This window comes from Ascidiella aspersa, chromosome 9 (assembly GCF_963924565.1).
Source record: "Ascidiella aspersa chromosome 9, kaAscAspe10.2, whole genome shotgun sequence".
NCBI lineage: Eukaryota > Metazoa > Chordata > Ascidiacea > Phlebobranchia > Ascidiidae > Ascidiella > Ascidiella aspersa.
Genome location: NC_139455.1, coordinates 14,182,448 through 14,254,536, shown reverse-complemented (window position 1 = coordinate 14,254,536; position 72,089 = coordinate 14,182,448). Strand labels below are relative to the sequence as shown.

General features: G+C 35.6%; 3 protein-coding genes across 4 annotated transcripts; all 3 read left to right on the top strand.

Moving 5' to 3' along the window:
* Positions 1–15,592: 15,592 nt before the first annotated feature.
* LOC146133127 (cytosolic phospholipase A2-like) lies at positions 15,593–40,333 on the top strand. Of its 2 annotated transcripts, XM_083397510.1 has the most exons (21): positions 15,593–16,015; positions 18,314–18,357; positions 18,668–18,749; positions 19,453–19,613; positions 20,034–20,147; positions 20,399–20,436; positions 20,507–20,636; positions 23,613–23,749; positions 24,335–24,466; positions 25,384–25,477; positions 25,661–25,778; positions 26,404–26,540; positions 26,861–26,978; positions 27,065–27,167; positions 27,823–27,885; positions 28,470–28,638; positions 28,756–28,867; positions 29,348–29,529; positions 29,857–30,043; positions 35,810–35,961; positions 39,273–40,333. In XM_083397510.1, exons 1-21 carry the CDS (start codon positions 15,718–15,720, stop codon positions 39,435–39,437), a joined length of 2,736 nt encoding a protein of 911 aa, XP_083253636.1. In that variant the 5' UTR covers positions 15,593–15,717; the 3' UTR covers positions 39,438–40,333. The 2 variants fall into 2 exon arrangements, with proteins under 2 accessions (XP_083253636.1, XP_083253637.1); XM_083397511.1 differs by lacking the exon at positions 27,823–27,885.
* Positions 40,334–42,250: 1,917 nt separating this feature from the next.
* Positions 42,251–71,679, top strand: LOC146133125 (kinesin-like protein KIF14). Its single transcript, XM_083397650.1, has 31 exons — positions 42,251–42,853; positions 44,646–44,757; positions 49,736–49,805; positions 49,950–50,077; positions 50,602–50,725; positions 50,789–50,876; positions 51,675–51,785; positions 52,032–52,084; positions 54,313–54,451; positions 54,527–54,643; positions 55,614–55,753; positions 56,984–57,156; positions 58,116–58,324; positions 58,848–58,960; positions 60,346–60,514; positions 61,959–62,110; positions 62,654–62,801; positions 63,058–63,186; positions 63,525–63,633; positions 63,861–64,008; positions 64,504–64,701; positions 65,139–65,303; positions 65,807–65,931; positions 66,437–66,633; positions 67,073–67,219; positions 67,497–67,595; positions 67,807–67,881; positions 68,475–68,616; positions 70,161–70,353; positions 70,869–70,955; positions 71,067–71,679. Exons 1-31 carry the CDS (start codon positions 42,251–42,253, stop codon positions 71,305–71,307), a joined length of 4,704 nt encoding a protein of 1,567 aa, XP_083253776.1. The 3' UTR covers positions 71,308–71,679.
* Positions 45,480–47,964, top strand: LOC146133126 (uncharacterized). Its single transcript, XM_083396492.1, has 4 exons — positions 45,480–46,013; positions 46,259–46,372; positions 47,370–47,523; positions 47,596–47,964. Exons 1-3 carry the CDS (start codon positions 45,779–45,781, stop codon positions 47,393–47,395), a joined length of 375 nt encoding a protein of 124 aa, XP_083252618.1. The 5' UTR covers positions 45,480–45,778; the 3' UTR covers positions 47,396–47,523; positions 47,596–47,964.
* Positions 71,680–72,089: the final 410 nt, after the last annotated feature.

Sequence of the window (72,089 nt, the reverse complement as noted above, 5' to 3'; positions counted from 1 at the left end):
TATATCTTGTTTTTGGTAAAATTATTTCTAGCTTTTAGCGTTGTGATGCTTTGCGATGTATAGAGTAGAGCGAACGATTACCTAACGCGACAAAAATGTACCGAACTAAACATTGCATGTGTTGTCACTATGTCGATTCAGACTACATGGTAGGCAAGTAACAGGTCAATAAGGTTAACAGGTAAAAATCAGAGAACATCGATTTACGGAAATGCCTAATACTGTTATCATCACTGTTCTTTTTATGTTATGTCGCAATAGTGGTACCAAAAAGCATGTTAAATGTGTTAACCTACATCAAAGGTTGAGGATTTTTTCCTATAATTATATTAATATGACCATAGTGTGTGTGATCTGTAGCTTCTAGTTGAAACTCAGCTGCATTCCACCATTGATAATAATTTACGTCATCATGACAATGATCCGGGCTTCGAGTCTGGACACGGAATATTTGGCGGCCGCCGAAAATCAAAATATTAAAGCACAAAACGACAACAAGCCGCAAAATCCGCATATTCTCAAACTAGATGGACCTGGCAACCAAAAAGTCGAGCATAGGCGCAAGTTGGCAAACAGACGCGTTCAACTTGCTAAGACTCGTGCTGTTAAATCTGAGGCTTCGCTATTTTCCGGAAGGGGGACCTATTCACAACGTAAGTTAAAATTTAATGTTTAACTAAAATTGTTTGGTTAACCTACTGTTTTTGAACCATTACGTGGTAATAATAAAATAAAATCGGCTAAGAGTAAGGTTTTCATTTGTTTTTTATATTTATATTTTGTTTAAAAAAAAGCCGAAAGCAAACTTCAAGGCATTCCACTGCTAAACGATACAAACTTAAATGTTTTGGTATGATGCGTTTCCGTACACTGACTCATTTAGCTCAAACTGGCAAACTACAACGATAGAAAAAACACAGCAATGATATTGAAAAGTCATCGACCGATGCTAATCATTTTAAACATTTTAGATTTTTTAACATAATATACCTCTTTTTGATGATGCAGTTTCATGAATAAAGCTTTGAAGGTAAAATACAAAAGTGAAATCAGAAACGCCTAGCAAAGCGCTTTTTGTTACTCTACGGCAACTTGGCTCACGCGTATACAATCGTGTTATTGAACAAAAATAAATGAAAAACACACAATAAAACATTCCTACTATAGCGACAGTGGGCAATAAATATCTAGATCAAAGGTGTCCAACCTGCGGCCGTCGATGAAAAATTGTGCGGCCGTTAACACGTATTTCAATAAGCATGTGTTGGCGGCCGTGCCTGTGCTGGCATGCGTTAATGGTTGATATGCTAACTGCAGATTAGAATTTTTTACGACTTAAGGGACTGCAGTTAAATCAGTGAGCTACGCTCTTTCGCTACAATCTCAGTGAACAGAATTCTTATGTGCGCTAAAAAAACTTGACTTCATTGATTGATTGATTCACAAAGAAATCAATGTATGACAGGGGTAGTCAACCTACGGCCCGCGGACCAGATCGGCTTGCTAATGTAAATCATCCGCCCGTGGCCTCTTTGGACAAACTAGACTAGAGTCCATTACAAATACTTTTTGACTATTTTAACTATAGGTAAGTGCGTAAAATTTTTCGCGCTTCGCGCGAAAGATATTTCTACGTCCGCTTCGTTTGCGTTTTGAGGTCTTTTGAACTAGATCAGCGCTTTTTTACCGTTGAACAGTCGACGGCTGAAAAATGGGTTGCGGACAAACGGAAACCGTATTCCAAAATAGTGGGCATATATTTTTAATTTTTTTATTTTTTTTGGTAATGTAATAAAAACTTGCACGAAATTTGAAACAAATGCCAGTATACAAAAAAAATGCTGAAATTGGAACTTTGAGACAGGTCTAAAATTAGACGGGGTTTTTATGTTATAGGCCAGCCAGACTTTCGTCTACCATTGCTGGTCATTAGATTGGCTAAGAGCATTAGAGCAGGGGTGGATCCAGAGGGGGCACCTGGCCATGTCCCCAAACAATATTATTTTTGACAATTTTTAATGCAAACACACTTTGTTAGCGCTTCGCGCGAACTTCTTCTATCTGTTTTATTGTATTTTAGTCCCTTTGAAGTAAATCCGTTAATATCAAAAGTGTTATTTATATCATGGCATATTGCGCCACATTACTAATAAAATCCAATTCTTACATAAATGCTTGTGTTTATAACAATATGCGATTATTTTATGTGCCTAAGCCCATTTCGATTTAAGTAAAAGTTTTGCCAAATCTAAACCTAATAAATGCATTTTTTTCGCGCTTCGCGCAATTAATCTGCATTTAGGTTACATATTTTCCCACGAGTTCGTTACACAACAAAACGTCTTTTTAAGATTAATTATGTTATGCCGTTACGATTTGACAACTTGTTTTAAAATAATTTAACTTGCGGCCGTGTGAAAAATTAAGGGCTAAAAGGTTGGACACCCCTGATCTAGATAGTATTTAACGATACTTAAGTTTATTGTGTTAAACAAGTGGTTTTCGGCCGGTATTCCATGAAACATTGGTAAAAAAATATTTTGAGTAACATGATACACCGGCTGAACACTGATGTAGATAAAAATACTTTAACCTTTGTCAAACATACTTTGCACGTTAACCATACAAGAAACAAATCTAAAACCAGTAGATCCAGGGAAGATGTAAAATTAAAAGCAAATGTTGCAAATTTTAATTAAAAATTTTAATAACATATTACAGAACAACCCTTTTTTGACGAAAGATGTGTCACTTTCTCATTGAGCGTATTTTTATGCCTGATTTTTGTTACAAATTTGCGCACGAGACTTATTTTATTCACGTTTTACCCTGCCCGTAAAACAGAATTACAGGATCCAGATTATATTCTGTTCCGTTTTGTAGAGTCAAGTCACTATATTTTAGAAATGTCAACAGCGTAAGATTTAAGAGTCGTGTGTGAATAAATAGCCTATTCGCTTAATACCTTGCGCAATACTAATAGCGTGCAACATATTTAATAAATCTAGCCGAGCAAAGGAATGTGTGTAGGCAAGAAACATGGTAATACTCATTTATGGCCAGGTGTAAGATGTGGCTCTTTGCGGTTAACCAAGCTAGAAGTGTCACTCTTGGTATTTGTCTGGTTGGCCAGTGGCCACTCCCTATACGTTAGGTTAACTAATTTTATTTGCAAGGTGCGCCAGGAAAACCCACTACATTTTAAATTGGTACTGTAGCAAAGCTGTAGCAGTCTGACAGGAGGTTTAATTGAAACTTTGAGGCAAGTTTTAATTTTAATTAGTAAATAATGTATTGTGCAATTTTTTTAAATTTTCAATCGCTATGTAAAATGGCCTGGACTGATGAAGGGTGCGGCAGAAAACCTACCACATTTCAAACTAGGAAAAAGAGAAAAAAATTATAATCAAACAAACCATTTATTTTTTCATCTCAAAGTCAAAAGGTTACGGTAGCATAACATCCTGTAGATGGCGCCCTCGAATCACAAATTTTCCATTTCTAACAAAATCTTCCACAATAAATGCAGTGTTCGTCAGTCCAGGCCATTTACATACAGATACAACATTTGCACAAAACATTATTCACTTATAAAAACTAAAACCTGAAACACAAATGGTTGGATCCTCTGCTGCAAAGTTCCAATTAAACATCCTGTCAGACTGCTACAGTTTTGGTACAGTGACAATTTTAAATGTGGTAGGTTTTCTGGCACCCTGTACTAAGAACATGTACCATATGAAAAAATGTATAAAATGTCAGGGAATCTAAGAGGTTTGCGATTTTTATATTTCTCTTCAATGACTTAATTTGCGTTTGTTTGATTTAAAATAAATCACATTGGTAACTGCCTGATTATAAAAAATATCAAAAGGTTATAGAATTATTATGCCTAGAACACGCATGAAAATAATATATCGATTCTACAATAATCGTTTAGCAGTAAAACATTTAGTTGGCCTAAGCATTTAAAAGATAATAATGAAATGTCTCTTATTGGGCACACGAAAATATTCGCACATTGCTTGATGTATTAGCTTTTTCCGGGAAAATGCCAAAACGTGACAGTTGAAGAGATATTGAAACAAAAATTTCCTATTTTGTAAAAGGCTAAGTTAATTTGGCGCTGGATTTTAGTATATTAAAAACGTTTTATAAAATATCCAGTAAATTTGTCAGTAGTTTAACTTCGCAAAATTGGTTACTTGAATGGAACATACAGTAATACCTGAAAAGCAACAATACCTAAAGCAAAAATATCTATAAAACCATAGTATTAAAACCAACGACGTAAGAAAGCCAATTATACACAGTAATGTCCACGACAGAATAGGGTCATAATCGTCTGAATAAGACATAAACCTATCGACCTGTCGGGACATAAACTAGTAAACCTGTCGGTATAAGTCCTAAATTCATCGAAATAAGGCCTGAATGGCCCAAATAACGCTCATACTGCAGTGAGAGGGTATAGGACGATCGGGGTCCATGGATCCAGCATCGGCCGTTTTGGTATCGTCGTTTGGTCGCCCTAGTTTTAAGGGCGCCACTGCTTTGGCACAGAAATGTTGGGCCCTGTTTGGGGTTAGTTGAGGGTAATGGGTGGGGTTAGAAGATGGGTTAGGGTTGAAATTATTAGGGAAGTTTTTGGCCTAATTAGGGACGAACTTTGGGGTTACATAAAGTGTTGCACAGGCCTGATTCTGGCCAGTTAGGCCTTATTCTGACGGGTTTAGGACCAATTTGGACGGTACTGCAACTATGATATAGTAATCCTATTTTTGGCTTATTCCGAACTACGTCTTTTTTCGAAGTTGATGTTGTTCTTATCTCGGTCTTATGGCTGGAGTCCTATTGAAATAGGGTCGTTAAACAGCATATGCGCCAATCTTATTTGACATTGTGATATGTTTCAGCTGGTTTCAAAAAAGGTATTTTGACATAACTGATTTTTTAGCTTTCGCATGAATGTAATATTAACATAACATATAAACACTAAAGCTTAGTTTAAATTACAATTGTCAACTAGTTAATAGATAAAATTTAACACGCAGCCCAGTTTCGCCGCAAACAATTCTATATTTCAACAGGGAGAAATTGACTACCATGCTATCTGACTCCACTAAATCGAAATTAAAACAAACTGTCGTTGCATTACAAAGTGCATATTGTCAGGGCTCATAGATTTTTCGTACATTTGAAAACTCGGCGTAGCTTCGCCACTATTAAAACACTATGAAGAAATACCTGGCGTTGCCAAGGTTAAATTGGGGATTTACTTGTAACAATAATATACAGCCTTTTGCACTAAGCGTGGTATATTAAGTACATTCGTGCAAAGCCCCAATTTTGCGTGGGTAAAAATGTATAAAGCCATCAAGCTGTTGATTGTTGATGATCATCGCATATTATGTAATACCATTTCCATGTAAGTATATTTAAATTTGTACTGTAACATGTAACAGAAAGTATTATTCTGTATTGTATACAAAATGGGTCAAATAAATACTTTTTCACAATTAAAGTAGGATGCGGCCCTTGTAAATGCAGTTACAATAAGGCCCTACATATTGGCAACGGCGAAATGAGTATTCCCCTGGCCACATCATTCTCGTGTTAAGGTTAAACGAATTATAAAATTCCCACAAGCTGTGGACTCTTTTAATACCTATTACATGATGTAATAACTATTACATAATGACCCTGCGTCATTTGCTTAAACCGCGTGTTATTGACGATGATTTAATAAAGAGAATTTACCATGTTCTAAAAAGTAATATTACAGGACGTCCCTGTGCTTTTAGCCGCTGATTGTGTGTGAAATACCAGCAAAACCTTAAATGGAAACGGCCTGTGTGAAAATGCAATTAATCAATTAGCGCCATATTTAAAACAAATCGTTCTCGGGTGCCTATCAAGTTGTTCCCTTTTAATCAACATTACATGTTTTGTTGACCCATAACGTGTCAGTGTGTCTATACCTAGCTTTATTAACAATGATTTAAAAAGTTAACATGCAGCCGAAAGGTAATGTTCCGTATTGTGTCTATAGGTCGTCGAAATACACATTATCAATAAAAACTTTTAAGGATACAGCCAGTGTTGTAAGTGGCAATACCATTACAATTTAGCGAATGCGATGGTCGGGTCGGCCCTAACAATGCGTATTTTCGGACCTACATCATTCTTTGGATGGGATAGAAAATAGGCGCTAACTCAACCGGCTCCAACGTAACGAAATTTCGTGATATGTATATCGATGGGAAATCATTAAAAAACCTAAACCTTATTTTTTACGTAGCCCTAAACGTTGCACTATACGTGGCGTTACACGTTCGGTAAATATATATTTTAAAACATGTGATGTGTGTTTTGCATTCGCCGGTCATGGGAAACATGTAGCCTAAATTATTATACAGCATATGTGTTGGTTGTCTCTTGACTATTTTTCGCTGATTGTCCCTGAAATGAGAACAAAATGCTTCCCTAGAATTGGACTTTTGTTGAAGCGGCATTTAATCGCATGGCGTGTGATAAATTATTGCATTTATCTGTGTGACTGTGAAGTCTTACATTTTGTTAAAACAGGAATATGTAGCAAGATTGCAATATTGTGTCTTTATTTGAAATTGAACGACCAAATACCCAACGGCTAAGCACTTCAACATCTTTTACGTACCAAAAACCCGTGACATATCGCTAGGGGAATCACTCATAAAAGTAAAATAATAAGTATTTAGCATCCAGTGTTCGCATTGCGTGATATCCAACAAATGTGTAATCCCGGTACCATACTGCGTCCAACGTAAGTGAAATCTCTTTTGAAACTGAACATTTAATTGAGTACTATTACCGCAGCAAAATGCGATATTGTATATTTACTTTTCCTAAATGTTGCGCGGTAACAGACAAGCGAATGCGTTAGGGGTGCAATAACTATGTAAGAATTTCAACTCTGTAACGTCGCGACTTTTGGAGATATTGCCTAATAAAACTCTGGCGCGCTGAGTTCGATTAGGTCTCGGTTAGGCAGGATGCAAACGGCAAAAAAAAGGAAATCGCCTGAACGATTTTAAACAGACTTTGCGAGCGCACACGCAAAACAAACACGTTAAATAACAAAAAACAAATGCTCGCCCTCTATAGTCTCTACACCAAGGGTCGGCAACCTTTTTCTAGTCGCGGGCCAAAACCAAACTCAAAAAGGTCTCTGCGTGCCGCACAAAATGACAACTGAATTGTGTTATTAAAACGTTACACAACAACTGTGAATCAGGCGGGCGTCGGATTTTTTTTATGCCCCAAAAAAGGTGTTTAATTACATTTACGGCGGTAGTAAAGTATTGGCGCTTTGAATAGTTAATCTAGTTCAGTTAACCTTTGTAAGTCGTGGAACACCTGGAAAGCGAAGCGAGCGCGATTTAAAAAATGTTAACAAATATATGTCCAATATTTTTTAATACGTTTTCCGTTTGCCCGCTACGCACTCAAGGGCGCAACGGTAAAGAAGCGCTGATATAGTTCAAAAGCCAGCATCATAGCGGAAACAAACCGGAAGTAGAATAATCATTCAAGCGAAGCGCGAAAATTTTTTTGCACTTACCTAGTTAAAATAGTCAAATATTATTAGAAATGGACTCGTGTCTAGTTTGTCAAAGAGGCTGCGGGCCGTAGGTTGCTGACCCCTGCTCTACACAATGATATTATGGATAACTCTGCTAGATATTGTTGCTTTATAGGTCTGCAACTCTGCGTGTTCCCAAACTTGACATGTTTAACGACAAAACAATCGTCAAATTTGTTGTTTTTTTAGGTGTGTTTTCTTTCCAGCCATTTACTATGAGTATTTTTTGTAAAGCTTAGGGAGCAACGTTAATTGGTAAAAGTGTCGGTTAATTTAATCAGGGAACCATGATTATTTTTGTAAAATTCGTACTTTTATTCATTTAAAAAGTTGTATTTTAAAAGATATAAAACTTAATTACGTACTTTAATGTTTATTTTCTTTTTGGGGGAGAAAAAATGGCAATGACTTCGGCCTAAACGCCGAACAATAGAGAATTAATCCGGCTTCAAGTAATTCAAAATTGTTGGTTCGGCTGTCGCTATGCAAATTTGAAACAAACGTAATAGAAACTATTTGGCAACGGCCTAGCAATCATTACTTTGTAGCATATTATTTCAAAAGGTTATAACTTGAGCAATTTAATTGCAGTATTTGATTATGAATTACAAAGTATTAATGTTTTGGCGATAAATATTCCTGAATCACAAAGTATTAAGGTTTTTTGCAACAAGGCGATAAATCAGTTAGCAAACAATGCTTGCCGGTCATTTTCCGCACAGGTATGCCATGTTGTCTTGAGTAACAGCTGACGTTTGGCCGCCTGCGGCTAAACTGTTGGGTCTAATTTCATGCGCAAAATATCCTCTTAAAGGTAATTCTTCATACTACTTAGTGGGCAACGTTGTCTTTAACTTAGAACGAACAACGCATCGCAACTGGAATAACATAAATAATGAAGCTTTGAAAGTTTTTTAAAATGTTGAAACAGGGTCCTTTTTCTGGACCGTAAGCTCTTATAAATCTTCGCCCTAAGAAAACACAACCAGAATTCTGCGTCACGCACTGTGGTAAGAGCTTTTACAAACACGGTACAGAAAAGGATGAGCGTCAGGCATGTGATTCAAAAGTAGCATTTTAACTTTTACTGTAGGCAGGTTTGTTAGGCCGCTGCTTATCTAGGGTAAGGACAAGTTCAGATTACATTTTTTAACATATATTAGCTGAGCTTATCTATATATGCCATATATCAGAAATAGACTAACTTAAAGTGGTTTCGCAGAACAAGGGCTTTAAAGTTAAAGAATATATTTATCTTTAGGTGTCTTATAGCATGTCACAATCCTTCTTTGTGATTAAAGAATGTGTTTTTTCGTTCTGTAGTTTAGGATATATACGTGGCTTTTGAAACTTTCTCAGAACATCTGAACGAAGTATTTTTTCTGTCAGACACGAAAATACGCCTACGATGTCAACGTTGTCAAACGTTTTTAATTTCAGCAAAAGCAAGGTCAAACCCAAGGTTCAAGACGAAAAACAGTCGATAGCTCACCATGGTGCCGAAAATAAAAGTAAAGCAGTTTCGAATGACCGCAACAATCCTTGCAGAGTCGAGTTGCCTAGCAGAGACGATAACGACCAAGAACGCGAAACGCTTCACGGCTGTGCTGTTCTGGACATAAACGATGATATAGAGCAGCAGAAAGTTAATAATTTGCCGCAAATCGTATTACATTCCTCAAGTCCTAAATCATCGCCACGTTTAGCAGAGAAGCGCCGTTATAAGTATATACCAAAAGGTAAGCTTCAAGTCTTTAATGCGAGTCTTTCTAGACCAGTTGTTCTTGACCTTTTTCCTGTCGCGCCTCCCTCCAACGCTTTTTGGTATTAACGTTAAAAGTCCTGTTGTGTAATTTGAACGATCTGATTACTAGGAGGTTAGGTTTGCTAAAATGTTGCTTTGAAATTACGACAAATTGTAACATCGGCAAAGACCCTATGTTAACAAGTAAAAATGTAAATGTATACACATAATTCAGCTTCAGTACCGTACCTATGATATTAAAATGTATATACGATTTTTTTTATGAGTAGAAATTTATGGACAAATCGATTTTATGCCATTAGTAACCTAGTAAAACTGAGTCAGAAGCAGAAAAAACGTTATGTAATTAAATTTATTTAATAACTTTAGACAAAGTTTATTTATATCAGCGGTTCTCAAATTAAAAAAAAACTTTGCCTGGTGTACCCGTTGCAATTAGTTTGATATTTCGCGGCAAAATATAAAAAAATTCCAGGGTCGGTTGACCCATGTTTTTTTGCACTAGTTCAGTCACAATTCTTTCTAGTGTGACAACTTTGTGACTAATGCGAAGGATTCGCGGATATTGACTTGACAAAAAATGTCAAAGTTTTTTCAAAATTTACACGTTTGGTCAAAATTTGTCACAATTATTTTAAGTCAAAATTCAATTAAAATGCACATAAATCGTTTTACAAAAAAGTCATCTTTTTAAATTGTCGTTCAGGTAAATTTTATTGAAAATATTAGTTTTAAGTTGTATTTAACGATATTTTAACTGTACTATATATCTTTGTTAGGGTTATATACGGCAGTGGTCTCCAACCTGTGGGTCGCGTCCCCAAGTGGGGTCGCCTAAATTTTTTCTGGGGTCGCCATATCTCATCATATTTCTGCTGTTTTAGGACGATTTATGTATTTTGTTTTCTTTACAATGACGCCATACTAAACGTGACTGAGTACATAGAAAAGAAAATCCTATAAAATAGGTGTTTTAGCTCTTTAGAGCTGCTATATGTTACAAAGATTTCGGGAAATAAATATTTACTGTAAGACCGATGCTATTAATTTATTCGACTTTGTCCAATTTTGTGAGTCAACCACTTTTTCCGTTTTCAACCAAATGGCTTTGTTTAATTAAATTCCAGCGCAATAAGCATATTAAAAAGGAAACATCGTAAATCGCTTGTAGAGCATTACACGGAAGTAGAGCTTTACATTATGCAAAGTGGAGTCGCGTTTTCCAAAACTGGTGGACACTATATGCAGGCGCAACCATCATAATAAATGCAATTTACGGTGGAAACAAATTGAAATTTTGGTGTTCGTTCGTGTGCTAAATTCAAATTCATAATTTAAATAAAACTGTCTAAAATAAATCATTTTGGTGCACATATGTATAGCCAGTGTTACTTAGTTTCAGCAGTGTTATAAATGAAAACAAAAATGGGGTCGCATTGTTAATTCTGATTTTAATTTATTTAAATTGGGGTCGCTTATTAAAAAGGTTGGAGACCACTGATATACGGTATAGCGAGCTGGCAGAATTAACCACCCTGGCCTAGTTTATCGCATGATGTTGAAATCGAACTTCGTTTTTGCTTTATATAGTTTCGTATCTCTAATTTGGACAAACATATTAAACAGCATTGCTTGTTTTATTGCTTGTGATTTGCAATTATTCCATTTCCTATTTTGATAACTAGGTTTTTGTTAATTTTCTGCAACTATTTTTACGTGGTTTTTCAACTGATTTTTTGTTTGTCTTGTTGATATGCCAAAAATATCAACTAAGCTCTTAAAAGTTATGCATAATTCCAACAAAATATTTGATTTGTGAACCACCAATAGTCAGTAAAACAACTAAAACGTGTGATAGACGACGCTAAGACTCTAATGCAGTACTTCAAATAACAATAGGTTGTTTAAATCAATGTATTTTGAATAGGTTAAAATTTTGTCCAAAAAATATCTTTAGATTAAAATTTGTCAAAACTTTAATTTCTTAGGTCAAAAATTCATATTTTAGGGCAAAAAATAATTGCCCAAATGATGACCAATTATGTTTAAAACGGGAACACACAACAAAACCTAAAAATCAACAATACCTAAGGCAGAAAAATCTTTAAAACCATACTATTAAGACCAACGACATAACAAAGCCAAATTCGCAGTAATATCCAGTACCGGTAAAGTATGAATCAAAATCGTCTGAAAAAAAAGTCTGTCGGAATAAGGCCCAAATTCATCGGAATATGTCCTAAATGGCCACAATAACCCCTGATAGGGAAAGGGTATGGTATGGGACGATCGGGGGACATCGGTCTGGCATCGGCCGTTTTGGTGTCGATATTGGACGCCGTGGTTTGACCGGCGCCGTTAGGGCGCCGCTTGTTTGACATTGGATTTTTTTCCCGATTTGGGGTTATTAGTTGGTAATTGGTGGGGTTAAAATTCAAATGGGAGTCGATATACCGTACTTAGAGTTTGGGTTTAGGGTTAGGTAAAGTGTTGTGTAAGCCTGATTTTGGCCATTTAGGTTTTATTCCGACGAGCTTAGGACTTGCCAAACTATAGACGGTACTAATACCATTAGTTGATGTTACTTATATTGATCTTATGGCTGGAGTCCGTTTAAAACACAAACTAATGTTTAAAAACATTCGCTGAACCCTAATGTTGAACAAATTCATTATTACATTTAATGTGAGTTCAAAACTTGCGCCGTGTGCTTTTCGCTAGTAAGCATTTTGCAAAACTTGAAGGGAAAAGAGTTACATTGTTACTTCATAAACTAGAAATTAAATCGCATTTCTCGCTGTAAGAATAATTGTATTAGTTAATTTCTATTTTATTCATCACTGTTTTCATTCTTATAAATTTATCAATAGATAAAGTATAACATTTTTAACCTCATAAGTGTTACATATTACACTTATAAACAACAATAACTAATATTCGCACTTTGAAATTTCAGAGGGTGGCAAGTGCCCCTCCCTTTGCCCTCCCGTGAGCAACAGGGGACGTGGCGTTATTTTGCACAATGTGCGCAAAAATGTGCACGCCAAAATGTGCAAAAAATGTGCGCACATTTTAAACTGCCTTCAAAAATGTGCGCATTTTTTTTAACAATGTGCGCACATTTTGAACTGCCTTCCAAAATGTGAGACAATGTGCGCACATTTCAAATTGCCTTCAAAATGTGTTAAGTTAGAGTTAGAGTTGGAGTTGGAGTTGGAGTTGGAGTTGGAGTTGGAGTTGGAGTTGGAGTTGGAGTTGGAGTTGGAGTTGGAGTTGGAGTTGGAGTTGGAGTTGGAGTTGGAGTTGGAGTTGGGGTTAGAGTTAGAGTTAGAGTTAGAGTTAGAGTTAGAGTTAGAGTTAGAGTTAGAGTAAAAGTTTTTAGAGTCAGAGTTAGCTAAACTCTTGACTTTAAGTCTAACCCTAGCTAACTCTAACCTAAAAATGTGCGCACATTTTGAAGGCATTTTAAAATGTGCCAACATTGTGAGAAAAAGTGCGCACATTTTTAAAAGGCACTTCAAAATGTGCGCACATTTTTCACGTCAGTTCAAAATGTGCGCACATTGTTAAAAAATGTGCGCACCATTTTGAAGCCAGTTTTTTTTAACTTTTTTTTTTTTTTTTTTTTTTTAATTTTTGTGCACATTGTGCAAAAATGTTCACATCCCCGTCTCCTCGTGCGGGCGCCGAAATTTTCAAGATCAAAAAGTTACATCAAAACGTGACCTGACAAAGAATAGTCGTGAAATAACTTCTGTCTGTAATGTGCAGTTAATCTCCAACCTAAATATATCCAAAGAGGCAAGCTATAAAGCGTTTCTGCAAAGCTAGAAAATTTGTCTTTAATTGGATTGAATTGTAAAACTTTATATATAGTGGACGTTATATTAAATTGTTTTAGGCAAACATATTGTGAGGGTTGTCAGTTATATGGCTGCATGGAAACCAAGTTAAAGTTCTTACGAAGCGCGAAGCACCATAAAGTGTGATAATGTAATACGAAAGTCATATGACAAACAAGTTGCTTTAACTGAATTCATTTGAAAGTTCATTTTGAACTGAAAGTTCAATTTGAAAAGCGTCACGGGGTTAGCTAATAAATAACCGAATTTTAACGTTACCTCTTAAATTTTATTGTTTGAATAGGCGCGCATTTCAATTTTAAAAACACGGTCTATATTACTCCGCAGCGCGAGCAAAATGCTCATTTATCATTTCAATTGGCTAGACTGCCAGGTGCCTTTTCGGTAAAACGATTTCGCTAAACTGGTTAAGATACACTGGTAGATCTAGTAAGTAAATATGTATTTTACGCCTAGCGCAAAAAAACGTAACAAACTCTTAAGTGGTCAGAAATCGAAGTTAGCCTTAACGTGACGGGTCACATTTGTTTTTCCTGTGAAGTAATTGGATACTGGATAAAAGGTGACTCGGTTGAAATGCTACTAACTGCATATTGATCTGTGCTTTATATGTCGACCTTGCAGTTAAATAGGCATCAGAGAGTGTTTAAACTAAACTGAAACTTAGTCGGTTATGAGAGTTTTTTTTTAATTTATTTCGCTGTTAATCGCCTTAGCGGTACGTTGCGTTTCGACAGGAATGGTAAAAGTAAGAAGGTGTACCGTGACAGATAGGTTTTTTCAGCTCAAATTTCTAAATTAAATAGCGCTTTCAACTAAAATTCGTGGTAATAAAAGTACGAACAAAAGACCTCACTAAGATTGATGTTGCTATCGTCTTTGTTAGCAATCGTGAAGTTTGGTAATTGCCAGAAGTTTCTTTCGCTCTCTCACGGTGAAAAAGTTCTCCGAAACTCTATACGAATTCTCACCTGGTGGTTTGTTGACCACCGTTTACCGAAAAAAAATTAAAAAAGAGTCAGGAAAAACTACAATTTGTTAAATATTGTCGGTTGTTAACGCGCTATACCAACGTGCTCCAACTCCTACGGTTAAGCAATAATTATTTTGAAGTGAATTTTGTTATGTGTAGTATAAAAGTTTGTTAAATATATCAGCACAGGAACGAAAATGGGAAAATTGCCAGCACCAACAAAACAGTGAGTTTACGTAATCGCTTCCGGTGGCATTTCAGAGGGGGGACAAAATTATGCGTCAGAGGACAAAATTATGCGCCGTTTGATTGATTGGAGTTGCTTAATAACAAAGGTGCATTTAAAGGGGTGAGGAATCACCGCTGGGATACAGTGTGAAACAAATGCAATGCTTCTTTTTGTTTATCTATTTCCAAAGTCGATTCGGTATTTAAAAAACGGTTTACTAATTTCAGGTTAAACGTAACATTTGTAGCCCAACTTACTCACAACATGTCTAATTAGTTCACAATTGTTGCAAGCATTTCGTAATTCATGTTGATTTGAGATTAGGAAATACTCATTTAGCAATTAAGGAGATACTAGATAGACTAACAAATATTATTCAACCAGCTCTGTAGAGATTTTGCTTTAGCTAGTTATATGTGCGTTGAAGTTAGTTATATGTGCATTAAAACTAAATGAGTATGCGGCTGTGGCTCGCAGTAGTTTATCGTTGTTTATCTGAACAAAGTACAAATAAGGTAAATAGCAAACAACTTTTCTTGTTTCGATGACGCCTTAATAACGTTCATTATTTTTTTACGATTTTTGGCAATGGTGACCTGAAAGCAATGGAAACTGTATATGTATTGTACGCGGAAGGCATGATTTCGCCTGTTGCATATATCCTGCAGCAACAACATGTTTAAACGCTGAAGGCGATAAAACATTCAAAAGACAGTCTCGTCATACGTTAGGTATAAGGCATGCCCAGATTTTACCCAAGCATTATACAGCTTGGCTGCTGTATATATTTGACTTTTAGTTGTGCTGAGGCGTTCACCACGGACACGGGCTCGGACAGGCAAAAAAAGGAAATGTGTCTAATCATGCACGAAGCTGGCGGTAGGAAGAATAGCGGACTCCACCGTACGTGTGTCAGCAGCTTGCGCTGTAAGGCTGTAGTATCCGCACTGTTAGCGAGAGTTGATTTGAACGCTGCAGTGCTTGTTTACAGAAACAGCAACGTAACTTGGTTTTAGTTTGAACTAAAACAAACATTAACTCGTTTCAAGCATACCAGTGAGCTAGTACATTTAAAAAGAACAGTACAATAGTTGTGTAAACTTCAGGGCGTTAGTTAAACTTTTTTAAGTTGAGCGGTTGATTTGTAAAGCCTGTAATCTCAAGTCTATCTCTTTTTGGAATAGCCTTTGGCTATTTATACTTTTTTTGTTATTCAGAGGCGTTTCTTGTGTTGTTGTCCAAGTGTAGCATTTGCGCTCTACAATGTCAGACGTTTTTATATATCCCAATACTGTAAGCGAAAACGTTGAGTCGGCGATGGAAAATCTTAACATGAGTAATTCGCCAAACACACCAACCTCTCCGCTTTATTTCGACCCCGCAAATCAACCAACATCGAGAATAAGTCGAACCAATGCCATCAAGCATGGAGTCCCAAAACAGCCAGATGTCCATTATCAACCTGAGACAAATGGAGTTACGCAGAAAAAGAAAGAAGATAAAATGAGCACTGGTGAAAAGTTAAAAAGTATAAGGGAGGATGCCGAAAAAAAAGGAATAAGTGAGTACAAAAGCTGACTCAACAGGCTCATAAGCCATTTTATGTTTAATAGGCGGTTTATGTTATGGATATGCGTGGTTGGGAAAAGCGCCCATTGTAACATGGATGTTATGTAGCCACTGGAAATGTGACGGTATTTCCTTTGTGTATTTGCTTGTTTGGCTGTATGTCTGCTGTTGTGCCATGCTATTTTAATCGTTGTATGCAATTTGCATCTACGCTGATTCACATTGCGGCTTTCTCTGAAAAAAGCTACGGCTATTTGCCAAATAACACTCATTGGCGCCTAGGGTTGCCATTGACCAACTCCAGATCAGGGAGCGTGACAAGTTATGTTATAAAGTTATAAGACGTCACGGAATTTTATAATAAAAATACGGAAAACACTCGCGTATCGCATTCCACATGAAAATTGGCTTTGTATAGTTGACCAAAATTTCATTTTCGAGGATGCGGTAGCGGTGAAACACATGGAATTGGACTAATCCTATTTCAACAAAACAGGCTAAGATATACTAAAAAACATAATTTAGATTTGCGCGAGGCGCGAAAGAAGTTGCATTTCGATTGTAAAATTGGCAAAAAAATTAGTTTGTGGAGGGCCATGGCAATACAAAATCAGGAAATGTTTCTTCAGCGAAGAACGTACATTTCATTAATCAAAACTTATTGTGGTGCTTAACTGTGTAAAAAGCATAAGTAACCTCGTCAGCAATGACGTGATCTTCTGCCTTACTTCCTGTTGTGGCAAAATATTTTGTCACCTGAGCTAAACCCTGAAAGACCTTTTACTGCTTCTCTATGTTTACCACAACCAAGATATGATTTTAAATCCGCGCTACATTTGTATTAAACTGAGACAAGGGTACCTGGGTTGCAAATTAAACACTTTCTTTCTATTCATTTCTACTATTTTTGAAGCATGAATAATTTGCTCGCTTTTAACACGTGAGTTTACTTTACACTTTCTCTTTGCCTTTTTGTGCAGTAAAATAATAACGTAAATTTTAGATTTAAATATTAACAAACTAGGCATTGAACCTTCAAAAGAGATAATGTTTATTTTAGTAAATGACAATTACTTTAATAAACAGCCCTTTGGCCAGCTAAAACTAAAACTGAATAGAACGCAATACACAAAAACTCTTTTCTGAAGCGAAAACAAAATAATTAAAAGGTATTAACTTGGTCGTGTGTGACGTAACAATGAGTAGCATCGCACGCGCAAGTTATGTCCTGTGAATACAATTCTATTTACTAAACAAAACAAAATTTTGAACCAATTTTAGTTGTTGGAATTATCGTTTTCAATATTGTGAATGTATTGGCGATATATGTTTTATACAGTACGGTTGAATCCCGAACATTTTTGCCACTTCTCCCTGACGCAGATTTCAACACTAAATTCCCTGACATGTCAGGAAAAATCCTGACGCACGGAAACCCTACACCTACATTATGCGAGTAAAGTCCATATGTCAAGCAGTTTGATTTTTACTTTCCTGACACTTCACTAGAAACGAGGAAGCCACGTTTCTCTGTAAAACAACCCATAACCTCTGTTAGCAACAGGGACGTGCCGTTGTTTTGCACAATGAGCGCAAAAATGTGCACGCGAAAATGGGACAAAAATGGGCGCACATTTTAACATGCTTTTAAAAATATGCGCACATTTTTGATTTGACACTAAGAGTTGAAGTTACGAGTTGTCCCCGCATTAACTATCTCAAAACATTCTGGAAAAAAGTGCGCACATTTTTTAAGGCATTTTTGCACATTTTCGCGTGTACATTTTTCCGCATATTGTGCAAAAAATGCTCGCATCCCCGTCTCCGTTAGCAAACGTTACATTTTCAGGAATGTTTGTTGCATAGTTCCAAACATAATATGTGTGCAAAATGCCGTGTATCTCGTTTAATAGCTAACTTGGCTAATACAAACGTGGTCACAATGTTAAACACACATCGTTTTCAGATATTTGTTATTATGCTAGTTAAAAAGAACAGATTATTTAAATAAAACATAGTATACATCTCGACAAGTATACATATTTCAAAAGTATTGTGCCCCTCAACAATCAAGTATACACACCTTCAACATGCATTGTAAATTTTAAACCACCAAGTTGAGGTTACATACCCAATCGTTAATATACAAAATCGACGTAAAGCCATAGTTTAACGTTACCTTTTAAAATTATCCTGTTAAAAACGCATTTGCAATATCATACCGCCCAACTGATAAATGTTTTAAGCAATCTGCAACACTGCACTAACTCTTTTTAATGTCGTTTTGCAGTACGAAGTCCAGGGGACAAGACGGATCCTTTTCAGTTTTTTGAGGTAGAATTTTGTTTAAATAAGTTTTAATAATTATAGGCCACCAGTAGATTCATGGCGTTATGGGTGTTTAAGTTTGGATTTTGCAATTAAGTCAGTGAATTAAAAATAGTTTCTAGTTACACAATATTTCTTTAAGTGCGTTCTGTTCTTTGCAACGTCGGTAGTTCTCGTCCAACTCAATAGATAAACATTTTAGCCCGTGTATTAATTCCATGTTACGTTTAAATCTCCTTTATTAATTCCGTATTAAAACGATATTTCGTCTTTGAGAAAATTTTAGTTTTTAACACGTTAGGCTTTTTGTCATCAGGTGGGATGTGAGCCATGTCATTTGTTGAAAGTTCGAGTACTGGAAGGACGAAATATTTCAAAAGGAAGGATCGGAGATATACGTTAGTATATAATGCAAATCATAGTCAATTCACCAATATTATTGCTTGTTAACTGTGGTCGTTCCTAGAATTACTGCGGTTAAAATGACCGTTTGTCTGATAAGGAAAAAAATGCAGAATAATTTAACTATATTTTCATTATAAGTTACCTTACCTATTGAGAGACCTAAATCTTCGTAGGTGTGAGATTGCACTAGAATTTCCGGTGCGGTCATTTTGACCGCTTTTGATTTTTAATCGTTTTTTATCTCGCTTAGGTAACTGTTAGAATATTAAAACTTATTGACTCAAGTCTAGGCCACATTTTACCATGTAAATCGTTTATTAAAATAACTACAGTATGAGGTAGGAAGCGATTTACTTTAAATTACCGCCAACGGTCAGTTTGACTGTAAAGCAAATTCTAACTTATCCACGAAACTATCTCCACCTTAAACCAATGCTGACTTAGTCATATCTTAGTGTGGGTCGGTTGGAAAGCACTTAAACGACAAACGACAGCCTATTGTTGTACAGCTATGGAATAATTGCTGCAGTAGCTTTTTTGTATTTCACAGATAGCTAAGTGAATATGTAAACGATTAAAAATCAAAAAATGTCAAATAACCACACTGGTAATTCTAGTGTTAACCATTTTTTTATTTTGCAACATATCAACAAGCTATCCGTATTTGTGCCAAAAAAATAATTTAATGTATTTCAGTCGATACTCCGGACCCCTATGTCACAGTTCACATAAGAGAAGCGCCAGACGGAAAGAAACGAACCCTACACATCGACAATGAAACCAACCCGGTGTGGAACGAAGAACTGCGATACCTCCTTCCTGCGGCCAATGTTGGAGCGCAATATATTTCCGCCGAGGTTTGTATATGAACTTCACTTTGTACGTTTGATTTTCCCGGTTTATCCTATGCAAACAGTTTTTGCCACATTACTTTATTTTAAATCCTCTATTACATTTCGAAATCGGTTGATAAATCGCTTCCATTAAGAGCATAATTCTGCACCCTTGCAAAGTGTCTGTCATTTTGCAACGAAGAAGATCTTAAAATTAACTACTGGAAGGCACTTGTGTGTTTTAAAAACAAAAACAAACGATGGTCTTTGTATAAACGTTATTTTTTACATAAAAGTGGTTATATAACCGAGATTTGCTCATCATATTAGATAATCAATCGACGTTTCGATGTCCTATACAGAGCGCCTTCATCAGGATACTTTCAAGCAAAACAAATTCCTTATAAAGCAACAAATTGTGTTGTAAAAATTGTTGTTATTTAGATTAAGTTAATGGACTCTAATTACGCCATCGATGAAGTAATGGGAGCAGTTGAATTTGATGTCGGACAACTGCCTCTTGAAAAATCTGTACTAAAAACTTTTAGTTTTAACGAGGTAATACGTCGATTTTTGCTGTGAAATTAAATATTCAGTTAGCGCTATTGGTATAATAGGTTTTTATTTCATATATCGTTGATTTTATTTAATTTTTAAAAATACTTTATTTTTATTGAAATTAACAGAACCACTTGTTCGTATTATAATCCATATTAGACATTCTTATACAATAACAATGCCATGTGGCTCAAGCGTATCCCTGTCAATCAATCACAGACCATCGTTTATTGTGTTTCAATTTTATTTAGACTTCGGAAGTGGATATCGAATTTACCAAAGAGATGCAGTAAGTAAATTTTGGTTTAGTAAAGTTTTTTTTTCATGCTTCAATGTTATTCAACTCCGGTGTTTGTCAGGTGTTCGTCGGACATTCGCTACAGCCTCGCGCTATGTCCAGAGGAAAAGGAATTCCGTTCCGCACGAAAGCGCGCTGTTGGAGCGGCCATGCGTCGAGTAATGGTTGCTGGACCTAGGTCGATGAGAGAGGTTTGTGCTACTAGATTGCCATTAAAGTAAACTAATTTTAAAATGGAGAAAAAATGCTTTTTTAGGGATTTTAGTAAGATTGACAACATTTAATGTTGCTGGTTTTGTAAACAGATTTATTAATATATTTAGATTACAATTAAATATCACTTGTAAACACACGGCACATCGATAAATGCAAAATCTTTAAACAAAAAAATAAAAAAGGTGTAAAAAACGTATAATAATCGTTACTGTAACCAGACATATTTTGTTTAAAGTGGCAAAATAGTATTGTAAACTGGGCAAATAGCTGCTTGTCAGCGTAACTGTGCTTATTGAAGTTTTTGCAATATTACATGACAAATGTGACCTTTTTTAATTTTATATCATTTAAACCGTACTTGCTGAATGCTAGATAAACTCCTTTTAGACCAGGGATTCTTAACCTTTTTTTCCTCCGTTCCCTCTTGTAATTGTCCTGTGCCTTGCGCCCCTCTTAGATACTAAATACATTACTACTAAAAGCGATTCGGTATTTTTCGATTACATATCAGTTAGACAACATGGAAATACAAACGTTTTCTCTCAAACTCGCGAAGCGTGAAAAAAATGCTTGTATTTGGTTTGAATTGGGTAAACTTTAATAATATTGACGCATTGGGCACACAAAAAGTGGCTCTTCTCGATAAATTGGTTTTCACCGAGCTGATTTTGACAAACACGGTTTGAAGACATTAAAATCACTTAAAAATGTCAACCGATACGCAAAAATTAAACATTGCCTTCGTCACACACAATGCAAAGGCTATACTGAAACTAACAGTAGAAATTTGCGGAAAAAGTTGCAAAATATGACGACTGATTCGCGTATATCGCCAATATTTTTTTTTTTTAGTTTTGTTGTTAAAGTTTGTGGATGGTGGCATGGTGGCCTGGTGCCCAATCCCTGAGCACAATTTGGATGTCCATCAACCATATCACACTGTTTTGATTAAACACTGCCGAAATTATCAATTAGGAGCAGAATTTTCAAACCGAATAACTATATTAAAGAACTAGACGAAATACCTGGCGTTTCCCAGGTTAAATAGAATAATTACCGGTTATTCGTAAGATCTTCGTAAATGACATAAATAATGCAAACATATTTTTTTAAATGCCATATAAATTTGCTTATGCCCAAACGTTTGAACTGAGTAAATAGAAATTTCAGATCATGTGATGTGAAGTCGGTTAACTATAGCGCACAACACTTGGCTAAGCATGCAATACATATTTTAAGTAACAAAAACCCGTGACGTTTGTCAATTGAGAATAACTCCCAAACGTAAAACTTTAGGTTGCAGCAGCAATTGCTTAGACATACTTGATAGCGTCATGTTTAAGCAAATACGTAATACCGGTGCTAAACTGCGTCAAACGTGAGAAAAATCCTCATTGAAAAAACAAATGCTTACTGTTAACTACTGCAATAAAAGCTATATTTCGCGAACTCTGCTAAGTATTGCGTGGGTAAACACATTGTAAGAATCATTAGGCTTTGGCCTCAATCACTATCGCTAATCAACGGCTTAAAAATAAAAACAAAATTCTTCGTAAATTTGCGAACTCTACCTAAATTTTACGCGTAAACAGGCATCAATAAGTTTCTAAACATAATAGTCTTAGTTGGAATCATTAAAATTGTAATTTTATTTTTTTATTTCCTGGCAGGTAATTGCGCTTGAAAAAAAGTTTTTGCGTGGATACGTTAAACTTGGACTATATTTTACGTACTGCAACAACAAACGCGATATTTTGCAAACTCTGCCTAAATTTGGCATTGTTAAACTTAAGTCTTTACTTGGAACGTTGCACATGTTTGTTAGCATAGATTATAACAGTGGTTCTCAACCGGGGGTAAATATACTTATATTAAATTAACTAACGCTGGGGCTTGGTATACATGCTTAAACACAATCTTGGTAACATTGTACCAAATCGCATTGAGTGTGACGTAACATTTCCATTGTGATGTAACACAAATATATTGTAAAATGACTGCGAACATGTTGCCACGCACAAACAAGCAAACATCTCACAAACTTTCTCTTTTGTTATGTATATAAAAGCCCAAAATTTCGCAAATCGCAAAATTATGAACCTTTTTTCTTCAGTTGGTTATCTACACGTGTAATTTTGATGTAAAGCATATAGGACAGAATGAAAGTAGAGATAACAACAAACGCAACATGGAACCAATAAAATCATTATAAAAAGGGTAAATATTTAAGTAGAACTCGTGTCCCCCTAAGTATTAGTTGGCGCCCCGAGGTTAAGAACCATTGCCTTATACCATCAATATCTTTCCTTCGCGATCCGATACCCAGTTTACATTACAAAAAAGGTATACTGAAGCTGACATACTTGCTTTTATATGTCTCAGTTGTATGAATGTTGCTAAACTGTGAAAAAATTTGACCTTACGTTTCCTGTCTTTCTAAGTAGCAAAACGCAAACTTGTCTATCAAGTTATGTTGTTTAAAGGTTTGCTCAAATTAGGAGTAGGGGGCAATGCCAACCACTGTTGTAAAAAACTGTTTTTGTCAACATTAACTACACAAATGTAGTTTGTTTAATAAATTTCATTTCATCGTATCTTTTATACCGATCCTATAAGACAACATTTAGTTTTGCTAAAGCCAATTTGTCGTGGGTACCAATAACTATCCAAATTACGATTAAAGCCTTGTTTTAGTAAATATTTTGTCAACAAAGTAGTTAAACGAAGGACTTGTTTCGTTTCCTGTGACCTTGTACTATTTTTTTGTGACTTATCATGACTTAAACCTATACAAAATACTATGCGTTATATAGATCTAGTTTTACCCATGGCATAGCCATTTTCCTGATCATGAGACATCGATTAGCTGTGACTGTATGTAGAAAAACAAAATGACTTCCAGGTTATAAAGATGACGTTTCTACTACTGCGCTTTCAATGTTTTTACACAGACTCCTACTATTGCAATTCTCGGTTCTGGAGGCGGGTTTCGTGCAGTAACAGGCTATTCGGGGGCCTTCAAAGCTCTCCACGACATGGGTATCATTAACTGTGCAACATATGTCGCCGGACTATCGGGATCATCTTGGTAAATACGACAACTTCGATTACACGTTTTAATAAACGACATTAAAGTTCCCAATAGTCTCTGGTAATTCTGTTTAAATTTGAATTGGCTGTCACAAACAATCTTCTCGCCAACTATAGTTTCGATAATTAGGCCTACTCTCTTTTCTGATAAGCTACACTAAAATACGCTGTAGTCTTTCAGCAAACACAGTTTACCATAAATATATTGGTCTTAAGTGTAACCTTTAGCCAAGGGTCGGCAACCTGTGGCCCGTGAATATCTACCATTGTTTTTACTTTTGTTAATGTTAAAACATAACTAGCAAATGTTACAGCTTTGCAAATATAACTGACCCACCTTGACAACTAAATAATAGAAAAGGTAAAAGCTCACAAGTTTTGATTTTGGCCCAGTTGTACATTTGGTAAAATTCGTGATATAGTACTACTGGACCATCCTTTTTTGAAATTTGAAACTCATTGCTAAATGTTAGGAGAGCACTGTTTACGGTAGCAAGCAAGAAAAATGTCGCTACGGACGTAGTTACGCATCAATGAGCATCCGGCACGGCTGTTCTGTGTTGTGCATTGTGACTTTTTCTAGGTATATTGCCACGCTGTACGCCAACGACAACTACCCGGAGAAAGGTCCTGATCTGATTAACACAGAAATCCGCCGCAACATTCAGTCCAGTCCCTTCTGGCTGCTAAGGCCAGAGTACTTGATGCGCTACAGGTAGCGATTTAAAAAGGAAATTATTTTCGGGATATTGTGTAGCAACCTTAGTAATTAATCCATGTGCAACATGCAATGTAGGCCTAATATACTTTATGACGACTGTATCATTTACACATGTAACATGTTATTTTATCCGGCCCTAAAAGTCTCTCTGGTACAGCTGAATGCCTTAAAATAAGAAATTATACACGAAATTTGTGACATATTTTGACCTATCAGGAATACTGTAGGATACATTGATTTGAAGAACGCATTGTTGTATGAAGTACTGCATTAGTGTGTTCGCGTCTTCAGTCATTTGTAGCTTACTGAATGATTGACGACCGGTGAAACACAAATTATTAGTTTTTTTTTCGGGTTATGAAAAACTTCTTTTTAAATTCTTAGCTGGGGTTTTGACATATCAGAAAGACAAACAACTATAAAAATGTCAAACATAAACAGGACGTTGGTTATTTTAGTAAAACTGTTGAGCAGGCATTAAAAAGATAAAAACAATTGCTAAAAATGCAAAAGACCTAGCATTTTTAAAAAAGGAAATGATATTATTGCAAATCAGCACCCAATACACAACTATCTAAACTAAAGCAAATACGAAGTTAAAACTAAACCTAATATGATAAACCAGGCCTGTGTAACTAATTCTACAGGCTCGCATATACCGTATAGTGCTCTAAAAAAGAAATAATACTGTGAAATGTTGTTGGATTCAAAACTAAATTGGATACATTTTAAACCGAACGACAACTACTCACTACAGTTTTCGTTTATTTTTCAACGATTTTGTGCATTTTGTAAACGTTTTTGACTTCAAACAATTTTTCAACAAATTCTGACCTAACGTGTAAATTGTGGCAACTTTTTAGAATTTATTTTAAAGTCAAAAATTAATCATCCTTGTAATTACATTCTAGTCACCGACTTCATGCGAAAATGAAATCAGGCCAACCAGTGACTTTCACTGATTTCTTTGGACTGTTGATTGGACAAACTCTTTTGGGGTCCGAGGTATATACATTTAACTCAAGAATAACTAAATAACTATATGAAAACGTTGGTCAATAAACTTCATAAATATAATGAAATATTAAAATAAACAACAGACTGTTATTTCGTCTTATCAATATTGCATTCAACTGTATGGTGCAAACCTACCGACCTTCTGATTTCTCAGATATATACTGTTTACAGAAAATGGAAACAATTCGGTTGTCCGATTTTCAAGAAAAAATTAAGAACGGCAAGCTTCCAATGCCTCTGTTAACATGTCTTCACGTCCGCCCTGATATGTCTGCAATGACGTTTCACGGTAAGCAGCAAGGCTTGTGGATTCAACCATCAGCTGTAGATTCAAAAATATATATCACAAATGTGTCACGATTGCCTGTCTAGCTTTTGTTTTATATTTTTTACTGTCAATCGAATTTTATTGTACGAGTTCTTCAGAAAACTACAAGATCAGATTAGGGCATCGCAATTGCACCACATGCTAGTTTAACTAGCAGCTCACACGAGTTGGCATCTTGGCATGCTTGAAATGAAGCTTAACGTTTTCCTGCGTAATTTATCACGTCAATCTAAGATTTATACTTTTTGGGCCACTGTTTACCCATGCAGTGGCGTAGCTCTAGGTTAGTGTTCTCCAGGACAGCATTTTTTATATTAAGGTTGTGGACGCCCCTAAGTTGCAGTAAGTAGTGACCTTGTTTGAAGATTTTTTTTCGTTTTCTTTACATTAACAAAGTTAATCTGGTCTGGAGACAAAGTCCTGCATTTCTAACTGGCGGAAAATACCTAAATAAAACTGACAGTACTTCAAACTTCAATGTTATGATCACTTAGAAATATCATTGAACTAATTTCCCGCATACCATCTGTTAACGATCTACTTTAGTGGTCAGCACAAACAACGTTTTGTGTTTCTTGTTACACAGATTGGATCGAGTTCAGTCCTTACGAAATTGGCATGGCAAAGTACGGAGCATTTATGAACACTAAATACTTTGGAAGTAAATTTTTCATGGGCGTCTTGGCGAGAAAATTTGAAGAGAGTCCGTTACATTTTTTGATGGTATTGGTATTGTTAATTCAAATCTAAAAAGTTCGATGCAATGTCTTACAATAAATATTTCTAGTTTTATACATTAGTAATCCATTATTAAATAAATTAAAAATGAATCTAACTTGTATCATACTTTTAATGACTGTACGGCACCTAACAAAAACTAAAATCAATATGATAGCACTTAATGGAATACTTTAATAAATCTAATAATATTGCTTACAGCGTTGTCGTTCGCCGTAAACAATATCACATTTGCGCCTTCCAAATTAATGTTCTATGAAAGTTAATGTATGTTATCCAAACAACGTTGTCTTTCAAATTTAAAGGGCATCTGGGGGAGTGCCTTTTCTATACTTTTCAATCGACTTGTTGAGAAGAGCAAGGGTATGGACAAACAAGATTCTCAGACCGAGGACTTTAGGCATGAGCTTAAACAGGGTTTGGGTGAGTAATAAACTGCACGACAGCTCATTTTTAACTGTGGGTAAACTACATGTTAAATAAGTTTTATCAATTAATTTGTATTTTAGATGAGTCATTTAAAAACGACACTGGCGCTGGAGATGACGAGAGTGAGGAAGAATATAGCGATGAAGAATTTGCAGATGCTTCTGAAGACCTTCCTCCTGTCAAGTTAGTTTGTCAACTTTAAATTTTATTTCATATTTTTTGCAAATTTAAGTTACATTTATAGTCGTAGTAAATATAGTCGTAGTAAAATGTATAGTTAGGTTGCATTTTGTTGCAAACACTTTTAGTAACTGATTGGGTTTAATGAAAAACTTGACTGCGAAAGTAAAAATTAGAAGGCTACAAGACTGTGGCAAACTGTTGCTTTTACAGACTTATATGACTCTTGAAACGAGAATGTCTTTACGAGAATGCTTTTAAATAATTAATTCATTAATAGACCGAACGATTTACACATTTTTTTATTGTTTAAAAATAGCAGCTTGCGTTTTTTATACATAGGCCTACCTTGGTTTTAAAAATCGTTTTACTTTTTGAAAATAAATTTGCATGTTTGTTATTGGATTAAACATCTACGATACAACATTTTTAAGTGGCTTGGGTGGAGAGCAAACAACGAACTGCTAGACTAACGGTGTTGCTACTCATTAATACTGGCGTTGCTACTAATTAATCAATCCTGAGTAATAAACGAAAAATAGATCTTTTGATACTAACAAAAACATTTTTCTCTCTGCCCTGCATGCAGCCACTATAGTAACTTGTGTTGTATTGTATATACCAATAACTTGGTGATTTACTGATTTTGCACCGACAGTCAGCCACGAAGAAATACATGGTTCGGAGTTTTCGGTGGCGAAGATCCGCTACAATCTAAAAGGTATTTTTTTTTTGGTTTGCAAAAGATAGTTGAGAATCACTGGAAATGTGCATGAGTAATGTTGCTTTGATTAGTTTTTTGGTATGGTAGATTATACACAATTCGCTTTTACTAATTGTGACATAAACTACAACGTTATTTGGTAACTACTGCTTGTTAGTTTGTATACTTTTTAGGTGACTATTTACACTTTTCAGCGCTTAACGGTACATAACAACAAGGTGATTAATTTTATGGATACAGGGTCCTAACAGTTGGTGTGTATAAGTTGCCACATTTTTGTAACTTTGCTGTTTAGTGTTGTCGAATCTATGTACGTAATTTTATGTTATAAAGGCGCTTGCGAGTTGCTCTTAAAACGATTTAAAATTTAGAAAAACAATTTTTAAATGTGAATTACCCTTAGTTTTCCGCACACAGCAACCGAATAGTCGGCGACTTTTTGTCAATTTTAGTTAACGTGCCGTTCTTTCGTTTCCCGATGGGGTTCAACATGTTGACGTGGGTTTTCGTGTGAAGTCCCTCTAATGTGTACGTAGTGGGCGTTTAAATTCAACCCAGTTTACGTGACGTTTGGCGCGCAGACACGACGACAAGCGACCAAGTCTTATCGGGTCATTATTCGGAATTGGAAGCACTCCAGCCCCTCCTCCACAGGCAGCAAAAACCAACAAGGAAGGGAATAAAAAAAACAAGCCAGACGGCTTTCTCGGCTCTATCATCTCTAACGTGTTTGGCTCAGGTTTTATGGCGGTAAGTGCTTCGGGGTGCTTACTTTGTCACGCTGTTTTGGCGTTATAAATGGGCGTCACGGCATAACCTGTCTGCAATTTGTTATTTTGTTTTGGAATTATTTTCGGAACTCTTTAGTCGCGAGACAACCGGGCTGGAAAGATCCTGAACTACATGCGTGGCTTGTCGCTTAATCGCACCTACCCACTTTCGCCCTTCACGCCCCTCGTAAAGTCAACTATCGCCGAAGGTAAATTGTACTCTACACTTCTATTAACAACTGTTAGTTCTTTTTTCAGTTTAAAAGTTGTGTATCTTTTAGTTTAATGGTAAGTGCCCGCCTACTAGGGCGAAGCCAAAGTTGAAGTTATATATTACAAATGGAAATTCCTAAGTGAAATAGAAAACGTTTTAACCAAAATACTATAACGGTGACGTTGTTATTCGGAGTAATTACTTTTAACACAGAATAAAGTAATTACAAAACTTAATAAACCGAAAATCAGTGTGTTTGTATGTTATGTAATAAATATATTTCACTCCTATGAGCATCATCAGTATCTTAATTCGAATGACCTATTCGGATTCAGCAGGTTGTTTTATTCATATAAAAAATGTTTATGTATATTTGTCTGCTTCTGACAGATGTTTCTCGAGTTTAAGGAAAGGTTGTATTAGGTTGCCTTTGATAAAAAATAGCGTAATAAAATTATACTAATACTTTTTACAGCCGGTGAATTCCAGCGCATCCACGAGCCAATGGAAGTTAAGAGAAAGAAGGTTCATCTTGTTGATGCAGGGCTTACTTTCAACTCACCTTATCCCGCCATCCTTCGACCACAGCGAGCTGTTGATCTTATTATCTCATTTGACTTCAGTGGAAGGGCGACTGATGACAGTGAGCCTTTTAAGGTCCGTCAACACTTTCTTATTTCCAACAAATTAGGTCATTGATCTTACTTACGTCTACTATTGTTTAAAAACTACACAAATTACGTGAATTTAAGGTGGTTTGATATTTTCAGAAAGATGGAAAGCTTTATATGTTTGACATATTTATGTAGAATTTATTTTAAACGTGTAGGCTATTAGGTATATTTCCAAAATTGTAGAAAACAATTCTAAAACACAAACGCATAATACTTTCGCAGTGTGGTAAAATAAGCACTTTCGTTATTCTAAGCAACATATGACGACCTACGAAACACCATAAACACCATTTTATTTGGAAACAAATAGGAGATTCTTCTTGCGGAGAAGTGGGCACGAATGCATCACCTTCCATTTCCTAAGATTGACAAGTCGGTGTTTAAGCGGGAAGGAATGAAGGAATGTTATGTCTTCAAGGACGACTCTGACGACCGGGCACCAATCATCATACATTTCGTCCTCGTCAACAAACTTTTCCGAAAGTTCAGTGCACCAGGTGATGCCTTGTCCGAAGCGGGGTCGGGTAGAATAATGCAAAGTAATGCAACAAATTTATAATAACTTTTCAAGACGAGTGGTGAAAATAATATTTTTAACAATGCCCTGAATACATTTGTATAGTTTAGGTTAGCACAGCGATCCGTTAATAACGGTACCGGTAACCTATGTCTCGCCAGACATATTTGTTTTTTTAATGACGCCATATGGCTCTTTAATTAAAGAATCTGGCTGGCTTGTTAGAGGTCCTCAAAAAGTGCGTTGCGACGTCCTGGTGCGCAGTTTTAATCTTCCAAGGGCGTCGCACAATGCCAAACTGCTGTAGTAAAATGCTTAAAGATATTAACATTCCCTGACGTGTGCATTGAAACTCATTATTACAAAACTATGCCAAATCGTGATTTACTGTCGCGTGCGACAAATAAGGGCTAGATAAGTTGACTGTATCAGTGCCTATATATACTGTAGGCACTAGCTTTACAGTGCATATGAATTGGGTAGGCCTATATATAATTAAAAGTAAGAAAGCTATAATGTTGCAGGCAAATCGCAAGTCTACGATTTAGGGTGGTGTTTCTGATAAAAAATGTTATTAGTATGACTTCAAAGTACGTGGTATCAAAGTACGTTGTTTAGATTTATCATGAAAAATGCGAAAAACACCAAAAAAACGTTATTTGCAGCGAGGTATAGGCCTGTAAACTAATTATTTTTATTTGAAAGTGCAACGCTGTGCCTGCAGGTCACACTCCTGTAAATCACCAGACGTCACACTTTAAGTGCTATCTGCATTTCTGCGTTTTTTGTCTATTCAGTTACATTTTGTGTGTTTAATGCACATAAAAGTAAATAACAACTAGACGGGGGTGCGGTTGTTGTATATTTTGTCAGGGGATATATTTTCAGGGCTTAGTGTTTATTTTCAATTTTTACTTTATTTTAATTTTTTTTTTTTAAATTTTTTTTTTAATATTTTGTATTGTGTACTTTATATTATATATTTTGTTTTTCATTTTCCTTAACTTGTTTCTGCAAGCAAAAACAGATATGGGCCGAAAACTTCCCCACTTAAAATATGCCTTTGATGCGAAAGGGGTTCAAATATGGCGTAGAATTTGGGGAATGATCGAAACATATATTTGATAAATAGAATTTACTTAGATAATGCATATGGCTATTTTATTAAATTTTGACCAGCTTACGTGTTTGAAAATCAAATATTATCATTCTCTTAAAGACTAAAAATGGTTTAACGCCTATGGTTTGCTATACTTTTGCAAACTTTCACTAGGTAATTTTTTACCATAGCTTGGTCCGAGCAATCACTGTTAAAACAGGCTTTAAATCTGTCGTTTCAAACAATATGAAAAACACTATTACGTGCCTAATACGCAAACTATTAAATCGAAAGTTTTGCTAGATAAGTTTAGGCCTGATGTTGGTATGCTGGTTGGAGCAAGATGCACAACAGGTGCTAACAGAGAGGCGTAGACTGCCTTAAGATTTCGCATTTAAACTTGCGGCGGTAAATACACCCTATTGACACTTAATTATTAGGCGAAGCTTATCGCGAAGTAATTGGTCGCGCCAAAAAATGCTGACGCCGCATTTAAAGCAAGCATTATAAATGTGTCGCCGATATTCTGCCTTGAACATCCCTACTCGAAATGCTTCCCTCCGTTAATTGTACGGTGGGTGAAACTTTATTCACGGCCTTACCTCTTTGTGTATTACCGCGACAATACGATGAAATACGATTTGGAGAATATTTGCTATTTGCACCTGTTCTGTATGTTACTCCAATCCAACATATCTACACACAATTATAAGTTGTGTATAATAATATAATAACTTATGGCTTTGAAGCGAAGGGGGTTCAAATATGGCGTAGATTTTGGCAAATGATCGAAACATACATTTGATCAATAAAAATTTACGTAGATAATGCTTACGGCCATGTTATTACATTTTGGTCAGCTAGCATGTTTAAAAAGTCAATATTTTCATTCTCTCTAAATGATTTAACGTCTATGGTTTGCTATACTTTTTCCAACTTTTACTGTGTAAATTTTTACCATGCCTTGGTCTGAGCAATCACTGTTGAAACAGAGTTTAAATCTGTAGTTTTTAGCAATATGCAAACACGTTTATGTGCCTAATAAGCCACGTTTTATATTGAAAGTTTTGCCAATTTAAATCCAATAAACGCAAGATTTATTTATTTATGACGCCATGTTATGACGTAGCTTTGTAACGTCGTCGTTAAGAATGCGTTAAACTTAAGCTTTTTGTTGTTGCGGCCCTTGTATAATTATATTTGCTTAGACCTGGTGTTGATATGTTTGAATGGTTCAACAATTACAACATGTGCTAACAAAGATGTGTACACTGCCTGTAGGATTCGCATTTAAATTTGCGGTGGTAAAATATTTTGTGTTGTAAGAGCAATAGGTTTTTACTTAGAGAGGCCTCTTTATGAAAGGCAAGTCGCATGTGCATAGTTTTACTAGGCAAGCCACTTCCAACACAAATGTTGCACGCGCGGGACAATAGGGCGCAGCAGGGATGCCAGCAGCCGCCTCGTCGCGACGCGAGCTGGACAAAGCAAGCGAATATGAACGAATTCTGTATGAAAGTTTTTCTGCTGCTAGATGGCTGTCGTTAGCTACAAAGTGCTAAAACGCAATATTTCAGGTTTTTACCCCCCAAGCAAAGGCCCCTGGGAGTGCAGCCTCATAAACTTTTACAAAGCACCTACATACCACTCTACGCCATGTCTGAAAATTTGAAGGTTCTACGATGTCTACTTTTTCTATAAAGCTTCGGACAAAAATCGGTCTGAAACAAACCATAGGAAACCAAAAAAGAATAGCGGCAAAAACAAGATATGTCCCGAAAATAAATTTTCGGCCCATATAACTATTGAAATTCCTATCGTTGGGCGTCGAGCAACATACTTTTACAAAGGCTTCGCGAGAAAAAAAGTTTGAGAGCCACTGTTCTAAGCTATCATTCCTAATATGATTGTTATTAATTATTCTGCAACTGTATTTTTTGCATACTCGAATGACGTAATAAAACATTGTTCGCGATTCGCGCGTAGAATATTTACCAAGTTAAAAAAAAAATTTTAGCCCAAAGGCACACTGCACTCCGTAACGAAAGTTTTGCCAACTTAACTAATGCCTATTGCCAAACTTGTTATGTCTTTTAAATATAAACAAAACAAACGGCGCTATTCAAACTGTACATTTTGCCACTTTAATCTGTTAAAAAATATTACATCTCTCGAAAATACAACTAAAATGCAGTTTTTATGGATCCCTTTATTAAAAAGGTTGTCGACAGTGGTGGGATTAAAATTTTTCGTCAGCCGGTTCTATCACAAAAGTCATATTTTTCAGTAGTCGTCTGATGACTTGTACTTATGACGCAACAATTCGACTTTTAGACAAACAATCACAAAGAAAAAATACTACAATTATAAAAATTAACACAATGTATAACTGTTAGGTGCAAACTTGACCATTGCATATTTAAAACAACACACTCAAAAATCGGTGTTTTGGATGAGATGCAAAAATCCATTGACAGTAACCAGTAATGCTTACCGACTTAACAAAGTTCGGAATAAAACCAGTAATACTTTTATAAGGAGCAATACCTTATAAAATCGGAATAAGTCCCAAATCGGCCGGAATAAGATCTAAATGGTCAGCATTAAGCCTAAACAACACTCTACCTAACCCCTAACCCCATCCCTAAGTACATCACTAACTCACCTAACAATTTTCACTCTAATAATTTTCTTAACCTACCGATTACCCATCAATAATCCTAAACAGAGCCAAATATCCGGTTCTAAAACAGCGGCGCTCTAATGGCGCCGGTCAATCTCCGTCAAGGGTGGACAAATATTTTTTACGGCGGGCTGGGTCCAAAATAGGATCTCAAATTTACGTAGTATGACGTCATACTATGACGCCTTAAACCAAGTAGGCTAAATACCATGTTATTACGTTGGGAGAACCAAGTGGTCAGAGGCGTTCATGCAGCAGCCCAATGTTAAACTACGTGAAAATTTTGCACAGAAAACGAAAAGTGCCTTTTTTGTTTTTGAGGCTTTATGTTGCTGATGTGTTTGCTTTACAATTTGACATATTGCACAAACGGTACAAATCGGGAAAAACAAAAACATGGCATTAAACAAATTTAGTTGACAAAATGTGAATCGGTAGATATGTTCTTAAGACTGTTTATTTATTAAAACAGATAAAACATAAAGTCATTTCTTAACATCTTTCAGAAATATATATTACGCCTATAAGGCATCGTCAGTTTATGTACAAAAACAAACATGTAAAAATGCCAATATTGGTAGTTAAAAAGTAAAAATATAAAATTAAAAATTGTATAAGGATAGCGTATAGGTCTAAAATTATAAAACACCAGCAGATGTCAGATGCAAAAGCAACAACTAGCGAATGGCATCAAGCGACAACGTGAAAAAAACGGAAAGAAAGAGAAAAAAGCACGCAACTGATAAGCATGTTATCAAACGGTGTCGCAGAGCAATCATTAACGGAAAGAAATAAAACGGGACAAAAACAAGCCCTGAGCAAAAAAATTACTCCACGCATGATAGTATCATATTTTGGATATTTATTTCGGCTTTGATTTTATTAAGCCATTTATCTTCAAAAATATCCAAAAGACTGACTGGCGGCATTTGTACAAATACAACAACAAAACATTGGTGTAAGTGCGGCTTTCTTTGCAATGTGGTAGTATGTTGTTGATCTGCATAGTGCCGTAAGAGCGCAGCTCGGTCATTGTTGGCCGAATAATCAAACGTCTTCCATGTCGACGTGTGGAAAACTTGGTTTTAGTTTGACCGACATAATGCTTGTCACACTTCTTGCAGGTGACCACATAAATGCCGTAATGGCTACACGTCAAATGTACGGTAGATATGTTTCAGAGGTTGGAAAACGGCCGTTGTACTCATTTTCGTTTATATATTTTTTAGACGGAATATTAGGCCAAGTATGACAAACTTTCGGTTGAAAGAGGCACAGTACAGAGGGCGACTTTTGTCTAAAAAGACGCCCAAAAAACGCGTGGAACTTAGAGGAAAACAAAAGAGATTGGCGCGAAACGCGAAAACAATTTCCTTGTTAGTCTTTAAAAAGGCTAAAACAGAGTTTGGCGGGGTTATAGATCAGTCCTGGAAAGAGTGTTTATTCATGTTACAACCAAACATGTAAGTTGCCCTCTTTTTTATTTTAAGAAAAATGATCCGCAGACCAGATTAAATAGCTTGGTGGGCCGTATTTTGCCCAGGTCTAGGGCGTTCAAACGTCGACAACAAAACGGTCGATGCCAGAGCGACGTTCCAACCCACTACCTACAGTTTCAGGCGTTGTTTTGGCCATTTAGACCATATTCCGATGCATTTAGGACTTATTCCGGCAGATTTAGGTCTATTTAGACGATTTCGATCTTCTTCTGGACTGAATACTAGCGACTGCGTATTTGCCCTCATTATGTCGTTGGTCTAAATACTTTGGTTTTATGCATTTTTCTGCTTTAGGTATTGTTGCCTTTAAGGTCTTATTGTGTGTTCCCATGCTAACCGGTTCGCTGATGTCATACAATTTTGTGAGCCGGTTCTCTAGAACCGGTACGAACCGGCTGAATCCCACCACTGGTTGTCGACCCTCGGTTAGCATAACATTCACTAATTTCCTAATATACGTCACAGGAGTACCGCGAAAACCAGGCGATAAGTCAGGCGACTTCAGCATTTTCGATCAACCGAAGACCCCCTACTCGACGTTCAATTTTCAATACTCCAACGAAGCCTTTGATCGCCTCAACAAACTTATAGAGTTCAATACCCTGTTACACCGTGACGTAAGCTATTTAAGATGCTTTGGTGGTAATCAAATATTTATATGTCTTTTTATAGAAATAACATTTTTAATTTAAGTTACAAAGTATTCTTGTTTTGTAGTAAATATATTTTAAACTGTGCAATCAATATCACAGGGGATAAACGTAACAAATCCACACTGCTGTAAAAACAGCAGTTTTGTGACCTTCATATAAAGTACAATTTGGTATATGTTAACTAGTCACTAGTGATTACCTCATTGTCTATGTGAAATGGGTTGCCAAAATATCGTGCGAACTGAAAATGTAGATTTTAAATGATAATGTTACTTCCTCAAAGTCTGAGAAATAAGAAGTAAACAGGTTCTCAGACAACCGGCCAAACTACTGTTCATATAATTTTAGCTGAATAAATTAGTAGTTAGGGTGGCTATGTCAATATCGTTAACGCCAAAAAAGTCTGTAGAAGCATAACAAATGCATCTATCATGTTGTAGGGTGCTATGACATTCTAGAACAGGGGTGGGCAATTATTTTTAACCGCGGGCCGCATAAAAAACTTAAAATGCTGTTACGGGCCTGGTCAAAAATAAGATCATATGACGTCATACTCTGACGGGATAAAACAAATAACGAACTTGTTATTACGCTTGTAGTTGTGCAAAAGGGTGTGACGCATTGAGCACAGATAAAAAATATAGACTCCATATCTTGTTGATATGTATCAAGTTGTGGGGCGCATTGACCCAAAAGTTAAGATTAAAAAATTTCTCACAAAAAACTTACAATGTTTTTTTTTTGCTTGTTGAGGCTTCAAGTTACCGATGTGTTAGCATCGGTACAACGGCCATATTGCAAAGACAGTATAAATCGGGTTTATCAACTAAATTAGGTTGACAACATGTTAATCGGTATGTTTCAGAGTTTAGAAAACGGCTGATATTTAGTTCATAATTTAAAGACGGAATACATTCGACTGAAGCGCAAAAAATAAATAAATATTAGGATAAGTTTGTTGAACTTTCGTTGGGGAAAGCAACATAATGCAGACGCCAAAAAATCGCGTGGCGCATACGAAAAAGACAGAAGGGATTTGCGCGAAGCGCAGAATTTCCACAAGAGTTTTGCGGGAAAGGGTCTGGAAAGAGTGTTTAAGATACCGTACAACCAAACGTGTAGAAGCTCGCCCTTGTTTTTGCTTATATGCATTTTAGTAAAAATAGGCCGCGGGACGGATTAAATTGCTTGGCGGGCCGTATGTTGCCCAGGTCTGTTCTAGAATCTACATTTTAAGAAAACAAATAGCCAAGTGTTTCTCAACTGATTTGTGCAATTTGAGGTCTATATATCAATAAAAAAAACATGGTTCCACATTATGAATGGGCTTGTGTTATTTTCAACCTAGCCCGCAGCCATGGATAACAAGTTTCAGTGAGGATGGAAATGTATTAATTTACTCTAATATATTCTATATTCGGAGATCACCTTTGGCTTTGTACTCATTGAAGCCAATAAAGTACAAATAAATTGAATTGTAAAAAAACATCAAGGCGTGTGCATTTTACCTTACAGTGCAATTTGTTATTCATTCAATTTTACTTGTTGCTTATGGTAAATGAAATCTAAAATTTCGTAAGTTTTAACTAGGAAATCTATTTTTTGAATAAGTAGCAAATGGTCTTGCTAGAAACATCTTATTTTCTAAATTCTAAAACGTGCCTATAAAGTAAGACAGGTGTATTATCTACCTATAGGGTGACCACATATTTTGGTTTAAATTCGGTACGCTTTCTATCAGTCACCAGATATAGCATGTTTTGTAGTATTACGCCACAAAAATAAGTCAAAGTGTAACATGGCCAAACATGTAACTTCAAAAGGGCCCTTTGTTGCCAGTTAAATTATTGCGCGAATGTGCAATCCAAAAAAAAGACTAAATGTCTTCCGGTTGATTACGACGATTTAAGAAGTAAAATATTTCACGCGACAATATTCGCCTTTATTAAGTTATTCAAAACCTGTCGGATTAGGGCAGTTCACGTCTTATTTATATGTAGGTATTATTACGACTTATTGGTTACTATAAAGTGTAATTTTCATGGCCTAGTGTCGATTTTCTCATTTGATCAGTGTGTAGAATTTTGTTTTTATAGATAATACTCCTGTAACTATAGTGTTGCGTTTTAGGTTTTATTGTGTGTTCCCCTGTCAATGCAATCTTGCTAAAGTTTCCAGTAATTCTACATATAAAATAACACATTTTAGGAAAATAAATAGTCTTATTTCTTGAAAGGCTTGTTCTGCGCAATCTCATGGACTAACAACCCTGGCGGCCATTTTGAAAATTTAATATGGCGGCTTTTCCAAGGTCCGATGGCCTACAACTTAACCAGACAAAATGAAAATATAGAGATACTACTACGTTGTTTGCATTATATAAAAAACCCTCTACCAGCCTGTTACACTTACAAATTGACATATTTTGTTGTACTCTAATGTTTTTATACCGACACAGGAAACATCGCCCCTGTCTGTAAATAAAAGCCTTTCACCGTAAAAAAAAACGAAATTAAAATGTGACACAGGTACGCACATTGCAATACCTTAATTGCAGAGATTCCCAATTAAAAATATAAGCCATTGTTTTTTGTGCTGTAAAATACACGCTTTAAAGTTTTGACTGTTGTCGTGACGAAAAGCACTGTGAAGCACAAGATTGCTATTTTGCTGGAAATCTGCATCACATAAAAAGGAATACCTCCACAAGACCATTAAGGGCTTTGATGAGGCTAACATGTTCAGTCGCCCAATTAGGTATTTTCATGCAAGCAAGGCCAGGCTAGAAAACCTAGCCTGCTGTGAGGTTCAAACTCAAGACCGAGGCAAGGGGTGGTCATACCCATGCGCCTCTTACGTTAGGTTGTAATAACCTTTTTAAGATGTCTAGTGCGAATTTTTATTTTTTAAGATATAGTATCTTCATAGACACGGTATATCTGCCACAGCAAGGCATATGCGGTGTAGTGTGCACTACTGCACTTAATATTCTAGTCCTTATAAAACCTATTGAGTAACGGAATTCTAAGAAAGAGTTGATTTCGTTTAACATTACTCTTGTTAGTTGGCCCATAACATTAACAAGCAAACTGTATAATCTGCGGGCAGTATATGTAATATCTCTGAACGTGTTTAAGTCAACCGAACGCTGGTTAATGACAGTCTGCCTTAATTTGCAGCGTTCAAGTTGGCGGCCGTGGGGCAACTTTAGGCTCGTGCAAATATATTTGACAGTATTTTGGTTATTAATATATCTCAACTGTTTTTGTGTTTAGACAATTTTGGAACAAATCCACAACTGTATTTCTCTGAGGCGTCACTCTAAAACACGCTGTTCCATCACTCTGAACGATATCAGAAACTCATTTCACATGAGTGACCGCAATAAGCACCAGCTTGAAAAGGAGATGTTGGCTACTGGTAGTATATCGCTCGATTAACAAATATAATTGCAATATAACGAAAGAAAGTCTTCTTGTTCCACGGGTGCGTTGGGGGAAATATTTACATTTTCTTCTATCACAAGCGGGTGAGACAAACGACAAGTTGCCTGAAATGCTTTGAACATTGCAGCTGTTTTCATGTTTTAGCAGTAGGTTGTTATTCGTGTTATTTTGTTACATATTTCATCTATAATTTTTTTTACCTTTCAAACAATATTAATGGTTAATATGCAGAGTTAAACGTAGCGTGAAATTGTAACGAAAATGTGTGTTGCATGAAGCATACCGATTAATAAACTCTGGTAAAATGTAGTTTCAAATTGTTGTATACAAGATAGCCGGCGTTGCCCAGGTTAATACAGTATTTACCAGTTTAATTCTAACTGGTAATATAGCTATGCCGATGCAAAATAGTTACACCTATACCATAACCACGAAAATTGACGACGTTCTGTTACACGTATGGTGGCGAAGAAGATAGTCACATCACGCTTTAAAGTTTCATTAACAAATAAAGTGCATATTGTAAAAATCGAATTTTGTTAAAGTCTTGCATCTACTCGTGTCGCGTATATACAAATTCTGCTTAATTTAGTTGATCACTGAAATTACAAGGCATGCCTCATATGATTTTAACTTTAAAGCAGTGTTTAACTAAAATGGGCCGCGACCCAAATATGTACCGCTGTAATCGGTTACGTCGTGAGTCCAGTAGTCCATAAGATTTTGACTGTTTGCGTTTAAACCTTAGCCTTATAGTCGTTTCCTTTCTCAAGTTTGATTTACCAAAAATGGTTTAAAATGAATTCATTTAGCATTACTTTTATCATGGTTATTTAAATATTTGCTTTCCAGCAAAGCTTATAGTTTATTAGGTTTAGTGCAAGTTAGATGACGACTTTCGAAAATTTTAGGATTACAGCAGTAAATATTCTAATTGCTTTTTTGCTTCTAACGCAATGACCTCTGTATAAATAAAATGTATAAATAAGATAACAGCTTGGAGTCTAAACAGGGTATTTCGGAATGTGTATGGATTTATTACGTTAATTTCTAAAGTTTATCTAAATATTTTTATTATCATAACGAGGGGTGTTATCAAACATTTTATTTAGTAAGTTATTTTATAAACTGTGGAGTGTACAAAGTGTGAATTTTTTTGAAAAAGGTGTAATATTAAATAATATATAAATCTCCTTTACGTGCCTATAATGCACACGTATATCGCTTAAATTAAAAAAATAATTTTTTGGCTTTGTGCGATATTAGAAGTGCATTTTACATACATTTCGCGCTGGAGTTCGCTTAAAAACAACAGGGTTTTTTAGGATTAATTGTTTAAAGACATCAATTAGAATATAACTTTTCGTCGTAATCCCTCAAAATTTTACCCCTCCCTAACTAAAAGTGCTGGATCCGCTCCTGTCAGTGTACTAACACGATTAAATCATCTTGATGGTCAAATTGAGCCAATAGCGGTTAAGTTAGTTTTGCGTTTCGTCTTTTCAATGTATGCATTTTACTAGATATTTCCGAGCGGTCCACAAAGTTATCTGAATAGGTTTGCTGATAGCTGGTCTTTTGACAAAAACGACTTGAGAAACTCTTTGTGCTCATATACACGTCGGACTCGGGACCCGGGTAGGTTTACGTAAGCCCAAGGTTACGTAAGTCCAAGTCCGGAGTTCAGAGACTTCGACTCCGCTTTTTTGCTTAAGACTTCTAGAGGCAGGAGGTCGAACTTTTTTTTCAAAAATGAAATGAGTTTTACCCATACAGTAACCAAACTTGAACTGTTATTATGCCTTATATTTAAAAAATCCAGCTTTGAGGCGTAAGGTCATACTGTCTAAATTTGGCTCCACTGGAGAAATATAAAAAACGTCGATTTGTTTATTAGTGTGTATGACAAGCAACACAGATATATCGGTAGGCTATCATCTTACAATTAAGGTTAATTTAATTTAAACAGTGCTATCGATATAGCCTAATTCCCGTGGGATGGTACGCACTTGTGCGGATGAAAAAACTGTAGGCCTAATGCGGATGACAAACGTCGTGCGAATAAAAATGGTGCTTATATTATTATTTTTCATTATGTTTGATGCAGTAATCAAATAAGCTCGTGTGTCCAGTTATGCGTTACAAGTACAGTAATATTGTCTTTCAGTGGTTCATTGCAGCTTAAGCTATCTATTTATATCGGTTAGCGCTCACGGTTTTAATACACAAACCCTTTCATTGTTATTTCACCAATAGTAGAAAATAAAGGTTGCTATCTTACCATGCTTGTTTCGTGCGAAGCGAACAGCTCTTTGAAAGGTTGAAAAGCACTGTGCTAGACCCCTCATTGTGTCCCGTTTATCACGTTACGCAGTTTTCAAAGAATGGCTATTATTAAGATTTCTATGTTTTTTGTTGTTGAAAACTTGACGTATTACCATATATGGTCTTCTATATCAACTATCTCAAACAAAGTTCTATAGAGACTTTGATCTCAAAGTTAAATAAATAAAAAAATGGATAGTATATACAGATACAAAGTAATGAAGAGATATAAAAGTATTTTATCACAATGTAAAGGATGAAAAATAATAACTATCTGTAAACCAACACTTTTTCGGGGATATTTTATTTCCTTTCTCTCATCCAACTTGTAGTTGGCGGCACAATTTCAAACATTGTCATGTCAAAGCAAATTTATTCTGTTGACGTTGTTATGGACTTTAATAATACACAAATAACCTAATATTTATTTGTTTCTTGCTGTTTTATTGATTCAAAGATTACTAGGATAACAACGTGATATAATGCCAAAACTAAGAACAGGTTTGGGGAAGGAAAATGCAGGAAGTAACGTAACTGAAAAGTCAAAATACTCCTCAAAGGCCCGATGTGTAGAGGCGATAAGTAGGCCAGTGGTAACAACTTCCAGCAAAACTGCACGAATCAGTTATGCTACAGGCAAAACAGTTGACGCTAGAAAACCGTCAAGAGGTTCCACTGCTGCCACATTTCTGGCAAAATCAGCGGATGGTCTTTCGTCTTCACCGAAAAAATCCGATGGCATAACTTCAGCAAAAGTTTCAAATTTACTTGGCAATCGTAATGCACCGAGAAGTCCGAGGAAGCAACTGGGTACACTAACTAAGTTATCAAAAACTGCAAATGACAAAGATGGTTTTGCTGCTCCACTGAAACCAGTAGAAAAGTCTGCACCTGTATCTTTGAAGCCATCAGTAGTACTTGTAAATTCAAATTTAACTTCCAGTTCTAAAAAACACTTGGATGTGGATAAAAAATTGGTAAAATCAGTTGACATATTAATAAAAAAAAAAAAAACCAATGTGGATAGCCCAAGTTTCTCTAAAATCCCACAAGACATCGTTAAAAATTTGGTGGATAATATTCAGGTTTGTCATAAATGGATTTTTCATTGCTTACACTTTTTACCTTAGTTGCACCCAGCACCCCAATTTTTTTGGCCATGTACCCGCGAGATCTCAAGATTTGCCATAGTTTTCAGATGGGAATGCTGGGTTTTCAGACAAGAATGCAAGATGTTTATGCAGATTAAAATTATGCCGCTGTAATAAAATGTCTGCAAAATTTGCGAAGTTGTAATAATATTGTTTTTAAAATTTTCACGACTGAAGATAAAGTTTCTGTAAACTGTATGCGTGACAAAAGTTTAAGCGACTTTTGCGCCTATAGCCGTTGCTGAAAGTGCAACTGCAGGCCTAGCTTTTAACCCGAAGCCTGTATACATAATTTGGAAAGTCATAGTACTGTTCACAGAATTGCAAAATTACAATATAATTTATTGCTAAAACCATGGGCATTAGTCAAAAATTAAAGTCGTTTAACAAACTTCAGTTTTTAAAGTACTCTCCAAGCAATAAAATCGTATTGTAATTTTTCAGATTTGTGGACAGTATTTAATAATACTAGCCCAAGTTGGAAAGAGTTTGAAATAAATATTACAGATAGTATTTTATAGTGATGTTCAAAATCGAATCCCAAGGTATTTTAGAATAATAGCTTTAGAATCTAGAATAACGAATCCAGAATAGTGAATCTTGGTATATTTTTATTAATTTTTTTAAACACGATTTAGTTTGGAGAAGGGATTAATCTTAATATACACTGCAGGACCCACAATCACAGCAATAAATTGCCCAAACAATTTGCTAAAGAAATCTCCCATGTGTTTAACAACAACTTTCATTTAAAGCAGTTCTGTAAACTGTATGTCAACTGTCCAGGTTGTTGCCAAACCTTATATTTTTGCCAATAGTGAGTACCATGCAACACTGCATACAACTTTTTAAAATAATGTACTGCAAATAATACAAAGTTACTATTGAAATAACGAATACTTGACAACTATGCTGTGCATAACTGCATAACCTCGCTGAATATTGGCCTAAGGTTGACCTTAAGTAACCCTATAGCGCATTTTGTGGTCGGCCAGCACGTTTTACCATGTGATGTTGCTTTTGCAACTTAACATATTTAGAGAAATTGCGAACTCCGCACCTGACATTACTCGTTCGTCGCTCACCCAATAACGCTTGATTGACACTTAATTATTAGACAAAGGTTATCGCGAGACGCAAAGTAATTGGTCGCCCAAAAAAATGCTGACACTGCACTACCAGGCTACATTTAAAGCAAGCATTATAAATTGGTTGCCGCAGCGAAAGGCTGATGCGTTTGTACAATTAGACTCAACATTTGGTGTATAACATTAAATTATATCAGTTCCAATTACCCGAAACAAACGGCAGAATTGGATTTGAATCCAAGGATTCGATATTCTACTTTGAACATCCCTAGTTTTTAATAGTTTAGTTAAAGCTGATAAGCAGGCGTTTGAGTTCGAAGACATCTGGCTCAATGTTATTAAATGTAGTTTTTTCTGTTTTGAAATGTTTCATGATTTATCCTGGTATTCCTAATACTTTAAAATATTTGGTGTAATAATAATGCTTTAAACCAGCCTGCACAACATACAGCCCGCGGGTTGCGACATTTTAGTTGTGAAATGTACTAAAATTTGAGGTGTGCCCTAATTTTGCTTTAAATACTATTTGGGGTGTGCCCTGCCAGTTGCCGAAGAATGCAGACTGTTTGTCTACAATCTCCTACCCCACCTAGTTGTTGCCCTCTCGATAAATTTTAATTTATTTAAATTTTTTTAAGGTCTCCCAAGAACGATTAGAAGATAACTTGAAAACACCAGAAAACAAGGGTAACGTAAAAGGTCATCAAAGAAAAAAGTTACAAATGACTGGAAGAAAAAGCATGGCTAAAGGTTAATAATACATATACTCTAAAACTTTTATATACATGTTTTGTTGCATGTATTTTCATTTGTGCTTTATATTTTTAACTAATTGTAGATTTTATTTTAAATATTTACTATTATATTAATGTTAATATTCAATATCAAAAGTGTTCTAAAATTATGTCATGTTGAATATTATAGAATTCACTGTTTGTACACTTAAAACATAGGTGTCAAACCTTCTAGTACAAGGCTTATTCAGCTTTTTCTGAAAAAAAGTAATAATTTGGCAACATTAATCAGTTACCATCAAAAAGTAGTAGACAAACTTTATCTATATTCAAACATCAATGCAAAATTTTGTTTTGCTTATACTTTTCCTTCTAAAATCAATGATTTGTGAATGTTAAATGCAAAAGATTGAAAAAAATTACAGAAGAAATGCATCACAGAGCATCAAAAAATAGTATAGGAGGTCAAAATCAAAACACATTTTAGTCACCTTGAGAATATAAATTGACAAAGTGACACACAATCACAACAGACTCAACTATTATAAACCACTGCTCATGAACCTGGATGATCTTCCTTGAACCCTATGAGTGGGGAGGGCCTCGGTTAATTAATCCTGGATTAAACTCAAGTCTTGAATCATCTTTAAATTTGATGCTATCTTTTTTAGTTGTAGAATCTGTTGTCTATCAGTTACAGGATAAGTTTTGCATAATTTTTAGTATTTTGATTCTTAGGGCCGAATGCACCAACATGGATCAGATCAAACTAGGATCAGATCAAACTAAGATCAACTGATCCAAGTTTGATCCTTTGAGGCACTTGGTATGCACCAAACTACGATCAGTTGAGCCGCGCTTGATCCGATCAAAGTGAATTATGGAAACGAGATTTCGGTGCTTTCCCCCGTATAATTTTTTTCTTACATCTTGTCAGCTAACAAAGTTAAAGTAAATATGCCCCGCTCAACAAATTTTAACGACTTCGAAAAGAATTTACTCATCCAACTAATTGACAATTATAAAAATGACATAGAATGCAAAAAACTGACTGTGTAACAGCTGCTGCAAAAACTAAGGCGAGGGAAAAACGTAGCGAGACCTTTAATGCCAAATCAACCAATACAAAACGGAATATAGGGGAGCTTCAGGTCCTCTGGAAAAAATTTAAATCGAGGGCTAAAAAGGAATCGGCTTTTGTCAGAAGAGAGCGTTTCCTCACAGGTGGAGGGCCACCGCCCGCTGAAGATGCTCAGTTGCAAAAAGTTGAAGGTATGGTAATATTTTATATTAAAAGGCAACTTCAACCAAACACACCATTATACTATTTGTAGTGTTGAAGTTAGGTTATCTTATGATACAAAAACTTTCTGTTTAAATTAGGAAACTCTAAGCAAGATATATAATACTTTGTTGTAACAATATTGTTTAACTACAATATTTGAACTATTGGCCAACAATGAAGCATACTTATTTTACAAATAAAATTAACTATCAATATGTTTTGTATTTGGCAGCAATGATATCAGGTCAAATTAGTCCTTTGAAAAACCAATTTGATGATGATTCAATACTCGATCTTACAGCGACAGACACTGGAGAACCATTAACTGTTCTTTACGTAGATCAAGGTATAAACTGCTTCACAAATTTTAGTTTGATATATTTTAGCTACAAGTCAAAAATACAAATTTTAGTGAGTTGTTAAGTTTTATTTTATTGCTAATAATAATTAGCTTTGTTTTGGATTAGATATACAGCGAAGCAGTTCAACATCGGTGCAAGGCAGTCCACCAGTAAAAAGAGTAAAACAGTCAAAAAATATTATCGCCCAGAATGATATCAATGCACTAAAAAAGGAATTTTTAGAAACAGTTCTAAAACAAAAACAAGAAAGGCATACTATGAAGATGAAACTTTTACAGCTAAAACTTGAAAGGAAACTCAGAAATCAAGCAGATGAGACTAAAGACCATCATTAGGATTTCAACATTTATGCGGAACTTTGGAATTAGTTATTAGTAAACATTTAAATTAACTAACCATTAAAATTTTGGTTATATGCAAAATATTTATGGTACTCTTGTTTGTAAGGTGTAACCACAACTTGATAGTCATTATTCACACAATACAGGGCAATGACTGTAAATTGTCGCCATAGCTAACAGGTAATGTGAATGATTCACTCAACTGATTTCATTTGTTAGCTATGGCCACAATTTACAGTTATGCCCTGCATTGTTGTATCATATTGTGGTCACAGCTTACAAATAAGAATACCATAAATATTTTACATAACAGAAATGTTAATATTGTCTAATTGCATGTTGCATTTTACCATTCGTCATGTTTTCAATATGTTTGCAATTACTAGTAAAATATTAAAAAAAATTATCAATTATTTGTTGTCGAATAATATTTCCTGATACACTTGAGGCTTCATCAGTAAGGTCATTGTTGGGCAGATCATAGATTTCATCATCAGACAAGCTGTTGCGATAATTATTGGTAAAGAATTCTCTAGTTTTGTGTGAACTGGTATTGTTAAACAACAAAATCGTTGCTTCCACACTCCAAACATCCTTTCAACTATGTTTCTGGTTTTTATGTGTGCTTTATTACTAACAGGATTGCGCAATGGAGTCATCATGTAAGCGCGGCAAGGATAACCACCATCACCAAGCAAAAGTCCTTTAAATATATTATGTTCGAGTTGATAACAGATTGAGCTGTTGTCAAAAATTCTACTGTCATGTGTGGAGCCTGTCCATCTACATACAATGTTAGTAAACAACATATTCGGATCACAAATAACCCTTTCGATTTCTGTAAACTTCTGCATTTTCTCCTCCAGGTGAAACTATGGGAATATGTGTGCAATCTATACAACCAACTACTCCTGGAAATCCTGCAACTTCCTTAAAACTACATTTTACTTGGTTTAAGCTCTCTAGTTCAAGTGAAATAAAGTTCCTTTTTCTGGAAGCTAAAGCAATTGACACCCTGTGTATGATACGGCATGAAGTAGACTGGTGAATTCCTACAAGATCACCATCACATCTCTGAAAGTGTCCAGTAGCATAATATCTTAAAAGTGACAAGTAGCTGCAATATAGGGGGAATAAAACTGTTTCTTTTTGAATGATGCTCGAGGTCTAACGATATCATAGCCAATAGGTCAACCACTGATTCTTTACTCAGCTGGTACCTATTGTAAAACTGAATACTGTCATACTCTTCAAATGGTTTGGACCTGTCAAGTATAACACGTTGTAGTGGTCTTTCTATTTCCTCTATAACATCAATTGCATTCATATTTAGTACTTTCTACAACAACTATTTCTGTAAATAAATAAACCTGTCACGTTTTAGGTCTGGATTCGTGTTTTGTTTAGAGGTTTTGTGATTTTTTGTAAAGATTGGTGTATTTTCAAAGTTACTTACGTATTTTACTAGGTCCGCAATTCAAATGATTTTGGTGTCTAATGTCGATGAACAAAAAACGTGAAAATCATTTTATATGTTTCATAGATGACAGTTTAGTGTTAGTTTACTGTTTAAAAGTTTAGTACTTGTGATTAGATTTCAAAAATACATTATTAGTCAATGTTAAGTCATTTGATCCTGCACTTAAACCTGCACCACCGAAGGTTTAACTTTCGGATCAAATATGCGTGTTTGATCGTGGTTTGATCGGCGATCAGGCTTGGTGCATACCAAAATGAAGATGATCCTAGTTTGATCGCTGACTCAGCAATATTTGATCTGATCGGGCTTTGATCCGGGTTGGTGCATTCGGCCCTTACAGTTTAACAAAATCATCTTTGAATTTTCTAGAAAAAAGTTTTACTACTTTTGCCACTTACACCTCTTTTATTACAAGATTAAAATAATGTTTTATACCAGTTTCTGTCTTTAATAATGACATTATTATGAACAATGTAGTATTTTGTATGCGCCCAATTCATCACACATCCTTCTAAAGTTTATTCTATACCACAATTACATTAGTTCACTCTTAAACTACAGATTTTGTACATAAAATTACTTGTTGTATTAATATTTAAAAAGTTTTGCAAGTTTGTGGTCCTAATTAAATATGTGTATGTTTAGTCAGTTGGTAAAGATTGCATAACCCTGTCTTATATAGATCAGAGCTCCACAAACAGTGTGCCTTAATGATCAGATTTTTAGAAAGCGCTAAAAGTTTTTTATTAAACATTCAGCATAAGATGAAAATATTTTATCAACAAAAAAGAATTACAAAAAACAAAACTAATATTAAACACGTAATAAAAAATACCTAAGATGAACTACACTAATCTTCTAACTCAGTCGTGTTCATTTCTCCACTTTCCTTGTGTTGTGACCAGGCTGGCAGATTCTTAATGTCAGCCTTCTAAACATTTTTGGCTCATTATTTTTTTTTTGGTCCCATAAATTAAATGCTGTGTTCGCTCAACAAAACAAGGGAATAATCATCTAAGAGAAATCGTTTACCCAGTTCAATAAAAAGTATTTTGTAGATAGCCCACACTTTGCTATCCTGTGATCACAGATAAAAAGCATATAAAAATATTCTCAAAAAGCGGGATTTAAGCTTTATGGTTTATCTAGTTTAAAGTTAACAAAATGTCATAGGATGACATGCGCAGCGCCTTGAACTGAAAAGATGTTCAAGTGCTAAAGTTTTCCTGGTGCCCACAACCCATTGAATCTGTCCTGCTTTTATTTTATGTTTTTATGTTTACTGTAGGCTGGACATGAACAAAGATTTGTTTTTGGCTTAAGAAAACTGAAACACAAAATTTGATGTACTAACAATGATAAAATAAATGCATTATAGCAATATAAATGGGTGCTATAATAAATAGCTTAGTAATTTAACAACAAAGAAAGTTGAATTTGCCACTTCTGAGGCTTTTGTGAGCCACATATTTACCCTGCAGGATGCTGTCACTGACTTGAGAGTACATTTTCCATGTTCTAATTAGGTGATGAAGGTGAAGCCCTGGAAGACTTTTCTGTAACTGTGGCAGTCAGAATAAGGCCATTAAGTACAAGGTATGTACTGCAATAGATTTTTTTAAATGTATATATATGTTATTTAAATTATGAACACTAGTATAATATTAGTGTGCATTGGAACTTGATTACAGTGTTGTTGAATTCATTCACTTTTTTCACCCTTTACGTTTTTAAATCTAGAGAAATTGAGATGGGTGCCAGACTTGCAATTTCTGTTCAAGGAAACCAAGTGATGGTAAAAGATTCTGCAGGGGTTGATCATTCATTTGTTTATGATCATTCATTTTGGTCAGTGGATAAGGCAAATGGTGAGCCTAAATTCAATTTTTATGTTTCTAAAAAATGTTAACATAATACATGGCTGTGTATGGAAAGGCTGGTTGTTTGTTGTTTTTTTAGCCTGGCCTTGCTTTTTGGTTATAGCCTTTCCAAAGGTTCCCTTTATGTTATTATTAGTATGCCATCATCGCTGGTCAGGACTAGTTTAGCAGGGCTGACCGATGACTCAGTTTCAGATAAGGACTAACTATGTGTTTATAAAAAGACAATTTTCCCACTTGAATAAAAAGACTGATGATTCCGTTTGGGCTAAATATTATTTATTTTTCATAAATTTTCGGAAAACCTAAACACTATACTTTTTAGGGTAGTAAAAAGTCGAGTTTCAACAGGACAACACCTCTTCAAAAAATACTATTAACCAATTCAGATACTTGGCGAAAGTATTTTGTACCATCGCTAAAAGCTGCCTAGATTGTTAACTGTGGCCTCATTGATGCGTGGAAGAGTGCTGAATGTCAACTTTGTGACTCAAAAAACAACTATTTTTTAGGTGATTTTGCATCCCAAGAAATGGTGTATGGCAAGCTAGTTCATCCAATTCTTGGTGCTTCACTACATGGTTACAACACATGTCTGTTTGCATATGGTCAAACCGGTTCTGGAAAATCTTACACGTATTTAAAAAATGTTTTTCTTGACATAGCATCGGGTAGGTCTTAAGTGTAGTTTATTTTTAGGATAATGGGACTTCATGAAGACAAAGGAGTCATTCCAAGATTTTGCTTTGACATTTTTGACCAGTTACAACAAAAGGCCTCCGAAACGGTAGGCAGTAAGATTGGGAGAAAAGCTGGTTACCCTTCGTTTTTGTACCAACCGATTTTTTACTTGAAACAAATATTTCAAGAAGATAGTCATAATGCCCTCTTGTTGTATTTAGGCTTTATAAATGTTCTAGACTAGAGTTTCACACTTGTTTTTGTACTGCTAACAAATTTGTTAAACAACACTATTGGTTCCCAAAATATACTATATCCAATTATCCATGTTAAACTTGTTGTGTAAATGTGTGGCAGCTATAAATAAGTATGATAAGCGATTATTAAACTATTTAGGCTTTATAAATGTTCTAGACTAGAGTTTCACACTTGTTTTTGTACTGCTAACAATTTGTTAAACAATACAATTGGTTCCCAAAATATACTATATATATCCAATTATCCATTTTAAACTTGTCGTGTACATTGTTAAACTTGTTGTGACATCTGAGGTGTCAATTTTTTTTTTCAGTATCTTGGGTACTTAACCAACCAATTGATGAATACTAACACTATTGCGAAATTTGGCCTAAAATGGCAAGGAAGCAAACACTGTTTCTTAAAATCACGTCATTGGCATTTTAAAAATGTGTTTTTTTAAATATAAATTAACCCTATGTCATAATAATAGGAACAATTATTACGTAATCATTAAGCAACATGTCGATATTCACACAGCTTTAAAAATAGTACTAGTATAGTATTACTAAAACAAGAATCATTCCTAAATGCTTTGTTAATGCGGTAATCTCTTTCAAAATTGAACCGCTTGCCTTTCTCGTGAATCACAATGTGTTCATCGCAGATGAAGTTCCACATTCAAGTAAGCTATTTTGAAATTTACAACGAAAAGATTCACGATCTTTTGGTGTCAGGAACTGCCAATACCGCAGAAGAAAACAGCGCCAAACAAGTTGTAAGTAATATGTTTTTTACCTTTTAAGTGTCAAATAAATCCAAAGGGTTCCTGACCTTTCTTCACTATCAAAGAAAGATGGTGTTGTAAAAATTAAATCGTTATGCAAAATATCATAATAGAAGTTATTTGGGAGCGACTGTAGTTTCTTACATTACGCTGCTGATTATTTACTTTAACCAGGTCGAATATTGTGCATATTGATAAATGTATTTACTATTTGTTGAACATGCTGATTTTTTCCAGCTTAAAGTTCGCGAACACCCTGAAATGGGACCTTACGTCGAAGGTTTGTCCAAGTAAGTCAAATTGAAAGCTTTTCCAATGCTAATATTAGCATTGGTGTCTGTTACAATGGCAAGTACACATCGTAAGTTGTTATAATCCTTTGTTAGTCTGCCTCATTGAAGGTTTTCTTGATAACTACCACGTAGTCTGAGCTAACTGAACGGTTGTTGGGTACAATATTTTAATTAAAGAACTAAGCGCTTCTTAACTAGCTTTACTGAGCTGTTTGAATTTGTCGTTTTAACAGAATTACTAATAAAGAAAAATAACATAATAAAGAATCCAATATGTAGCTTAGAGTTGTACTATCCCAAACCCACTACAAAAATAAATCCGGAGCGATTGTTACTCTGCTGTAGACAAGTCACACGACTAATCATTTATCAACTTACCAACAGCTGGATTTTATCTGTCTCTTGTTAACAAAGTTAAGTATACATATCCATGATTGTTAAAAGGCGTAGAACATTGCTTTTGGTTTGACAATAATAAACATAATATTTTGTTACTGTATTCGTACCCATTATATGCCATTTATATGGCGAAATGCATATTTGTAACAAAGTTTTAGACCTTGCTGACTGATTTTTGTCCGGAGCGGTGCGCTAAAATTCAGAAAAAAATATCTCTATTTGGTTGGAAATCAATGTAGACCAGGGGTGCCCAACCTTTTAGCTGTTGACGACCACATTGGCCGTCCTTATTTTTCTCACGGCTGCCAGTTGAATTTTTTAGGGATCACTCAGAAAGTTGTCAAATCGTGACGTCATAAAATAATTAAACCTAAAAATACGTCTACGTGCTGTTATCTAACGAACTAGTGGGAATATATGGAACTGAAAGGCAGTCTAATCGCACAGAGCGAAAAAAATACGTTTATTAGGTTTAAATTTGGCAAAACTTTTAATTCGAGTGAATTGGGCTTAGCACATAAAAAGAGTCGCATATTGTTAAAAACACAGGCATATTTATACTTTAATTAAACCAAAAAATTGAACTTTGTTAGTAATGTAATGCGGCGCAACATGCTATGACATACATAGGCATACCGCCTATTAATATTAACGCATTTGTTTGAAAGGGACTAAAACACATTAAAGACAAATAGAAGTACGGGCACGGCCACCATCACATGCTTAATGAAATACGTGTTAACGGCCGCATAATTATTCATCGACGGCCGCAGGTTGAACACCTTTGATGTATTGTAGACCGTCTGGTGACTCTTTCCGTTTCAGCTCGTAGCGCGGCCCCTTGCACAAACGCAAACGCCCTCGAATAGCATATACCTTCTTACTGTGTTGCAAAACTGGCATCTCATGTACTCAACAATTGTGTTCTCATTTTCTATTAACTCTACGTTCGTTGTCACCTAATTGGGTGATTGGCCGATTGCTGTTAATCATAAAACTTATATTTCATGCTAGTGTTTATATACAACTCTGTTTAATAAATTACAATATCCATGTCTGAACTTACTCACCCTGCACCCCCAATAGGCGTCGTAGTATTTAGAGCAGGGGTTCTTAACCTTTTTTCCCTTATTACCCATTTCTGTCCAGATCAAAGTCCCATTACCCAAAATCTAACTTCTATTTTACCATACTAAAAATGCTAATTTTGCCATACTAAGAATGTAAAACAGCGTTATTTAACAAAATATAGCTCGCTCGTCTCAATACTAACTCTAAATGTGAACTTAGCTATACTGCTCCAAACAACTTCACTAAGAATACTTTAAAAATAAACACCAACAGCAACGCAGCCATCAAGCTTGCTTATAAAACAGTTGCAACTGAAATGATTATGAAAAAAATAGCTCGGCTAGCGGATACAAAAAAAATCCTACTATACGTCACATAAAAATAAAATACCTAAAACCGGCGACAAAAATGGTCACTATGACGAAATAATTCTAAAAACGATAAAATATCACAGTGCTTGTTTGGTTAATTTAAGCGGACTTAAAACAAAAGTTTATTAAATCAACTTTACCACTTACAGTTCTGACATTTCTTGTTATTTCTAATTAGAAATATTCTGGTTCAGCTGATTACCCACCTTCTATTCTGAAATTACCCATAGGTTAAGAACCGCTGATTTAGACAAACATCTCCTGTAAATTTTGCGGTTCGGCATATCGATTTAATCTTATATGACGTCAATCAGGGAATGCATGTCTTAAATTAAGTATTTGTCCTGATTTTTGAAATTTGTACACGCTGGAAATATCGCGCAGATTTTCTATTACGTCTTACAATGACGCGCTTTCTTGGCTGGAGGTGGGCAACCGACAGAGGGCTACCGCCGCCACTGGAATGAACGACAAGAGTAGCCGGTCCCACTCCGTATTTACTCTAACTCTCGTACAGTCGCTGGTATGTACATTATTCTGTCTAAATAATCCAAATAAATAAATAATTACTTCATGAAAAACACTATATTTTTTCCAGACTGAAGAGTTAGAGGGAGAGTCGCACGAATCAAGTAAAACGAGTCGAATTAATTTGGTTGATTTAGCGGGATCCGAGCGGTCGTCCACGGCAGCCACTACTGGAGTTAGATTTAAGGTATTTTACCAGGGACGTGCAGTCAGGGGAGGCAGGTGAGGCACTGCCTCACCTGTCAACATCTGGCAAAGCAAAAAATATATCAAGCAAAAGTTACATCAGTTATATCTCTACCGTAAATTTTACGTTTCTATACCTAAAGCGTGCTTTATTTTTTCTTCTATTTTTGTTGTGTTATTCATATCAAGCGTTCACGCGGTCAAAATCATTGAAATACGCAAAGTGAGGCAGCGCCAAGTCGTTTCTCTCTTTAGATCACAGAAGTGCTATACACTGCATTATGCGTGCCTTTTTCTTTCGCTAATTCTCTCGGAAAACATAATGAACGATTTAGCTATGATTTGAGGCATGCCTCAAATGTGACGTCCCAGCTATGAAACCTTTTTTCGTCCAGCTTGAATGCCCGCATAGTACCTGTACTTGTAGTGTAAAGCTCTAAAGTTGAAGTCATAAATAAAGGCAGACCTGTTTCAAATTTTAAACTTTTGCATCAGACGACTGGACAAAAAAATAACACGCAACTTTCAAAGAGATTGGTTAAAAAGGAGTATATGTGTAGCTGTCACAGGCGTAGCCAGGGTGACCATGGCCACCCAAAAAATTTATAAATATTGTACTCTTAATAATAATTTGTTTTGTAGCTTTTATGTAACCTACCACAACACAGTCGGTCACAGGTATGCCACACCTTCAATTGTCACACACTGTTACGTCATAAACGATGTAGTCATTAATACGTTTGCTATATTAATGTAGTTTTACTACTTTTTAGTCGTTTTGTTTTTGATCTCTAAATGTTTTTTGAGTTTATTTATTTTTTTATTATTATCATAGTCGGACAGCGCCAGTTTTTTATACCAATATGCATTCCACCAACTATTTTTTATACATTTTTTCTTTTGCCTTTTTGGGCAACATTCATAAAAAGTTATACCTTTTCTTTTAAAATAAACGTCATGCAAATGTTCAGGAAGGCGCAAGCATCAACAAATCGCTCCTAACCCTTGGTAAAGTGATTTCCGCGCTCTCCGAAAGATCAGACGCGACCGCCATCAAGCGACGGAAGCAGCCTCGTGTATTTGTTCCATATCGCGACTCGTCGCTCACTTGGTGCGTGTTCGGCCTTCTAGTACCTTTGTTTTGACTTTTCTGTGTCTCCGCCTGTGTTTATCTGCTATAATTTTGTTTACTTTATAACAGAGGTTCCCAACGTGGGCGGTACCGCCCCCTTGTGGGCGTTGGCGAGTTACAAGGGGGCGTTTTGGGTCTTTTTCTTATTTGGGGGGGCGCTGAACGCACATAAGGGGGCGTTACATAAATATACTTAAGGCAAAATTTTATAAAAAGTTCACATAAAATAGTAACAAACAACAATGTAGGTAACTTTTATCTTAAATGGCAACTTCCGTACTGTAAACTTGTAGTAGTTTCCCGACCATTGTTACGTAATAATTGGCTTTTTTTTGTAAAGGTGTTGGTTGCTGTTGCGTTCCACCGTTTTATACGCGGCAAAATGTTTGTATATTTAAAGCAGGGGTTGCCTAACCTACGGCCCACGGGCCGGATTCGGCCCACCGACCCTTTGACAAATAGACACGAGTCCATTTCAAGTACTTTTTCACTATTTTAACTTAGTACAGGCCAAAATTTTTACAGGCCAAAAATTTTTTTTTTTTTTTTGGCAATGTATTGAAACCTAGCAGGAAATTTAAAAAAAATGCCGGTATACCCCCAAAAAATCGCGGTCGCTTCGCTCGCCAGGTGCGCCCGGAATTCAAAATCTATTAAGGTTATCGCGTTTTCTCAAAGTAGCTTTATTACACTTTTAATTAGTAGTATGGATAAAAAAAATCCAAGGCCCGCCTGATTAACAGTTGTCTTAACATTTGAATAACAGAATTCTTGTTAACATTTTGAGACCTTTCAGTGTTTGATTTGGGCCCGCGACTAGAAAAGGTTGCCAACCCCTGATTTAAAGTCTTGATTCAGAAAGTTGAATTTTCCTGGTAATGACATAACCTGGTGAAATAATGTATCTATAAATTATTATAGTGATAACGAACGTTAGACAACCTAAAACACGACTGACAGCTTATCGAAACGAAAGTGAAGACAATATGATGTTAGACAACGATTAATATAATACTTTACTGTAAAGCAAGATGAGGGGGGCGATATGAAATAATATTGAGCCCAAGGGGGCACTAGTGTAAAAAAGGTTGGGAAACACTGCTTTATAACATTCATCGTAAGTGCAAGCTAATGACACGTCATGGCTACCCTTATGATTACTAAATTTACTATCCAATTCCCGCAAATCATAAAACATTGTTTCTACAGGATATTAAAAGAAAGCCTTGGCGGCAATTCTCGAACTGCAATGATTGCCACCGTTAGCCCTGCCGACTGCCACTTAGAGGAGACGTTGAGCACGCTTAGGTACGCCAAGCAAGCCAGCAATATCGTCAATCTTGTGAGAGTGAACGAAGACCCCAACGCCAAGCTTATTAGAGGTGAACTAGCCTAAACCCAGTAATTTATTGAGTCGACTTGTTGGGTAGCGGCTTTTTCATGATATTTTACTGTTAGCTGCATAGCCAGGTCACTTTGCGCTATTATGTCAACCAGTTCGTGCTGTAAGGTTAGATTACAATTTTGGAGTTGTTTCGTGTAATGTTTGATGTCAAAGGGGCAGTTATTTGTCTATAGAAAGCGCATATTACCCATTTCACTTTTTTGTTGTTTTCCTGAAGCATGCCAATGTTTATGCACCTAAAAGAGAAATAAATTATTTGTTTGGTGAACAATATTAGCAACTAAAACATATTTTTTAACACCTTTGAAGGTTATTGTTTATAAAAACACAGGGAGGCGTTTAGGCCATTATTAAAGCTTCGACTAATATGCTCGAACAATATAAACAGGTTTCAGTTTAACCCATTGACTGTTTTTCCAGTATTACGATAAAAGTGCATGGTACATATTGCTTATAGCTTATATTTACTTATTTCTTATTCGTGACACCTTTACCGCATAAAAGGCATTGTCGTTTAATGTGAAACATCGATGGAGCGCCACAATACCAAATTAACACCCTTTACTTTATCGTGCGAAACAAACTTCCTGGAACTACTCATATTTTGCGCTGGTAAGTTGTATAAAATCTGCAATTAATGTCTTCAATCTGACTATAACTGAAATCAAACTTGGTGTTGAAAATATGAAAACTGTTTTGCTCTACACTTGGCCTAACCAACGTTCGCTGTTAAAAGTTGTATCAATCTAGACTATCTAGTATCGTTTGTATGTAATATTATTATATTATCATGCGAGGCACTTGTGGCCTTAAAATATCCACTATCGGCGACGAGCTGTCCTAAAAGCGTACCCACGCTTAAAATTTTATTCGCAAACTACTATTTCCACAGTTTGCTATGTACAGCTAGTGTAATTCTACGTTTCCTTCTTCCAGAGCTCAAAGCAGAGGTTGCCAAGTTAAAGGAGTCGTGCAAACACCCGGAAGTCGATCCCAAACAGTTCAAAGCTTCACTTCAAGAAGTCTCCTTGCTGCGTCAAAGGCTGTGCGCAGCGGAGCGTGAGAAAGAGGAGGCGCAAGAGGAGTGGAAGAGGAGGCTTATGCAGAGTGAAAAGCATAAAACGGACGAAATAAACGAACTTAAGGTAACCAAACTGGCAACTTTTGTGCACGTTACCAGTTATTGAACTACTAAAATTTTATTTGGCTTCACTTGTTTAAAAACGTATTTATGATAAAAAATTCGTGGCGTTGGGTTTATCAAAAAGCAACAATCGGTCGGCTAGCGTGACATTGAAGGAATAGTTGAACGTATCCTTTATATCTGTACACCTGAAGCTGGGTTGTGCGCCCTTCCCTTGATCTGTTTGGCTTCTTAATTGCTCTTACAACCAACGAACAAATAAAACACAAATCAGATCACTTTAAAAACTTAAATATAAATTACCTTTTAAACGAACCTGTACTAAAGACCTTGTCACCAAAGCAAAAACTTAACTATGCTTTGATTGTTGTGGCAACCAATTTAGTTCGGCAATGAAAAAATCGGCCTAAAGTCGCACTACTACAAATCAATAATGCTAAAATAAATAACAAAACGTTTTTAATTTTGAATAAGCAATTCAAGTGTAATGGCATTGTTTTATTGGTTTCCTCTAACTTGTTTAGCGCGCTGGTGTCTCGTTCAAAGTGGACAACCAGCTTCCTAATCTCGTGAACCTCAACGAAGACCCGCAGTTATCCGAGCTTCTCCTGTATATGATAAAACACGGCGTTACTAAGTAAGTTGCAATTGTTTATCGGTTAATATGTTTAAAGCAGTACTTATGGCTTTTGCTAATATGTTTTTATAGGGTGACTTAATTTTAAAAAGCAGTTTATTCTACACGTTTAATAAAAAATTGCCAATTTGTCTGCCGGTTAGACTTTTTTATTTGTTTGAACGAAAAGTTGACCTTTAAGTTACAAATTAATAGGGTAACTATGTTTTTACTTGGTAAAAAAGGTCAAAATTATGTCAAAAATCTACACGTTAGGTCAAAATTTGTCAAAGTGATTTTCAAGTGAAAATCGTTACAAAATGCACAAAGATCATTGCAAAATTAACAAAAACTATTTTTGAAATTGTTTTTAAGTTTTAAATTTTATCAAAATTTTGTTTTTTATTACATAAAACAAACAATAAACGGCATACGCGAACCTGCAGATTTAACCACTTAACCACGCAGGCCTGGCTTATAGCTTTAGGTTTAACTCGAACTTCGTTTTTGCTCCATATAGTTTTGTATTTTTGATTTTGCCAAATGTTTTGTACAGTATTTGTTGTTGTTTTTTGAGTGGTGATTTGCCAATTGCCACCGTGCTCATTTTTTGTAATTATGTTTATATACCTTGTTTTTTTCATTAAACTGCTTATTCAACAAATTTTACCCTCGTCGTTTCTTTTTGCAATTTTTATAATTGTTTGACTTTTAATATGACAAAAAATATCAACTAAACATTTACAAGACTTTAATATTATCCAAAAAAAACTAGTTTTGGTTCCACCTGTTATAAGTTAAACATCAAAAACAAGTGACTGTGAACGCCAAGACACTAATGTAGTACTGTATACAGCAATGCGTTGTTCGAATAGATGTTTTCCTAGAAGATTTAAAATTTTGTCCAAAAAATTTTTTATTAGTTTGAAACTCGTCAAAATTTTAATCTTGTGGGTCAACATTAAGTTTTTATTTCAGCCAATAATAATCGCCCTCTTAATTAGGCAAGTAAAGCCTTGGTCCACTTTTAGTCTTGATGCACATTACAAATCTACTAATTCTTGTTGCCCAATAAAAATTATTTTCTATCAGTTTTATAAAAGCCGACATAGCATAACAGGGATTTTGAAGGAATTTACCCGCTGCTGGGGTGCTGTTCCATTTATATATATATGATATATAGCTGTTTAAATAATTATTGTCACCCAAATGTAAAGTATAACAACAAAACTATGACACCTGATTAACAACTTATAAATTAAAAATCTCGGCTATCAACCCAAATTAATTGTCGTGGCCAGCGAAATGTGTATTGTTTGCGTCAAAAGAGTTATCACTACAACTACAATGCAACTTGCGATGAAACGGTCTGTTACTCCTTTGTCATCGCGCTGTTTTGTAAACAGGGTCGGAAAGAAGGGAAGCGCGTGTGATATCCAGTTGAACGGGGCCCTGGTGGCCGACTTTCACTGCGTACTTAGCAATCGAAACGAAGTGGTAAGCATCCGGCCAAACACCGACGCCTCGGTGTACATCAACGGCGAACTGATTGCAAAAGAAGTCGTACTTCATCATGTGAGTATCGCAGATTTAGCGTGACTTTCCGAAGTAACCCTATATTTTGTTATGACTTTGTGAGTATATGTCGTAATCGTTGGTCAATAGCACTTCAGAAAGGCTAGATCACATTATATACCCATGTGGATTTCATGGCTTAGTCTGCTATGTACAGACAAGATCCCGCAGGAAACAGTACCGTGGTAATTGTTCGACCAGCTCTAATTGAGCCATCGTAACTTAGTCGGTAGAGCGACCGTCCCGGTATGGCTAAGGTCGTTAGTTCAAAGCGCACCGCAGGCTTGATATTTCTAGCATTGGCCTGCTTCCCCTATACCAGTGGTCGGCAAACTGTGGTCCGCGAGTTAATTTTGTATAGCTTGGTGTTATCATGTAGTTTTCGGCCGCGTGATAGCCGTATACATTCATTGTACGTAAAAGTTTTTTTCTTTTTTTTAAAGTTCATGTGGCTAATAATTTTTATATAGTCTCAGCGCGGTTCCGACCCACGTGCCAAATGGGTCCTGAAAGCCCGACGAAGTAAAATTTTGACAACTTTAACATTTTTCGTTTTATATTATGTTTGACATTATGCCATGTGGCAGTGTTTTGGGCATCAAGGCGCCGTGTAAAATTTAACCTTAAAAACAAATATCCTGAATCCGCCACTGTTTTCGTAGTGGTTTTACGTATAGTGGGCGTCCAATAGCTCTAAAAAGAGTGTTGTTGCGCCGCGACAAAAATAGTTTGCAGACCACTACCCTATACAATCCTGATAACTCTTTTTAGTAATAGCTGTTCAAAATCACCAGATATATGCGGTATGTACATTGCTCGATTTACCTTTAATAACATTTATTCGTGGTGAAAAAAGGTCAAAATTTGTCAAAAATGATTTTAAGTGAATATCGTTTACATTTTACAATATGCACAAAATTCGTTACAAAATTAACAAAAACTGTAGTAAGCTTTTTGAAATTGTCGTTTGGTTTAAAATTTTGTTGAAATTGCGTTTTGAATTACATCCAACAACATTTTTAGTGTATTTATCTTCATTAAAGCAATATACGGCATACGCGAACTTGTAGATTTACCCATTAACCACGCCTGGCTTATAGCTTTAAGTTTAACTCGAACTTCGTTTTCACCTCATATGGTTTTTGTTCCGATTTTGACAAATGTTTTGTATACCATTTGTTGTTGTTTTTTCGGTGGTAATTTGCCAATTTTCACTATCCCATTTCGTTAATTGTTATCATCATAGAATGGAGTTTTTTTGTTAAACGTCTGCTTTAATAAAATATAAAATATACGGCTAATGGTTAGTTTTTAAGATTGTTTTAAAGTAGCACTCCACCATTGAACATGTTTAAGAAAATCCCTGGGACTAAATGAATTGCCCTTCTGCAAAACGATCTAAATGTCGAAATAAGAACAGCTTATACGTGTACCGTCCTTGCAGGGTGATCGCGTGATTATTGGGGGCGACCACTTCTTCCGCTTTAACAATCCCATCGAGGTTGTGAGTAGCAAGAGTAACAAGCGGTCATCAAGTGACGGAACGAGGGACTTCGAGTTCGCCAAACACGAGTTCATCGAACGGCAGAACGCAAAGTAAGAAATAGCCGCTTTTGTGGCTATTCGGTGCGAAACTTTTGACCGTATTTAACGCGCATCACAAACGAAAGGATATCTTTGATCGTCAGTAGGGAAATTACCATAGACTGTAGAAATTGTTTTTACTTAAGTGTAGTTAAGTGTTAAATATATAGTTCAGTCTCAGTTTTGTTAAAAAAAAACACCTTAAAAAATGAATGTGTTGTAGCAATACGATTTTTATCTTCCAGGGTAGAGTCAAACGGATAAAATTCGTTTATTTAGTTATATTCAGCAGCACTACTTGGGGGTAATTGATCATAATATACCCTACATTGACAGCAATTATTCGCAAAACTTTTCAGCAATTCAATCCGTTAGTTTTTATAAAACATTGTTGTGTTTTTAGTTCTCCTTTGCTACAAACGTGATCTGTTATGCAGTTCAATTATTGTGCTGCAAAGAATACAAAGTTACTACTGCCACTAATGCGTAATAAAACTTGACAAATACACTGTGCAAGTCTACCTAAGTTGTTATTAAGTGGTACAATTTTTTCAGGATGCAGGAGGAAATCGAAGCTGCTCAGCTCCGAATTAAGCAGGAGATGCTTCAGGAAATCGAGGCGGCGAAGAAGGAGGCAGAGAAACAAATCCTCATGCAGAAAAGCGAATATGAAACCGCGATACTAAGTCTACAAACCAAACTGGTTCGTTGCAACTGAGTCAACTGTCCACCAGGATACACGAAAACTAATCATACAAATGTCTACTTACGCACGTTACTAATTGTGCCTTTACTTGTGTGTATTTACTGTTTTGAAATTATGGCGCAATGTTAGATGCAAATAAGTACAAAAAGGCTGATATTGTAATTATTTGAAATGCTGATATTCACTAGGGGTTTATATTCATCGACTTGGGTTTTTTAGTCTTTGATTGCCTTTCGACTTCTGTATTGTTCAGATAAAAGAGGAGAAAACCAAGCAAGAGTTGGAGGTAATACGCGAGGAGAAAGATGTGCTTGAAAAAGAGGTAACTGTCGCAAGAAAAAACCGGGAAATTGAAGCAAAAATGTTTTCCGACAAGAACAAGGTATTTTAGTTCCGGAACAGTAATGTTATGCCACAGTATAAAAAAGCGACTCTTTTATAATTTTAGTTCGTTTACATTTACTCTGTTTGTTTTTTTTTCTTTAAAAAATAGGAAAAACCACATCATATTTTCTTAGCGGGGTAACAACAGGGACAATAGTATATTTAATACAACAAACGTTAGTCGTAGGCAAATAGTGAAATACCCTGCAAATGAACCGAAAAATCTTGAGATTTTCTTAGTGTCAAGTGTTATGTGTCATTCGTTAATCATGCTAATAGTAAATTTAAATTACTTCTCTTGAGAATGCAATTTTTAATCACTGTGCCTGTGAACAGGTAAGTTGCAAAACGGATGAGATCAAAACGCAAGTTCTGGCCGATCTCGAAGCTGAAAGGATCAAGCTTGCTAAAGAAGTGGAGAGGATGCAAAAAAAACACAACAAAAGTATACAGCTGTGACCCACTTTCATAAATTAATTTTTTTTAAGTAAGAAACTTTTTATAAATTACTGTGTAATGTTTACTCAAACAAACAAATTTCTGTTTTTAAACTCAAGATGTTTTTCCTAAAAAATATTAGTCAATGAATTTCAAGATGGTTCCCGTACCCCTGCCCTAGTTTAAGAACCATTGGCCTAGTTTTTATTTTTTATCAATGATTGTTTAATTAAGATCGTCGCACTACAATGAACAAGGTTGAAGACAGTCCTCTGCGAATATCTCTCTTGGTCCGCGAAGCAAACAACATCAGCAAGGGCCTTAAAAAACACACCGTGTTCTCACATTACGATCAAGGCGACCAGGGGGACAACACTATAAGGTTTGTAGAAGGGATACGGGAATAATTTGTTTCATGTAAACTCACTGTACTATAATATATTTATACCTTATCCCCGCCAACAGAAAGCGAAAGCTGTTTTTACTCCTCATAATACTTGCAATAAACCCTGTTTTACATTTTTTTGTCCGATTTGCATATTGCATTTTAGCTATAAATAGATACCAGTCGATGAGTATAAAAAGGAAGCACTTTTCGTGTTTAGCTATTTTTTGTAAGGTCAGTTGGGTTTTTTAAACGTTTAAATAGTTCGTAACAAACCGGTATAATGTTTTGCTAGCGTTTTTGTGCGGAAACTCGAAACACATACTTTTTCTTTAAATTAAAAAAAAAACGAGGAAAAGGGGCTTGTTTTAAACTTAACAGCTCGTATACTCCATTAGTAATTCTAACTCATCTCTTGGTTCGCTATTAAGTACAAAAAGGCAACTTGCTTAAAAACTAGATTGTCTTATTGAGTGTTTCGTAATATCGCAGAGTAAAAAACACTAAGCTTGGAATTTGGACACTTTGGTCATCAAGTAAGTTTGAGGATCGTCTGGAGATGATGCGGGATCTCTACTCAAACGGAGGATCAGGAGAAGACGAGGACTCGGATCACATCTTCTATGATCCCAACGACGACTGGCAGGAAGCATTTCAGAGCGACGAACTTCCTGAAACTCCAACCTCGAGGTGGGATTTGTTCGCCTGATAAAACAGCAGTGTCCAGACCGCAATGTATTGTATTTATCGAACTTTATATACCAGGTGTTCCCAATAACAGGGGCCGTGAGGCTTCTTAAGGGATACCATAAAAAATTATAAAATAATATTTTTATAATTTATTATCTCTAAGTCTACTTTATTATCTCTAAGTAAATAAATTTAAAATTTTAGTAAAAATACTAGCAATAAGCTACTTCTTGATCTTGAGTTTACTTCCTTTGTTTTACTTTTTAGATTTATTATTTTACATTTTAAAATAAAGGGACTATTGGTTTCTTACCAATGTAATTTAATATAAATAAGTGGACAGTCTTTAGCGGCATCGAGTGCCGCTGAACCAAAAGAGAAACCTATTCTGACTAAGTCAGTCATTTAATCGGCGATTTACCGCATTCCTTTCACAGCCGCTCCACTTCCCGCAAGTTGACGCGGCGCCTCTCCTCTCTGGTCCTTGCCCGGGCCTCCCCCGCCCTCCAGCAATCACTCAACAGACTGACCGAAGACGGCGGGTCCCCAGGAAACAGAAGTTCAACACTAGATAGCGCCTTTATCACTGGCGTATGCAAAAAGTAAGATTGCTTTTTTTAATAAAAAAGTGAGACTTCACAGCAAAGAAATGTCTTAGTACTACTAACATATGTTTTTGCTTATATCATAATTTAACATGGTTTCTGCTTTGGTATAAGCCAAAAGTTTTGTCCAGCAATAATCGAAACCTCCACACAGCGACAGGCTGTAGAGTTGTGGACACATAGAAAAGGTGAAAATATTAATATATACTAAACTGTGTCTTCATGCTAAAAACATTGCTATGTCATAATGAATAACATACTATAAAACCGAAAATAAACAGAGTCCGCGGGCTACATTTGGCCAACGGGTTTTAGACAGAAGTTTTTAATTAGTTTTACATCTATAATTGATTCCGGTAGAATTCCTGCCAAGTAAAAATAATCAAAAAACTGCGGAACAGATAACATGGTCTGGCGACACTTCCGCTTTAAACTCTTTGTTTTTCTTTTCTTTTTGAACAAGTCGATATACTGATTGGTAACATTGTTATTTCATATAGGAGAATAGAAGCTTGCTCGCGCACGCTTATGACGTCACAATCGCATGTCGATAAACTGCTTCTGACGTTGGAGGAGTTTTACAAAACTGCGATCACTATTAAAAGCAGCTTCGCCGAAAAGGATGGTAAGCCGTTACATTAAAAAAATATTGTATTGTATTGAAATATTCTAGACTTGACCATAGAGCTTGTGGTATAGTTTTTTGAATCACGCGTTCAATCTCTTCAATAAAAATTAATATTTCAAATTTATTGTTTGATTTTTTGTACAATGCAACAAATTTGCGAATTTACCTTATTCGTTTTTTATTCTTGTGTAAAACTTAATAAAAGTCAGGAACACTAAACACGAATCTACTCATAAAATTTTTGTACCGCACTGAAGATGGCATAAGCACTTGCCGAAACGTATGCAAATAAAAGAATGAATCTTTTATCATTTATTTGGGCCACTCTTTTTCTACTGAAGATAATAAAAGTCCCTCTGGGCATAGTTAGAGCCTAAGTGAGAAAAATCGCAACGGCTTTTATCTCTGACAATGTACAAGGTCTGGCTTTTTTCGGTTAACACAATAAGTTTTATGATCATTACCGTCGATAATATATTTAATTAAAAGAGCATTTCTTTAGATTTCTACAGGCTCCCACTTTTCCACGAGATGGCGGTGGCGATCACTTTTCATACGGAGCACCTCATGACGTCAGTTGGCTACGTCAAGCATCACTGCCTCGAAGTGGGAGCAACTTCGGCATCTGTGTCCCGACTTCTTAGGCAACTGGAAAAGTCCTTGAGAAAGCTTGCCGGCCTTGTCGCCAAACTTTTACAGGTCTCAGGAAACACTTACTCACTTAGAGAGTGATTTTTGTTAATAAAATAACCGATGTTGTGTGGAATTGAGCGTTTGTTTATGCAATAACCACCACAAGCCAGAAAAAAGACAATCAATTTCTATTAATGTAACTAGATTTGAAAAAAACACTTTTACTAGCGAGGTGTGATTTTTTTAATTGATAAAACTGTATAATTGCTTTAGATATTTCTTTTGCTGAATTGTTCATACGTGCTTTGAATTTGGTACATCTTAAAATACTCTGCGAGCTATTTTGTAAACTGGCGCATCAATGTAATTCAACGTTTCTGATGCTAACCTATGCCGTTGTCAACCAATCTACTTACTGACACAAAAATAAGTACACCATAGACATTATATTAATCTTAACTATACACAAAGGCAATATTCCCCTAAATTAGTATTATTGATGCAGGGTTGCCAGCAGGACATCGAATCGTTGGTTAGTGACTCTCTCCATAAACTACAGCATCTCGTTCCCAACATTTCGAAATACCTAGGTGCGTTGTCTGTGGCAACCAACATGGAGGTGACGATTTTCGAAGAAGAAAGTCAGCATAAGGTCAGTTAAAGGATGTTTGTAGATGTTTTTTATATTTAAAATGGAAAAACTTTTTAATTTTTGTTTTTTAGTTTTTACTGCTGGTTTGCCAAAGCTTATACTACTTTCCCATACTTTAAAACGTAATACTAGAACCATCCTGTTATCTAATCTGTATTGGGTTGCTTTCGCTTATTCTATACCCTTTGTCAAAAAGCTTTGGTAAAAAACAGCGTGTTTGTTGCCATTTGCACTTGGTCTTTTGTAACCCATAATATATATTTTTTTCTTTTGGCAGATCGGCCATCGGCTGAAGCATGCTTTTTTGCAGGGAGGCGACACTTTTATGAGGAAGGTCATGTCGGGTGCAGTTGACAAACTTGCACCGCTTAGTGGGGTAAATATAGATAACCTTTACGGTGTAAAAAATGTCTCACAATTATTTTTTTGTCAACACAGGGACAGTTTTTTTAATTTAAAACTGACCGAGAACGTAATGAGAACATCATTCTAAATTGATCGTTAATAAAAGTAATCTCTGTTTACTGTGCAAATTTAAATCACAAAACGAGTTTGTTGAATTGCAAAAACGCTAATCTGTTTTATAGAGTTCTGAACATCCCATGGTAAACGATCTATCTGGCGCTGTAGCCGACCTCTTGAAAAAATGCCTCGACCTTCAGGTAAGCGCATTTTAACAACAATTAATTTAATTCTAGACGAGACTTCAACTAAATTCATCGTGTTTCTGTAACGAGTTATGTTATAGAAAAAGAAACAGTTACCAGACATCGAGCTAGTGTTACTTCAGTTTATTACAATTAATAAGGTAATACAATATTTAGTGGCAACAGGCAACTTATCGGGACAGGAACTGCTAAAGCTTATTTCGTTTGCTCTCTGTAATTTGTTTTTAAACTTAGGAAGAAAGTGAAATATGTCAGGTACGAGAAGTTCTCAACAGAGCTATGTCAGTCAGCAGAATTATGGTGAGATCTACGAAGGCAGGATTTTTATCAAATATATATAATTATATATTCAGAAAAAGAAAAAAAAACTTTAGGAAGTGCAAAAATATGTTTAGGTCATATTGTTTTATGGGTTGTTTTAGACATAATTTATTTAAATGGAAACTCTTTCTAATCTTAACAAAGAGACGATTTCATGATATTTACGCAAAATATTATATACTGTATATTTGTGTAACACTAAATTGTTTTTAAATATATTTTATTTAACTGTATTTAATCACGCCCTTCTATGACAATTGCAACAGAACGAAGTGTACGAATCGTCGCTTATAGTTCAGGAAAGCGATGTGTGCAGCAAATATTACGAAGAATACCTTCAACAAACCAGAAGCTTGTCTCAAGAAGTTGGTTTACTAGTTGAAGGAGTTACGCGGCTAAACTCTAACGGTAAATTCGACCTATTTATTAAACACATTACCTAACCATTTTGTTCAAACTGCGTTCTCAGATTCGGGTTGGTGAGTTTTGGCTTTGCAACATGAACGTTGAAAAGAGAAAAATTCTCATTGTTTTCTGACCTCCTGAATTCTATGATTTTTTGTACAATGAAAATGTTAATTTCTATTAAAAAGTTTTTTGGTTGACGATAAAATACCAATCCTTCTATATAACACTTTCTCTTTTTAACTTTTTTTTTCGTAACTTTCGACTTCAACCTTTTTCCATTTTAGTACAGTTTTCCCTTTGAAGGAAATCTTTTCGCCTCAAAAGCGTCGTAAACACTATGGCATAATATTGTGCTGTGTGGAATCTTATACTCTAGAATAGCAATAAGCATTCTTGTCCGGGGCAATTTGAAACCCACCTTAATACATTCCGAAAATGTGGCATAAAAACTTTTATGTGCTATAGATATTGATTCACCCAATGATATTGCCAAACTAACGTGTGTGTTTCTCAACCTTTTCACGAGGCGACACAAAAATGTAGGTATACCGGCAAAGCTTTGGCGAACCAATTCTCCTACACGATCTTTTTGTAAGCAAACTAAAATTAAGACAATAACATAAATAAGGTGCAATTTAATTAAAATGGGCCAGGTATTTGTAACGATTTGCAGTCGTCGATTTAACTAAACTAAACAGCTAGCCAATTTTGAGTAGCTACCAGAGATGAATTTGTTTAGCTAAAAAAGGCCACAGATCTATCGAATAACTTAAATTTTCCAGCTTTAGAGCGCCTCTTTGTAAAAAAATTTAGAGATAGTTGTCAATTTGCTTTTAACCAATAGGTGTTGTGGTAGTTTAATGTATAATGCATTGCACACAATGAAACGATAATAATCTTCGAATGGCGCGAAAACGACTAACTGGCTCAGCCCAGCATATTCCATAAAGAAACATATTATATCAGGACAAACTGAAAAAAGTTAAAAATGTGTTGTTTGGGGTTGTTGATAGGCCAATTCTTTGTCTTTTCAGCTGTAGAGAAAGTAAATAACACCCATTTAATATTTGTTTTGTACTTGTATACAAAACATCCTAATATTCATATTTGATAGTAAAATTATGTATGTGTAAATTCTGTGTATTTCTTTATGCCGTTTAGACTTTAGAGAAGTGGTTCTCAACCTTTCTTCTTTCGTGGACCATTTTCGTTGCACAAAAATTCTGTGGCCCAATAAATTTTATGAAAGAACAAACTATAAAAAAGGTTTAGAACAAAAACTAGCGGAGCATATATCAATAAATTTCTGTTTCATTTACATTCCTTCTCAATTCCTCCCCAAGCCATTATTCCTGTAAAATTAAGTATAGTGACACAAATGAAACTAAATTCTAAAATAAATCTAGCTTTTTTAAAATTGGTCTGTGGCCCATCTAAAAAGTTTGCAAGAACCGCTGCTTTATTGGCTTTAAAACCTGAAGGTTTTTACCTTTGAAAACCATCGTTCAATGCAACGATAACAAGCACTACTCGTGTGTTTCCAGATTTCTCGACCGAAACAGTTCCTGCCCAAGAGCTGCGATACAAGTCGGAGCTGCTGTGGCGACCTATATCTCGTATAGCTTCCTTGTGTAAGAAGCATTTCATCGCCAACAATACAAGTGAAGGCCGTACGCAAAACCCAAACTTCAACAACAACTCGAATCAGGATACTTGTCACCTCGACACTGCCTACCTGTTAGTTTTATTTTGAGTGTTTAAAACAGTGGTTCCCAACAATAATTTTGGTGCATTACACACATAAACCAGATTACAATGATGTATAGCAAAAATCTAAACAGATTGTTTCAAAATTTGGCAAGAATATCCTGATTTACGACAAAACTATACACAATTTACTGTTTAGTTTATATTTTTTTTTTGTTTTTCTTTAATTTTTCGTTAACAACTCGTTTACGGCGACCCTCAGATTGAGAACCACTGGCCTAGTATTATAGAATAATTTTTTTTCTAATATTTTGTACCTTTATAGGTATAAGTTTATTACATTTGGAATTATAAATCTAACTTTGTGGTACGTTTTTAGTGAAGCCACGGTTTAAATAAACGTACGTTTTAACTTTTTTGTGCTTCCTGAAGTTTTGCAATGCCCATTGCCCAGTGTGTCATGTAAATAACATCCAAAACAATATGCTTTATAAAAAATGAATTTCTCTGATATAAAACTATTATCTTATTTATTTTGTAAAAAGTTTGCTGGATGAAGTTGAAATGAAAGCGAAGAAAACACAAGAAATTCTCCGGGAAATTATAAATTTTGCTGACGAAAGATCAAGAAGGTAAATATATGATGAAACGTTTGTTTTCACATGCACATTGCACATTGTGTTGGAACTGCTAACTTTAATTTAAAGCCGACCAACCTAAAACCTTTAACTTGCAACTTGCAGCAACAGCAGTCTCGTCGAAAGTGAAAGCGATGAACACCAACAGGACGAAAACTGCAACGAACTTCGCTCAATGTCTTTTCGTAAAAAGCGGCTGCTTCCGACAAGTCCAGACGTCCTAGAGAACAAGGACCTCTACTCATCATCGTTTGCCATTAAAGATACTGTTTCGAAGTGGTTGCAACTGGCAGATTTCTCTAAACTTGATTCAAGTGTCACGTCGACTAAATCTGTATACGTATGAGAACATCCGCTGCTATGTCGGTCGTCGATTTGTTGTCTTAATTTAAAATACGTTTTCATATATTGGAAGTGGTGTTTTGCTTGTGTTGTCCACCAGCGTAACCTTATAAATATTAAATTGTATTTGGCTAGTTATTACAAAAAAGCTTTATGCTGTTTCTATAGTAAATATTCTCATTATTTGCATAATGCTAAAATTGGCCATTGTCATAACTCTAGGCTCGGTTTAATGGTTACGATGCTATTTGGAAACAATTTTATGTCTAACATAGAGATTTTCTTTTTTTACCAAACTTGTAAAATTTTTGCTTTAACAAACGTTTGGAAGTTCTTTCATGTGCCGCGCTGCTGGTAACGTAGTCTTCAACTGTTTAATGACGTTAAATAATGGAAAAATACTCTAAAAACACAAAAGCAAGATAAATTGAAAAAAAACAAGATCATAGAACACGAACAAGGTTTGCAATATATATTAAAATGTAACTGCACGTTCACAACTGAATATGTGTTAAACACAGAGTTTGAAATCACGACCTCGGCCGTGCCGGAACTGTCGCTCTAACAATTGATCTCGTGAAACGTCCATAGCACCATCGCCTGCTGCAGTAACCCGATATTTTGGGCGAAAAATATCGCGATTCGATACCAAACTACGTTTTTAATGTGATGAAAACAACAAAACACAGATTTTTTCGTTCAGCTATTGAACAAAAAACTATTTATTGACGAATTGCAAATGTAGTAATCCTTATTGACGTCAAAACTTAATAGGCGTCACGCTGT

Coding starts and splice junctions, on each gene's coding strand:
- LOC146133127 (XM_083397510.1), top strand. CDS start 15,718: ATGTCAGACGTTTTTATATATCCCAATACTGTAAGCGAAAACGTTGAG. Junction 20,437..20,506: donor GAATTTACCAAAGAGATGCA/GTAAGTAAATTT, acceptor GGTGTTTGTCAG/GTGTTCGTCGGACATTCGCT. Junction 26,979..27,064: donor TGAGCTTAAACAGGGTTTGG/GTGAGTAATAAA, acceptor TTTGTATTTTAG/ATGAGTCATTTAAAAACGAC.
- LOC146133125 (XM_083397650.1), top strand. CDS start 42,251: ATGCCAAAACTAAGAACAGGTTTGGGGAAGGAAAATGCAGGAAGTAAC. Junction 57,157..58,115: donor CAACGCCAAGCTTATTAGAG/GTGAACTAGCCT, acceptor TCCTTCTTCCAG/AGCTCAAAGCAGAGGTTGCC. Junction 63,634..63,860: donor GCAAAAAAAACACAACAAAA/GTATACAGCTGT, acceptor TGTTTAATTAAG/ATCGTCGCACTACAATGAAC.
- LOC146133126 (XM_083396492.1), top strand. CDS start 45,779: ATGCAAAAAACTGACTGTGTAACAGCTGCTGCAAAAACTAAGGCGAGG. Junction 46,014..46,258: donor TCAGTTGCAAAAAGTTGAAG/GTATGGTAATAT, acceptor TGTATTTGGCAG/CAATGATATCAGGTCAAATT. Junction 46,373..47,369: donor TGTTCTTTACGTAGATCAAG/GTATAAACTGCT, acceptor TATTACTAACAG/GATTGCGCAATGGAGTCATC.